This window comes from Phocoena sinus, chromosome 16, assembly GCF_008692025.1.
Source record: "Phocoena sinus isolate mPhoSin1 chromosome 16, mPhoSin1.pri, whole genome shotgun sequence".
NCBI classification, from domain to species: domain Eukaryota; kingdom Metazoa; phylum Chordata; class Mammalia; order Artiodactyla; family Phocoenidae; genus Phocoena; species Phocoena sinus.
The window spans coordinates 34128230-34191477 of record NC_045778.1 but is presented as its reverse complement, the minus strand read 5'-3'; the positions used below and the strand labels follow the sequence as shown (position 1 = coordinate 34191477).

The window sequence follows — 63248 nt, the reverse complement described above, 5'->3', positions numbered from 1 at the left end:
CCACTTCTCTGAGATCTCAACCCATTCCTGTTCTGCACCCCCCAGGCCACGCTAGCTCTCCCAGAGGGTCCGATTACTAGTCTGGTCACTAGTGGGGGTCCACGTGTGTGGTGGACGGCAGAGAGGGCCTTCAAGTCTCTAGTCAGGTGGAAGGCAGAGATTGCCAGGCAGCAGGCTAGCCTCCCTCCCCATCTGCAGTGCCCACTTGTGACCATGGAGAAGCAGCAGACCCACGCACGCCTTGCAGGGAAGGGCGAACTGTTTGAAAGCAGATTCAAGCCCCGTGATGGGACAGACTTGCTAACAGAGCTGGCCAACACAGGTATGGACTGTCCCAGGAGGGGTGAGCTTCCTGTCCCTGGAAGACGCTTAGGCAAGCGAGGCGCTGCTATGGGGGCCCCGGGTGCTGACAGCTGGAAGAAACACTTAAGCTCAGGAGCCTTCCTGGTTGCTGATAAGTTTCCCTGGGCTGGACCTTCACTTTCTTGCTCAGACACCAGCATCTGGTTGAATAAGCAGCCTGTTCTCCTTATATTCACAGGGTGTACAGGGCGGACACTTCAGGCCTGAGCTTGGTCACTCTCAAGGATATCCTTGGGAGGGTGTGGCCACAGACAGAGAAGACCCCTTTATGTGCTCCCCAGAGAGGCTGGGGTCCCAACATTTCCTCCCCAAGAGCGTTCCCAGGAGTAGAGCATCCCCCATCCCCCAGGCCAGTCCCCCTCCATCTACTGTTAGCAAGAGTTAGGGATTCAGGCCAAGGGGAAGATGAGTGAGCAGTCCCAGAGTGTTTGGCAATTTTCAGGCCCAATTAACCAAAACCCTTCATGTTGAATCCCCTCGGGCTTGGCCCTATCACTGAAAAGGTGCGCTTTAGTTATTTTTTGAAAAGGTATAACAGTTATTTTTATTTTATTTTATTTATTGAAGTATAGTTGATGTACAATATTACATAAGTTACAGGTGTACAATATAGTGATTCAAAATGTTTAGAGGTTATACTCCATTTATAGTTATTATAAAGTATTAGCTACTTTCCCTGTCTTGTACAATATATCCTTGTAGCTTATTTTATACTTAATAGTTCGTACCTCTTAATTCCTTACCCCTACATTGCCCCTCTCCCCTCCCCTCGCCCCACTGGTAACCACTAGTTTGTTCTCTGTATCTGTGAGTCTGCTGGAAAGATGCACTTTAACTTGCACAGACATTCCTGCATCTTTCGTGTTACAAAATGCTGGGACAAAGCTAGGGCAAGCATTCCCTGTGTTCTACACAGAGATGAGGAGACTGCGGCTCTCTGTAGATCACCCAGTGAGCTGGAGGCACAGACAGGGTTTCCTGGGGCAAGTGTCAGTGTGCTGAGAAAAGCCAGCTCTCCCTGTGTCCCATCTGCCCATCTCCTCACCAGTGGTTGTGGTGCTTTTGACTTCTTTCTCCTCAGTTCACTCAGTCAACAGACTTGTACTGGAAAGGGATAGAGAAGGAGTACCCCACATGCCGTGTGTGTGCGTGTGTGTGTGTGTGTGTGTGTGTGTGTGTGGTGTGATTGTCCCTGCTTTCGAAAGGAAGAAGTTAAAGCACAGAAAGCGTAAGTCACTTGCCCAGACTCACACAGCCAGAGAGGGAAAGAGTCTGGATGCACACCCAGTTTGGCCTGGCTGTAAAAATAGTTGAAACTCTTTCCATGGTAGAGGAAGATGACCGTGGAGCTCCTGAAGCTTCAGCTCCTGAGCCCCTTTCTCACACGTCCTTCCAGAGCCCTAATTTTGTATTTGTAGTTTATATTCTTCTGTCCCCCTTCAGTTGTACAGGTTTAGATCTGCTATAGTGACTAGTGGCCTGGTTTGCCTGGGACTGAGGGGATTTCCGGGGTACAGGACTTTCAATGCTAAAACCATTAAAGTTTGACTTAAACGGGAATGAGTTAGTCACTCTAGACGGGCCCCTGTCCTCAAACAAAGCATCTGAGAACCTAGGAAAACAGCAGCTCTTTATGGAGGTTCTCACCATGGACCCTGATCTTGACTTTGTGGTGCTGAGGGTCTGGAAACTGCCTGGAGGGCTCAGTTTCTCATAGCTGGGAAGGAAAGTCCCACCTGCCATGAGACATGGGGCTTGGCCCTCACTCAAAGACCCCGGGCAGTCTCGGGCACACCTGTCACCTTATCCTCCAAGGGCCCATCACCCCTGCATGGTGACAAGCTCCCTCTCCCCTGGGCCTCCTCACCATGGCACCTGCAGCGAAATACCAACTCAGGTCATCTCTAGGTCAGGTTCTGAGAGCTCTTCCTCAGGTAGATGTAAAACAGTTGGTCCCGCTGTTAGTAAGTGGGAATTCGAGTGCCAGCTGCCAGACTGGACATGCACGTGTGTTCTAGCCCCGTGTGCCAGCATGTCACCCCAGGCTCTTGTGACCTCTTTGATCATATCTGATCTGAGCGTGCTAACCCGCGGTGCCTTTGCCCACATACCTGCGCGCACATTCACACAGCTGCCCAAAAACACACGAGTTCTAGTCCTACTTGCAGACCCATTTGTGCACACATGCGTGCACAGCCAGCGGATCGCTCACGTCTCCTCATTTAAACACGCATGCCCAGGTCACATGTGTGCACCTGCACTAGGGGAGGTTGGGCAAGGAGCGCTCTCAGCTCTTTCTGTTGCTTTCGGGCTCATGTTCCTAACGACTCTGATCTAGGAGGGGGAAAGGGTTGGTCCCCAGCACCCTGCTACTGCCCCAGCTGTCTGGGATGAGACCGTCGGGCAGACTAACGTCTGCCCTGGAACTTGGCATCCTGAGCTGTTCTGTTCAGTTGCCAAGTTCCAACAAGATGACTGCTCGTGACAGGGAAGCCACGGTCCAGGATGGGATTTGGTACTGAGCATGAAGGCATAGGGTCAGAGGATGTACCTTCTCTGGACACGACTGTGAGGTCCCACCTATCCCAGCCCAGGTGAGGTCCTGAGGACTGTCCTCTACAGGTCTGGGTCAGGTATACCCACCTGGCTGGAATTTGGGAGTCCCTCCCTACAGCAATGGGCTCTGTGGGGCTGAGGAGTCCTGGACATTATCTACTTTGAAACGTGGCCACTCTCTGTCCCCTTGCTGTGTCCAGGCCAGGTATAAGGTGGCTGCCTCAGTGTCCTTTGACATGGGGATGGCATTCTTCCTCTTATCTAAGACCCGACTTGTTCCCCTAACTGAGAGACTCTGCAGGAATCTGGGGCTGCCACCTATTCCCCCAGTCTCCATCTAGCTGGAACTAGTACCCGCTTGCTGGGATTCCTGTGTCTTAATGCTGGCTCTTGGTCACTGTGGCATTCACACGGGTGGGCAGAAACTCCAGTCCTGGCGTTGCCTGTTTTCACCCTGTAGCAGTCTTCTTTGCTCTCTCAGCCTGCCAGATGGCTGAGCCTGGGTAGGGGATATTCCCAAGAATGTCTTCTCCTCCAGAGAGTTGTAGCTTCTGTCCCCAGACAGAACTGGTCCTTACTTGGGACCTTGACAGGGCCCTTAAAAGAATTTAGTGCTGTAATCTGTCTGCTTTGGTGTCTCCCCCAGAGTGCCGTGAATCGTTTAGGGGAGAGACCATGTTTCATGCACAGGTTGCTTCAGTATCCACATAGGTCCTGTCCCACAATAGATCCTTGATGAGCAGCTGTTGACTCACTGAATGATGACTGAATAAATGAATGAACGAAGAGACACCTGACAGTGTCATAAGTCTTGGTTCCTGGTCCTGGTCAACAGCTGACCCTCTTCAGGCCTTTGACATTCTCCCTCCCCCTCCACGCATCCATAAATGGGTAGGCTGAAGTAGCCAAAGGGTATACACTGAAATGCCTGCTGAGCCAGGCAGGATGTGGAAAAGTGTGAAATGGCTGAGGGAAGGGCAATAGGGAGTGGTGGGAACTACTGCACACGTGTAAGTGTCCATATCTATAGCGTATTTAAACATTGAGTTGAACAAGTGAAATGGTGGCATTTTGATGTGGAAAAGGTCTGACATCTTGTAATTTGATAAATTCCACCCTCTGGTTCATACTTTGCAAATCCTGAGGGTCAGGGCAGTTTGACAGATTAAACAGCGGATGAACCAAAGACCTCTTCCAGTGATGGAGCTGTTGATAACAAGCCTGCCACCTGCCTCTGGACCTGGCCACATGTTACCAGACTGCTTGTAAACAGGCAAGGTCCAACCACCACTTGGGAAACCAGACTAGATACCTAGACACACCCACATCCTAAAGGTTTTATGATGCTTCCACCACAGGGCAAGTGGCTCTGGAGTCAGTTGGAGGGAGTCACATGTGGGGTCCTGCGTGAACATTAACCAGCTGGGACTCTAGAAAGTGGTTTACCCTGGATAGTTGGCCCAGAGATAAGCTCAGAGATGAGTCAGCAGAGTGGGTGGGCACACAGGGCTGTAAAATGCATGTGGTTTCCAACAGGAGGTTCTGTGATAGCCGGGGATGGAGCTGGTCCCGGACGACCTAGTCTTTTTTTTTTTTTTTAATTTTACTTTAATACATACATAATTTTATTGCAAAGATGTGATCAATAAAATGTTTTTCAAACACAAAAAGTATTACATTTGGATAACATTTTATGGGGAACTGGAACATAAATATAAGTTGTAAAAGAACAGTGTAGAATTACCGAATGTTAAAGAGCTCATTCATATAATTTTTTTTTGAATTTTATTTCATTTATTTTTTACACAGCATCCCTGTATAAAATTCTCCACCATCCCTGCCCACTACTTTCCCCCCTTGGTGTCCATACGTTTGTTCTCTACATCTGTGTCTCTGTTTCTGCCATGCAAACCGGTTCATCTGTATACCATTTTTCTAGGTTCTGCATATATGCATTAATATACGATATTTGTTTTTCTCTTTCTGACTTACTTCACTCTGTACCTGAAGACCTAGTCTTGAACGGGGGTGGAGAGGGGGAGAGTTCTGGATCCGTTTAGTTTGGTGGAAACAGATCTGGGATGACAGTTCGGCTTCTATTTCAGAGCCAGACATTTCTCATTTCCTCTCCCTAACAGCCCTCTGTGACAGGCAGTCTTGGCCTCATTTTCCAGATGGGGAACCTGAGACTCTGAGAGGTCGTCTGACCTCCCTGATGTCATACAATCAGCCATCACCTGAACCCAAGTCTGTCTGGGAAGCCTGTGCTCTGTCAACTACACTAGGGGTCCCACCAAGTCAGGGAGTGTGGGCCCCTTCAGTTACCATGGAGACTGCACACTTTCTCTAGTGACACTACTGTAACCTGCCAGTGTGTTTAGATTCTTCAAGGAGTCAATTAAGGCAACAGAAGAATTCCAGTTTTATAACGTAAAGTCACTTCCAGATGTCTGGGTTTTCTTCGTATCCTCTTAGGGTCCCTGTGAGCCTTGAATAGCCTTATTCATAAGACATTCCCTGTCAACTGAATACCCTTTGAGGGTTAAGTTCTTCCATCAAGTTTAAAAGCCCGTGTCACAAGTTCTGGAGAGGGCATCCCACAGGTGAGCGTGGGAAGGAGAGTGTTTGGCATTTGGACAGCGTCCGGCTCTGCATGGGCACCTCTGTTTGCTTGGGAATTGGTCTCAGTCTTTCCCTTGCTCCTCAGAGGAAGGACAGATGGGGCAGGGTGGGCGGACAGGTGCAGGATCCTTAGTGCCTTTCTGTGCCTCCCACTTTTGGCCTGGGCTGCTCTGAGGGCTGGTGTCCCTGGAAGCCCCTCTGGGTCACTGTCCATCTGGCCCAAGGCTGGTCTCTTTCTGGCACTCACCTCCCCCAGGTCAGTGGCTCAGAGCTGCAGGGACTGCATTCCTGCCCCTCAGAGACAGCCTCCTCCCAAGGGCCAGGTTGTGTCTTCCTTTTATTTGTGTACCTTAAATGACTTCCCTAGTGCGCCCTCAAAGATGCCGAGGCTTCTGCGGTTGTGCTTTCCTGAGGAATTGTTGGCCTTCGAATTGTTCCTCCTGTTGACTCTCGAGCACGCGTGTTTAGTTTTGTGTGAGTGTTTTCTTTATCTTCTCTTGGGTAGGGTGGGGTGTGGTGGAGCGGAGAGGTGATGGGTGAGGGACGAGGATCTGGAATGGCCAGCTCCCCCATTGCTGGGCGGCGAGGGGTTCACCTTGCAAGAGAGTTCCTGGTGAGAGTCCCACACAGCGCAGGAAATGTCCACTTGGCCCCCAGCCCATACACTTACCGAGCCTCAAGGCTGCTCCACTGCTGTTCAGAAGCCCCTGGAATCCCTCCCCTGTGTCCCTCCCCTGCTGTTCTGCCTTCGTTCCAGCTCATTCCATCTCTTCCTGATGGTCCTTCCTACCTGCGTTCTCTCCTGCTCACAGACAGCTCTGGCTCTCCATCGTCCTCAGGATAAGCTCTAAATATCTGATAACGTCTGGGTGCTCTCATGGCCCCAGACTGAAAACTCCACTTCCCTTTTGTCCCACGATTTTGCTGTCCAGTTGCTAGATTCTTCTCAAACACTCAAGTCTTTACCCCTGCTTCACCCTAACACGCACACACACACACACACACACACACCCATTCTCCCGCTGGGACTCTCCCATAACTCAGTGCAAGCATAAGCTCCTCCTTTTTTCACGTCCATTCCCGTGCCTGGTCCTCTGTTCTTGTCTCCCAACTGCGTGAGGATTTCTTTGCCCTCGAGGACCGTATTTGCTCAGCTCTGAGCCTCACTACTAGCACCGTCTGACCATTACCTACCCCCAGGAATGGGTGACTGAGTGAGTGAGTGAATGAGCTCGCAAATGAAGTTCCTGGAAGGAAGGCAAAGGTCTGTCCTAGGACAAGGTAGGGACTTTGAGCTTGCCCTAGGACCGTTGTCCCCATTGCCCAGGGCCAGGGAAGCTCTGCCTATCAGCCTCGCACCTGGTGGGCCTGGACTTCTCAGACGTGCCTGTGGGAGGACGTGGGGAGGGCCTTCTCACCTTGCCGGGAGAATCAGATTAGAAGGCATTTACTGAGGGATAAGCCTCTTAGACCTGGGCCATCTGTTCCCTCTGAGCCTTCTCTCCGCAGTTCTGTGTTCACTTGGGCATAAACACTCCCCTAGGGTGGGGGGCAGGGAAGGCAGGGGCTTCCCGGAACCAAGCTCCTCTGTGTGCCAGGCCCCTTGTGGGCATTTTACAGCTGTCTACTTGCCGGAGCCTCATGTTAACCCTCTGAATAGGTCCTGGACTCTCCATCTTACAGACAAGGGAAACTGACTTGCCCAGGTCACACGAAAATCCTGGGGAGGACTGGGGTTTGAGTCCTGGTGCGTCGGACCAAGACCCTTGCTCTTGTCACTATTCCTCTCTCCCCCCTTTTGCTGGTTAGGGTGTGCTGTGAGGAAGGCGTGGCCTGCAGGAGAGACCTCAGGGTGTGGGGTTTCCTCTAGTAGAAAGCTGTGGCTCAGGCCCTACCACCAATTTTCTCAAGCAACCATGTGCTATGCATTTTGTTTATTTATTTACAATTCGTTTCTTTGAGTGTTCTTTCCAGCAGATTCACATCGGGAAGTCAGGAAGGGGCTCCTTCAGGAGCCACAGGATGTGGGGCTTAGCTGTACTATCTCAGGACAGATGAGCCTCTGCATGGCTGGCTGGCTGCTCTTGGGCTCCTGTTACTCTGCACCCTAGCTGGCTCGGAAGTCTCCAGATTTGTAGCTGCCGCAGGTCACGGTGGAGTCTTGACTATCAGCGTTCAAGGCGCCAGGTGGAGACTGAGGCCAGGTGGGCTGAATCTGGCACACAGTAACTCTGAAGGTTGGTGGCATGATTGAGACCAGGATCTGGAGTTCTGGAACTTTCCCAGGGCCTTTGCTGCCCGACACGAAGCCCTCCAACGTCCCAGCTCGCTGCCGTGAAGGTTGAAAGGGGTTAGTGAAGCCCACTGATGCCTTCCTTGTATGTTTTGTGTCGCTGGATTTTATATCTCTGAGCCAGCATGAGCCCAGAGGGGCTAAGTTACTTGTCCAGGGCCACACAACAAGACAGGCATTCCAGGACTTTGACCTTTGAATCCATGTTGTGGGTTTCAGAAGATTCTGGTTCTGGATTTTCTAAAAGGCAGCAATGAGCACAGTCCAACATGGCAGGCAAGAAATGTTGTGTTTAAGAGAAGAGGCTCAGGTTCATGGGCAGAGGCTTTGTCATCAGCCCCAACTTTGAGGGGAGTATCCTGGGGGAACCTAAGTCTTCTGGGTGTCTAAGGCACTGAGCATGAGGGTCTTGGCTATATGGAGCCTGTTTTGGGGAGCACTACACCTGTGGGAGTGCCCCAGGCACCACCCAAGAGTGGGGCTTTGGCTTGAACTTGCATGGTCTGCAGCTTCTCACATGGTGTCCTGGAAAGGAGCAGTGGGCAGACAAGACCAGACAAGAGGCAGAGAGGCAGACAGAGTCAAGGTGGGGGAGAGGGGAAAATACAGTTAAGATTAATTTTTAGATACAAATATTTTTTTAAAAAAATTAAAGCAAGAGTCAGATCTTACACTCCTTCCTGGAGGCCCAGAGGGGGCTTTTCATTGCAAACATGACCAGCCCAGGCTATTCCTATCCCAGCAGGCAGTAATCTGATTTACAGGCAGAAGATGGAGAGAAGGTAGTTTATCTGTTCAACTGTCTCTGTCAAGAGCAGAGTCCACTAAAGGTGAGGGGTCTGGAAGCCCTGTTTCTGATGGCGGTGGTGGGAGGGTTCACCCACACCTACTTGCAGGCCCTTCGACCCTCAGGCTGTCTCCTCCCTGTCTCAGGCAATATGTGTCTCATCTTCTGACAAACCAGTCCCATTTATGGAGGCATAATCCATAAGGAAAAAAAAAACCTGCATACATTAAGCTAGTCTTCATAGTTTTTTTTTTTTAAGATTTTTTGATGTGGACCATTTTTAAAGTCTTTTATTGAATTTGTTACAATATGGCTACTGTTTTATGTTTTGGTTTTTGGCCATGAGGCATGTGGCTTCTTAGCTCCCTGACCGGGGATCGAACCGGCACCCCCTGCATTGGAAGGCCAAGTCTTAACCACTGGACTGCCAGGGAAGTCCCCATAGTTTTTATTAAAGTAATTAATTAATTAATTAATTAATTAATTATTTGACTGCCTTGGGTCTTTGCTGCTGCACCCGGGCTTTCTTTAGTTGTGGTGAGCGAGGGCTACTCTTGGTTGTGGTGCGCAGGCTTCTCGTTATGGTGGCTTCTCTTGTTGCAGAGCACGGGCTCTAGGTGCACAGGCTTCAGTAATTGTGGCTCGCAGGCTCGGTAGTTGTGGCGCACGGGCTTAGTTGCTCCACAGCATGTGGGATCTTCCTGGAGCAGGGCTTGAACCCGTGTCCCCTGCATTGGCAGGTGGATTCTTAACCACTGCGCCACCAGGGAAGCTCCGTAGTTTTTGTTATCTATCTATTCATTTATTTATTTTGGACGCGCTGGGTCTTTGCTGTGTGCAGGCTTTCTCTAGTTGCAGTGAGTCGGGGCTACTCTTCGTTGTGGTGTGTGGGTTTCTCATTGCAATGGCTTCTCTTGTTGTGGAGCACGAGCTCTAGGTGTGCGGGCTTCAGTAGTTGTGGCACGGGATCAGTAGTTGTGGCCCGCCGGCTCTAGAGTGCAGGCTCAGTAGTTGTGGTGCACGGACTTAGTTGCTCCACAGCATGTGGGATCTTCCCAAACCAGGGCTCTAACCCGTGTCCCCTGCATTGGCAGGCGGATTCTCAACCACTGCGCCACCAGGGAACTCCCCATAGTTTTGTTTTTAATAGCACAAAAAAATTCTGGAAACAATCTGAATATCCTATGGTAGAGAAATGGTTAATTAGTAAATGGTACCTCGTGATGATGGAAATGTTTAACAGTGATAAAACCCTGTGATTATGAAGACTATATAGCATCATGAAGAAAAATGCTTACAATGCAATGTTAATTTTAAAAATTTAAAAATGAGGTACAATAAGAATAAAACTAGGTAAGCATGTTTGTATAAAAAAAAGGAAACACAAATGAATGAGGAGGGTTATTAAATTATGGTAATGAAATTCTTCTTTTTCCTGTTTTCATTTCTGGATTATTATTATATGCAAGGTGGTATGATTGTTAAGAACATAGAATCTGGAGCCAGATTATTTGGATTCAAAGCCCAGCTCTGCCACTTACTTACCCACCCTAGCTGGGTGACCTTCAACAAGTTACTAAACCTCTCTGTGCTTTGGCACCTCATCTGTAAAAATGAGGATAGCAAAAGTATCTAACTCTTAGGATTATTGTGAGGGTTAAATGAGTTAGCAGATGTAAGTGCTGCACAGTAATTGCTATATAATCATTAGCTATATGAAAAATAAATTTAATTATCATAATTCATCCATAGCTTCATCTCTTAATCATAAATAAGTGCTAATATTGGTGTAATTTTCTCTTTTTCTTCCTATTTGAAAGTGCTTTTGCCTTTCCATAGTGATAACCATAGTAATATACACTGTAAACTACTCCTTTCTATTAGTATCATATTGTGAGAGTTTTTCACCAGCATTTTTGACGGAGAACCATGATTTCCTGATCACTGTTTCCCCTCCACCCCCTGTCCCCACCCTCAGGCCCCAAGATTCTCTTCTGTGGCTCCTACAATAAATACTGCAGTTAACTGACTGCAAATATGGGTGCAATTCTCCACCCTCCCTTTGCAATGTGACTTTGCAGCTTCTCTCATCATGATAAGGGGTCTATTTCCCTGCTGCTTGAATCTGGCCTGGTGACTTGCTTTGACCAAGAGAATGCAGTGGAGATGAAGGTGGACCAGTTCTGAGGCCTGAAGAGGCCTTAGGTACTTCCACTCACATAGGAGGAGCCCTGCAGCCCCAGGTAGACAAGTCTGAGTTTGCCTTGTTGGAGGATGAGACACCATGTGGAAGAGAGTCCATTTGCCCAACTGAGACCATCCTAGCTTCAGACCACCAACCCCCAAACATGTGAGAGAGCCCATCCAAGCTCAGCAGAAGTGCCTGTCCAACCCTTGGAAGAATGAATGAGCCCAGCCAAGACGAGAAGAACCATTCAACTGACCTGTTGACACATGGAAAATGATAACTACTTATTGTTTTGGGCCACTGAAGTTGGAGGTGTTTTGTTATGCAGCCGTGGCTGACAGGTATAATCACAAGGAGCAAGACTGCTGATCTGAGTCCCTCTGATTGGTCCACTGGGCAGTATGGGCTGGGCACCTTCTCCACCTCCTCCTTTCCTGCATCCATTGTACTGAGCCCTTGTGTCCACCCTGCTACCACCCAAAGTTGCCAAAATTCTCAAGTCATCACACTCGTGGTCCTCAGTGGGTAACCTTTGTCTCTGCAGTCTGGGCTCCTTTCTGAAGACAGTGGCAACCCCACGGTGGGGAAGAAATCTCTCTGTGTCCCTTTCAGCCCCTGTCTCCCACTATGGGTCAAGTCATTTTGCTGGGCTTCAAAGCAGCGAGGGTGGCACGGAGCTCTCAGGTCTTGGGAAGTCTGTGGGATAGGCAGGCACACTCTCAAACTTGAGGGACCCTCCCACAAGGCCGCCCCGGCCTTCCCCAGGAGCTCCCTCTCACTCACAGCCTCAGGACACATGGATGGAGGGCAGCTTGACAGAGTCCCCAGGGTCACAGAACTTCCCAGCTGGTGGGGTCTAGACAGCTGTCAGTCTGACCCCAGCCTAAACCTGAGGTTCCTCAAGTGCTAACAGAATCAACAAATTGAACATTCCTTTTAAAAGTGCTGCCATATAGATTGCTACAAACTTTTCAAATGCTTTATAGAAAGCCCTTTTTTAGTAAATTGGTAAATGTGGTAAGTTCAGCAAATTGGCCACTCAGCACATTGATTTTTGACAATGGTTTTGTCAAATTGACCCAGAGTCCTGTGCCCGCCTATTCCTGTCACCACCACGGTCCTAGAAGAGCACATAGGTAAAAGCCATGCTCAGGAAAGATGCCTTAGATTGGAGGGTAGGTGATATTGTCCTGCGTGTGTCACAGCTGGTGATGTCAGCTCAGGGACATCCTCCAGGCTGCCCCAGGTTACCTTCTCTTTCGACAGACATGCGCAGACACTCCTATGTCAGTGAACTGGGATAGAGAGGCTGAATTCCCAGAGCCTGGCACACCCAGTGTCCCTGCTGTTGATTCCACAGCGTTGAGAGAGCCCCAGGGTCAGCCCTGGAAGACGGCGGGTGGAACCTCCAAGCCTGGGCGAGCTCAGACTTCCTCCACAGCCACGGGAGGGCAAGTTTATGGGGTAGCTGGTGCCAGGCCAATGCCTGGCTTTATAGTCACGACCCCATGGACAGTGAGGTAATAGACTCTATGAAAATATAGAGTCCATTATTATACCCTTTCACAGGTGAGGAGACTGAGGCTTAGCAGAGCTGGGGTACCTGCTCAAGGGCGCACAGCTAGCCAGTGGTAGAGCTGAGATTCCAACCCAGATGGAGCTTTCCTTCCAGAAAGTATGCAGTCTCCCTTGGGCACGCACATGTCTTTTTTTTTTTTTTTTTTTTTTTTTTTGCGGTACACAGGCCTCTCACCGCTGTGGCTTCGCCCGTTGCGGAGCACAGGCTCCGGACGCGCAGGCTCAGCGGCCATGGCTCACGAGCCTAGCCACTCCGCGGCATGTGGGATCTTCCCGTACCGGGGCACGAACCCGTGTCCCCTGCATCGGCAGGCGGACTCCCAACCACTGCGCCACCAGGGAAGCCCCGCACATGTCTTCATAAGCGTGATGCTGGAAAGTTCTCTCTCTGGAGGAGAGCGTTTGTTGCAGTGGAAGGAGGAAGACAGATCCAAGTTCCTGGCTCTGCCTCATGGTCTTTCTGAGCCTCAGTTTCCCAATCTGTAAAGTGGTGACCATGCTTCCCCAGGGCGGTTCCAAGGATTTAAATGAGACCGCATGACAGGGACCTAGTAAAAATGTTTTTTGCTCTTCTTGTTCTAAGTTGTTTGCAAATTCCTGCGATGGAATTTAAAAGACATATACACTACAAGAAATCCAGACTCAGCACGGGAGCCATGCACTTAGATTATCCTAAAGTCTTGTGTGACTGAAAAAAGAGCTGCCCTGTACTGTGCACAAGGGGTTAACCCAGCTGTTTTCTATGAACTGTGTGGGCTTGTCTGTGTGTGTGTACGTGTGTGCGCGCACCATGCATCCTTAACTTCTCTTATGCTTATTGTGATGAAAGAAATTTTCACAGGGAGTTCCCTGGTGGCCTAGTGGTTAGGATTCTGGGCTTTCACTGTCGTGGTCTGGGTTCAATCCCTGACCGGGGGACTGAGATCCCACAAGCTGTGCAGCGTGGCCAAAAACTAAAATTTTTTTCACATATTGAGAAATAGGGAAGTCATTCTGGCTTATACGTGAGTTAACTTGAATTTTATGCTAACTAAAATAGCCTGTGTGTGGCCTTATCAAACATACATTGTACATCTGCTTTGAATAGTAAAAGGGCACATTGACCAGAAGTAAAGAATGTCCATGTTTAAAATATAGATTAAATGCCCCTCTTCCTGGGATGCCAGGGCTGGTACTCCTTTGATTAGCATTCCTTCCCAGGTGCCAAGGTCATACTGAGTCGCTGTGTACATGCTGGTCTGTTCTTTTTTTTTTTGAAACCTTGAAGAAATGCAACCCTGACTTGTTTAATGTTCTTTGCTCTGACAAGATAAAAAACTGTGCTGAAAACCCTGCTTCTCCACATTTTCTCAGAGTAATCTGGGAGGCGGGCTTCTGGGCTAGTCCTCAGTTTGGCTCAAATCAAACTATTTTCTATTCTTATTATTGATTGTTTATTGATTTTCTTCATCGACAAGGGCCTCTGAGCAAGTCCATCCTGGGGAGGGGTTGCAGGGTCTGAGCATACCCTGCCCCTCCCCATGGGGAAGGATTCACACACCTCCTCCTCCAGGCTGGAGCCACCCGGGAGAGCAGAGCTGCAGTCAGCCAGCCCAGGCCGGGCCTCACACTGGGGCTCAGTGTGTGAGAAGTGGTTATTTTTACCCGGCCCCAGCGGCATGTGAGGCCAGTCTCAAAGGAGGGGCTGTCAGCTCCTCCAGAGAAGTGGCCCGAGGCTGAGCCGTGCAGCCTGCCTCCCTCCCTCTGCTTCACACCCAGGCCCCCACCCGCCCCCAGCTTGGTGCACAGGACTCTGTAGCTGGGAGGGGTGTGGGAGCTCCGCTCTGATCACAGGTTCCCTGGGCCACGGCCGCAGAGGAGCCAGCAGGGCTGGGGCCTTCTCAGACTTCTGAGAGGGGGCCTTAGGCAGCAGGGGTGGTGGTGGGGCGGGCAGGCAGGAACCCTGGGTTTGTGTCAGGCCTGGCTGGTTTTTGCCATGGGGGCTCTGCCAGGCCCAGGCTCTAGGACCCTCCTACCAAAGGCCAGCAGAGGTCCAGCTGTCCTAACCTTGCACCCCGGGTCAGGCAACTCCCATGCATCAGCCTGCCCTTGGCCTGGTGCCCCTGTCCTGGTGCCCCAGTCCTGGGAGCTGGGTGCCTGCAGCCCTCTGCTGGCCCATCTCCCTCACTCCCCAGTCCCCTCCGGCCTTGGAGGAGAGGGCAGCCTTGCTCTTCGACACCTCGCCCTGGCAGGGAGCCCCGATCTGCACCTCTAGCCTGGCGCCTTGGACTGGCGCTGCTTGCCCACAGCTCTGGGACTCCCTGGACCTGTGTGCCCCATCCCCTCTGGTCACCCTGCCTCACGTGCCAGCTCACTCACGAGGTCAGCCCTGCCTCGGTTCGTAGCTTCCGTGAGTGCCTCCAGACTGCCCGCACCCACTCTTGCCCACCTCCTGCCTGCTCGCCTGCTGCTTCCCCTGCCTGCCCTGTCCCCTCCACACTCTGGGTGCCATTTCCTTGTCTTTCTTCAGGTCGCACAAATGTCACCTGCTTTGATGCCTCCCACCCAGCATAGGGGTCTTCCCCATCCCATTTTCTAATTGCATCCTGTTCTTTCCCTTGTGGGAATGTATTCAGTTCAAGGTGATTACTTGTTGACTTTTTTTTGGGGGGGTCAGCTTCCCCCACTAGATGGGAAGCTCAGTGAGGGTGAGATCATGTCTGCTTGTGGCCCTTCCGCAAAAGTGCCTGATGTTCCCCAGGCACGGGGGCCAGGGGGTGCATACACGGCCTGTCTCATGGCCTCCCCAGAGCTTCTCCTTACACCTGGGCAGGTGCGTGGTGCTTACCTTTCCGGGTCATCAGGTCAGGGCCAGGAACTCTGGGGCAGCAGGGCTTGCCTTTCCCGGGCTTGGCAGGATGACTCAGATGCCTTCTCCCTGAGGGCAGACACAGGAACAGAGACCCTCTCTTAGCGTGCTTGGGGACGCCAGGGACTGGGTCTGTGCAGGAGTGACAGGAGGGAACTTCGACTCCCAAGGCTGAGGGCTCAGGAATGTTTATTCAAGAAAACTCAGGATGGGCCAGGCTACAGGAGGGCCCGTGGGAAGAGTGGGCCTTTAGGTGATCTATTTTCCATAAATAAAAAAGTCAGGGCTTCCCTGGTGGCGCAGTGGTTGGGAGTCCGCCTGCCGGTGCAGGGGACGCGGGTTCGTGCGCCGGTCCGGGGCGGGGGTCCCACATGCCGCGGAGAGGCTGGGCCCGTGAGCTGTGGATGCTGGGCCTGCGCGTCCGGAGCCTGTGCTCCGCAACGGGAGAGACCACAGCAGTGAGAGGCCCGCGTACCGCAAAAAAAAAAAAAAAAAGTCAGTGTGGGGAGATACTCTGCCTCCAGAATACATCTTCCTCATGTCGCTGTCCGAGTAACAGTTCAGCACCGTCACTCAGAAGTGTCTACGCCCTTTGACACAGTAATTCTCTCCCTTTGGTAATCTAAGAAAATAATCCTAAACTTAGGAAATGTTTCATGTACACACATGATTTTTACCATATACTTAAAATAGTGCAAAGTTGTGACTCATTTGAATGTCTAAACATGTAAATTCATCACAGCACATTCACCTGATGGCAAGTTATACCTAAAAATATTAGTTAAATAACACCACTTTGGGGAATCTGCTAGATATACTGCTAAATGGATAGGAAACTTAACGAGGAAAGGTAATCATCTTCATTGAATTGTCATTGAGGTAACATTGGCAACCTCTAACTTTTCCAACAGAAGAGGTCTGATAAATGGCATTGCTATAGACTGTGTTTATGAGGAACTCTCATCACTGTTTTCCATGTTGTATATGTGGCAACGTTCATTGCAGAAACTTTAGCAAACAAATACTTTCTATAATCCTACCGTGCAGAGATGGTTGCTGTTCACATTCTGGTATAAATGCTTCCAGATTTCAATCATAAGTATTTTTGGTGACTATAATAATATAGTGATCAATAAAAGAGATACAAGATTGAACACACAGAGAGTTTTCAATTACAAAGATGCTTGTATGCACACCGAAAAGAAATAAACAAAATGTTGAACACGGCCATTCTTGAGTCATGAAACTATGGGTGTTTTCCCCTCCATATTTATTTCTATATCCCCAAACTCCAATAAATGTTAAAATAACCATAATTGCTAAAACAAACAAACAAAAAAAGTAGGCAGTTTTTAGAGGGTTAGGCAAAAGTAAAAGCTCAAAATATTCAGCTATCTGAATTGAGAAAGACAGAAGAGCTAAATACTCATATCCACGGAGGTGCAAGGGCTGTTTCCCCCAGTTCCAAATGCACACGAACATGCCCCCCACCACACACTCTCATCCCATCTGTCTGCCACAGGTGTTTCTTGTGCGTGAGATTTGGGGGTGTTCAGACTCAGATGGTCTGCTAGTTAATTTATTCGTTCCCTCAACACAGATTGTGCCCCAAGCTTCATGCATGTGTAATAGAGCGGCTCCGGAACTTCCAGCAAGGTAGGACTTCGGAGCACGAAGCAATCTAGCTGGCAGGTTGTGTGTCTGAGTGGTAAGCACACTGCTTTTATTTAGTTTTTGTGTGTGTGTCTCTGGGGAGCTGGGAGATCTGCCATGTCGCAGGTGGCTCCTCACACATGTCCTCGTTCAGGTTTGTGGGAAAGAGAGCACTGTGCCCATTGCAGGGGTTTAAAACTCCCGAGCCACCCCCGGTGCTGCCACTGTGGATAGAGGTGCTGTACAGGTTCAGGGGTGACAGCCCGTCTTTCAGGGCCCAGGACTGCCTGTGAGGGCCTGCCCTCCAACATTTCCTGATTCCAATCTTCCCAGACATGGGAATCCCTGTTCAGGAACCAGCACCTTGGGCGGGGGAGGGGGATAGTCCTACCTTCCGCGGAGAAGACGGACAAGCAGAGAAGCAAGATGCAGAGTAGGCTGGCGAGGGCTAGAAACCTCATGGTGGCCGGGTGGGAACGTCACGTCCCAGGGAGGCCGCTGTGCCGCAGAAGTCCTCCCTTGGGGCCACCAGGGACCTTTATAGAGTGGCAGAGAGAGAGGTGTTTCCTGGTGGGCAGGGCACCAGCAGCCTTGGAATTCTCATAAAGGGTAGAGTCAGCCCCTCCCAGGAGGAAAAAAACCTCAGCTTTTCGAGAAGTTGACAGCATTTCATGAACTGTAAAACAGAAAGCTATAAATGCCCAGCCCCAGGAAGGAGCTCCCGACAATGGCCTCAGAAAGCTCCTGGCAGGGAAGAGTCACTTCTCAGAGTTGAATATTAACTTTTAGTGTCAGTATTCATTCCATCAAATACAGATTTTCCTGTTCATTCCTTAGATGTGGCAGGGAGGCCCATAAAACCCCTTGCAAAGCCTTGGGGAAGAGTCTTGAGCAGTGAATGAAAAATAGGGAGCACAGTGCTAGGAATCAGATGACCTGGGTTTGAGTCCTGGCTCTGCCACATATCCGCAGTGTGTCCTTGAATTTGAGGTTGAATAGCTTTGAATCTGCTTCCCGTCTGTGAAATGGGCACAGTGCTCTCTTTCCCACAAACCTGAACGAGGACATGTGTGAGGAGCCACCTGCGACATGGCAGATGCTTGTACGGCTGGAAAGGAGGTGGACCAGTGGCTGCACCTTGATGGGCGTTTAAGACGGTGATGAAGCAAAAGAACATGTCAGGTACAGAATCAACCTGAGCCAAGATGTGGAGAAAGAGAACATCTTACAACGGCAAGCATGGGGGAAAGTCGGCTGATGGCGCAGGAGCCTCAGGAGTCACCTTATCCATTGGACACACATCATGGGCTAGGCTGTGCACCTGGCCCCAGGGACACAGAAGACACTGCCTGGCTGGTCTCAGGGAGCTTCTCGTGGTGGAGGCAGTCATGCAGACACACAGAATTTGCATCTTCCCTTGTAATATTATGTCCATCTTGTCCTTTCATAAGTGTGCCCTTCTAACCAAAGAGCTGGTTCCCAGCCTTGAAGGGCAAGTGGGAAGATGGTACTATCAGGTTCAACACTCTAGAATCATCCTGGCTCCCGGCAGTCAATTCAGACAGTCCCCACTGCCCGGAACTGGTTCTGTTCTCTTGCTAGAGATTAGAGATTCAGGATAGATCACATGCTCAGACAGCTTAGTGAGCAAACTGTTTGCCAGGGGATATTTTGACAGTCAGCCTGTATGCTTTCATGTGTTCCCAAGAACCTTAAAACCAATCCACACAAAGAAACTGGTTGGGGCGCTTAAGGACCAAATGTCATACCGTGTTAGTCACCTGCCCAGCCCCAGCCTGATTCCCTTTCCAGGCTGCATTCTGAATCCTGCTCTCTGTGGTGAGCGGGCAGTGGCCATGGCGGACGGTGTGGTCAGGAAGACCCAAGGGGTCTACCAAGGACAGTTCCAGAGCTGGGGCCCAGGAAATGCTTGAGGCGTGGCCATTGTACGAAGGAGGGTCAAGAAGAGGATGGGGCTTGTCTTGAGTCTCCATCCGTCAGCCCTCACGCTGTTTTTTCTTAGATTGCTTGTTATAGGTTGCTAAACCCAGCAAACTTTCCCAAAGATGCTTCCTGAGATTACAACCATGACCCACATCAAGGACTATTACCACTATTTTCTGGGGTCATTTAGGGTGCCACCACTGAGTTCTCTGGGCAACAGCCTACCTTTGGCTGCCACTCACTTGTTACCTGCTGTAACAGGTACTCTTTGGATTGGCATGGTTCCTTCTTCCTTTTGGCAAGCCATCATCAGAGGGGAAAAGAACAAGGTACTTGGGCAGAGGGGGCAGGGATTGGGCCAGATATTCAAGCTGAACTCTACCTGCTTAGCAGTGGTGCAGAAATTAGGAGAGAGTCCCAGGCTAGTGAAGAGAGAGATCCGTTTGGATACACAGTCAAACAAAGCCAGGGCTTGGGTAATTTTCCCAGAACCCTCAGCCACTCAGCCACAGAGTCAGAAAAAGACTCTGTTAGGTTAGGGTCTCAGTACAGCTAGGTTCTGTACTGCTAGGTTAGGTTAGGTTCTCAGTACAGCTTTTTGGGGGGCACCGAACAGCTAAGAACAGGAAGAACTTGTGATCTCAGGGGTCTGTTCCTTACACACTCACACATACAGCTCACGGATTTGCAGGTATTCCCAGGACCATGTGTTTAATGGGAAGAGCAGATTCAGAGGACAGAATTCGACCTGCTTTTTAAATGCTTCTAAAAAATGACTGAAGCAATCTATGATACATTAATTTGAATAACACAGGGTATTAAGTATAAGTTCCATCCAAAACCCCACTCCCCAGAGACAATCCCTGTTCACAGATTTTCACCTGCTTTTTTTTAACATTTCAAAGATAACTGTCAACTTCTTACTTTAAAAAAGGAAGAAACACCTCTGGCTCTTTAGAATATTTGAAATCTCACGTTGAGCTGAGAGAGGTGAAAATGAGAAGCATTTTAACAGCAACACCTGTTCGTTTTAAGCACATGCAGTTTGGGTACAAAAATAAACAAGTTTGAGGCTTTGAATCATTTCCAGAGATGATTTTTGAACACTTGGTAATCTTCCTGAGAAAAACGTCTCCAGAGACACACCTAACGCACAGGGGAATTTACAAGGAAGAAAAAAATTTTCAAGTCAAATCTGTGATTTCTAAGGTCAATTAGGAAAATGCCTGGAGCCCTTTATGGTTAGAGCATTTTGACCCATGTCCCTCCTTCACTCTTGGCCACCATGCTCTTCTTTAAGGCTGTTATATGGGCCCTGTGATTGATCAGAAATGACTCTCCATCCTTTATTTGCTCAGGAAATTGCAGATCAGTTTATAATAGAGGGGCCAACATCTGGTGTGATCCTTCAGTTGTCTTCTCATTTAATTCTCCTCCCACCTCAGGGATGCAGGCATTTCATTTCCATCTTACAAGGGAAAGGGAAGTTTTCCTTCACCTAAGTATGTTATGGCAACGTCTCACCTGGAACCAGGTGGGTTGCCGCCAAATCAGAGGTTCTTTCCTGACAGTGGTACCATTAGAACTCATGAGTAGTTGAAAAGAATCCACTACACTGAAGTTTAGCTTACACACTACCCTCAAATTGTACCCAAACCTGACAACTTCCTCTATTTTTTACAATGAATCTGAACTTCCTCATAAGCCTCCAACCCATTGGATCTCACCTGCCCCTGGGTGTCCCATGCTGGGGACAAGGCTGGTAAATTCAGGGTCTGTTGCCTCCACTTTCACCCTTGCTGGTCCCCTAGGTACTCAAGGATGCTGTGAATCCACCCACTGTTACTCATGCCTCCCTCCCCACTGGTGTGGGCTACCCTGCCTCACCATGGTGGCTGCCAGCAGGCCTGCAGGCTCCTCCATGGGCATGTGCCACAATGTGACCTTCTCTTCCACACCACAAAGCCACCTGGGGAGGCTAGAAGGCACTGTGTTCTATCCTGTGGCCACCCCATGCTGGTGCTGGAACACCTGTGAAGCCACTATCTCTGAGTCCCTAAAGGGAATAGTCCCTTGGCTTTCTGCTCTCTCTCTGGAGTCCCTGGCCTTTTGCCTCTACCCCTTCACATCCACCCCATGGTCTTAGCCTGGAGTAGGGGACTCAGGATGCTTGCTTCCTATTTCTGTCTCCCTTGCTCCCCTACACTCATGAAAAGCACAGGCTCTATAGCCACATGATGCAGGTTCTCAGCAGAACACTTGGCAATCTTTAGCTGTGTGACCCTGGACAAGTTGCTCAACTTCTCTGTTCCTCAGTTTCTTTCCTTCTCAGTAAAACAGTAACTGAAGTTGGAGAGGAAGAGATCCCTTTGATGAAAGTGAATGCTAAAGCATCGTGCCCTATGAAAAGAAGTTTTTGTTATATTAGGCAGTCAGTTGTCAGCAGTGGGGAGCATAGCTTTCCCTCCCTTTTTTAATAACCTGTCTCCAAGAAATACCAATTCCCCAGTTGTGCTCAAGGATGTATGACGCTTCTTTAATGTGGAACGATGACTGTCTTTTCTTGCCACGATTTGGGGCAAAAAAGAAATAAACACTGAAATTCAGGTCTAAAGGACTGATAGCAGATGGACTGATGGAGAAGGGTGAGAGGACCAGCAAAGCAAGTGCCACTGACTTGGGCATCCTCCTTGGAAGGAGGATGCCAAGGTTTCCGGCTTTTGCCAGCGTTCGGAGCTGGAGAACGGCAGGTGGGGTTGGGATGGATCCTGTTTGTCAGTGTCTGTTGCGTGCTTTGCAGGTTTGGCAGCAGGCTTCCCAGAGGAGAGGTGTCCCCTTCCCTTACTCTTGCCCCACTCCTGGAAGCACTAGGACCAGGCGGATGCGCAAGGTGCTGACAGAGCCCTGCCATCCTGGGCTAAACTTCAACCCTGATGTCACTGCAGACACAGCACCTCAGGGCTAAAAGGGCCTTGAAGGCTCTGGGTTCAGTTCCACTCAGAGGTGAGATGGTGCCAAAGGCCACAGGGTGGAGAGAGTTTCTGCTTTCCCACTAAGGTCCTAAAATCTGAAAAGCTTCTTTTGAGGTGTTCAATGTATTTTCTCTCCATATGGACTTACTTTTCTAAAAAACTACTTACGGGCAGATATAATATACCGAAAAAGATACTGAACACCCCATTTCCCTTCCAAATGCCCATTTTTTCTGCCGCTCAGAAATAACAAGAGTGAAAATCTTGTCATAATTTCTCCAACTTTTTTTTTCTTTCTTTTTTTGGCCGTGCCAAACAGCATGAGGGATCTTAGTTCCCTGTCCAGGGTTCGAACCCGTGCCCCCTGCAGAGGAAACGTGGATTCCTAACCATGGGACCGCTAAGGAATTCCCCAACTTCTTTTTAAATACGTCTTCTACTTAAATGAGGTAGGTGACCATACTTCTTTTCTGAGGCACCCAGTATAAAGTATACACAAGTAGAGTCACAAACACATTTGGTTTGCAGGCGGAGAAGGCTGGGCTCTCTGCAAAGTAGGTCCAGACGCTTCCCATGATGCTTTGCGGGAAGGCTGCCCCAGACACGCCCCTTCCCACCAAAGCTGGGAGCCCCCTCCAGCCCCCAGCCTTTCTGTGCTGGTGTGTGTAGGACACCTGTGTTCCTGTGGGCACTCAGCATAGTGAAACTGCCCCCTTTCTCTGAACTCTTGTAGTGAGTAGTCTCCATAATGCTTTTGTAGTTCCTCAATAATCACTTCACAATTACCTTGGGTCATTTGTTGCTGTTTCTCACATTTTAGCAACATGGTACCAAATAGAGTGCCTATCTCTTGACCTGATCTCTTAAAAAAAGTGACTTGTAAAGATTAATGCTGTTATGGGGGGAGGTAAAGGGACGGACTGGAAATTTGGGGTTGGTAGATGCAAACTATTACATTTAGAATGGATAAACAACAAGGCCCTAATGTACAGCACAGGGTATTATATTCAATACCTTGTGATAAACCACAATGGAAAAGCATATAAAAAAAGAATGTATATAGGTGTATAACTGAGTCACTTTGCTGTACAAAGTGACACATTATAAATCAACTATACAGCAAAAAAAAAAAAAAAAAAAAAAAAAAATTTAATGCTGTTGTGTTTATGCGCAAAATTCCCCACCAACAGTAAGGGTTTCTGTCTCCGGCATTCCCTGCTCAAAGGTCAGCAGGGCCAATGGCCCTCTCTCACTATGAGATCTCTCCCGGCCACCATCCACTGCCTCTGCCCATCTGATGCTGTCTTCTAGCTGACAAGCTCCCAGCCAGGCTGTGACAGCAGGGTGAAAAGGGTCTCATCCACCCTGGTTTCTCCCCACAGTTGGTGCTAAGAGTTCATTCCTTCAAGGAGTACTGAACTGAACCAAGTCGTTAATCCCTTTTATGAACAGCCAGATCACGCCAAACCACAAAATCTTTCTCTCTCAACTTCTACTGGCATTCCTGTTTCGGAGTCATTCTGCATTGCTGGGAAATCAGTCCAATTCAACCTGTATGAAGTACGTAACTGGGTGGGGCTAGGTTGTGGAAGATTCTCTGAATCATCAGATACCAGTTCCTACAGGACAATGAACTATTAGAAACGGAAAACAAATCATCAAAAAATACCATTATTTCTTCAATTCTAAGATGCCATTGATTTAAAGATACGCTGTTTAGTTTGGTGGAAAAGAATCATGAAATGGAGCACACATTTCAGAAATGAAGTCTGAAAAATACTGCATTTTAGAACAGGTAGCACGATTAATGAGCTAATAAAGACATGACATCCTTCCTAGGAGATCAGATGATGTTTCAGAAAATGAGAAATGGATTTTTTTTTTTTTTTGCCTAAAGCCCATCAATTTGCAGGTCTCCACTCTTCCCTTGAGTGATGTGAGGAAAAAAAACCCCGGTGGTATGTTAACAGTAGCCAGAGAAATAGTGATTTTTCTTCTGTTATCACTTAAGACCTATTATTTTAACTTATATTCACATTTTATATTGAAGTCTTCACTGTCTTAGCAAAATCAGAAAAAGTGCTATAATAAAATGCTGTCATTAAAAAAAAATAAACCAAAAAACCCCCCTTTATTTTCTAGATAAGCCTTTGCCTGATACCACTGTTGAAATTATATCATTTTGTGTTGTGTGTATATCATCCCAACATAAGGATATAAACTTTGTGTGCTAAAACGTGACTGACAACAACAGGACCAGTAAGATTTCACTCTAAGATCACACTGTACAGGGGCTAAGGTAGAGAAGGGAACACACCGAAGTTTCATAGATCTTTCTTAGGAAAAAAACCCTTCAAAACCAGCCAGCAACAGCAGCTAAACGTGTACTAAGTGCCTGCACATTTCACCTTAACCCTATGAGGTAGGTTCTGCTATCATCTTCATCTTACAGATAAGGAAATGGGCACAGAGAGGTTAAGTAATTTGCCAAAGGTCACGTAAGGAATAAGTGGAAGAGCTGGGGTTCAGATAAATGCAGTCTAGCTGTTAAGGACAATAGTTATATAGTTATAATCATACCATACTCTATATACTACATCAGTAAGGGAATAAGTTGCTTTCTTGAACAAATCTCCTATTCAATGATATGCATATGGTTCAGCTGGAAAAATTACAGACCAATCACCATCTGCCTAGAACCATTATTATTTCAGAAATAGGCATCCTATGTAACTTGAGGTGGGGAGAATAGTTATTTATGGATTACTGTAGTAAATATTTGTCAAAACACCAACTATCTCAATAATCATACACTTATTTCATTCATAAGAACTTCCAAAAATAACTCTTCTGTATCAAAAAACTTATAAATGGCACAAGGGAGTTAAATAATGGCCTATGGAGGAAAGGAGGAGAATTCTGCTAGGGGAAACTCTAGTGAAGCATTTTCTCCATTACATTTTTGATTGATATAGTTCATGAAAGAAGCCTCGCTTTGCCTTCTTCTTTTTAAAAATAAATTTATTTATTTAATTAATTTATTTTTGGCTGCGTTGGGTCTTCGTTGCTGTGCGCGGGCTTTCTCTAGTTGCAGCGAGCGGGGGCCACTCTTCGTCGAGGTGCACAGGCTTCTCATTGCGGTGGCTTCTCTTGTTGCAGAGCATGGGCTCTAGGCACACGGGCTCAGTAGTTGTGGCTCGCGGGCTCTAGAGCGCAGGCTCAGTAGCTGTGGTGCACGGGCTTAGTTGCTCCGCGGCATGTGGGATCTTCCCAGACCAGGGCCCGAACCCGTGTCCCCTGCATTGGCAGGCGGATTCCTAACCACTGCATCACCAGGGAAGCCCTGCCTCCCTTTTTTTAGTGACTCCTCTGAGAGGGAATGCAAGAAACTAAATCTGAGGGGGAAAACTGCTTTCATAATCTCAAGTGTAAACCACGAATAGGCTTTTCTGATATAAAAGTTAAAGCCTGAAGAGATAAGAAAGGCAAGCATTTATTCCTTTAAACATTTCAATAAATTTGCAAAAATATTCAGCAACTATGCACATATTGTTTGTATACTTAAAATGCAATAATTTTCCTGCTTCGAGTATTTTTTTCCTGAGTGTTTTAAGGATGTTTTGTTCTACTAGACGATTCAGAAGTAAGACTTACACACACACATAATATATGTAACAGGAATTCTCCACATGATTAGCATTATGGACTCTCCTAACAGTGTCAAACAATGAGAAGCGAAACATGATCACATCCACATCGTAAGGAGAGCCGGGAGAATCACCTATGTCTTTGTCTTCTGCTCAGTGCTTCTGATAAGTTCAGCAGATGTACAGCCATGACTTGTTTCCAAACATCCAGACCCCCTCACTGGCTCACCACAATTACATGAGTGCTAAGTTCTAAGTATTCAAAGAAAGACTGCAGGCGTCGCTTTACTTCTCTCTGGTCCCTTTACCAAACCCCTACATCACTTATGACATTACTTGTTAATATTTTGCAATCCAAAATGAAAAATGCAGGTACACAAGTTTGCTAAATTTCACTTAACCAAATAAATTTAAAAATAGATAAAATACTTAAATTCCTGCAACACAAAACTTGGTTTTCATATTCATTTGAACATTTTAGAATTACTCAAACACAATTGAAAATGTGTGTGCTATTTGGAAGAGAACTACTGAATTTATTCTCCAGAAGAAAAAGCAGACCTGAAGCATCACATTACTGGAACACCTGAAACATGTTGACAAGTTCTTATCTTCTAAACTTTAACGAAAGCTGCTTGCACAAACTATTTAAAGAATATCTGCCCCTATTAAACAAGCTAGATATTTGATGTATTAAGGAAGTCAGAAGCTGAGTCACTTCATTTCTTTCTGTTGCCTCCAGTTGCTAGAATACTGGCAACTCGCATAAATATGTTTAATGTATCCATGTAGATTCCCAGCATCCTAGAAAAGAAATTATGCCTGTTAAATATGATGTAATTCTTGTAACAATGACAAAAACTATTTCTTAATGTAGGAGAGAAGAAAGCACAACACTGATTATTTGTCCCAGGTATGTGAAATGGAAATTTTAAAAAAGTCGCCAACTAAGGAAGTCCTAGACTAGAAAACTATCAAGATTTTTCTTTTGGCAGATTAATCTTTTAAGTGTTAAAGGGCAGTTTTAAAAATCACTATATTCTGATACTCTACTATGAGTACAGTATCTTGCTTTAAAAAAAAAAAAGAAATGGGTGATAGACAATGAAATAATCAAAATAAAAACCAAAGAAACACCTTCACAGAAATGTGTCAGACACAAGTCTGGCATTTTAAAATATAACACACTCCCTCAATGCCTCCCCTCATTACCCCCCAAAAACCTGCTACAAATCTGTAAGCATTATAGCAATGTTTAAAAAAATCATTACATTAAGTTTTAAAGAAATAAAAATAAATTACTTTAAAAAATGTGATAGACACCATGAAACTCAACAAAATTACTTAAATAAAATAACCTACTTTGGTGGAGAGGCCAAGGAAAGGAAAAAGCATTATTATACACCACTTAACATCAGCTACAGTTGAATATCTCCAAAATGGAATTTTCAATTTTTAATAAAAAATTAAAAATTGAAGTGTTTCTAATTTTTAATAAAATAGGCTTTTCTATTAAAAATTTCAATTATGTACACTTTCCAAATATAACACTTGACTAATACATCTTTTCTTCAGTTTTAAAGTCTGTTAAATATAAATTACACACACACACACACGCAAAATTAACTGACCAACAAAAGCACTATAAGGCTAATTAACAAAATAGGTAAAATACTCTGAATCAATTGAATATATACCTAATTATTACAGTTAGTTGCAATATAATCAAATGTTCTGTGTATACATAGCTTACTAAGGAAAGAGAACAGACCAAATAATAACAGAAATAAAATAGTAAAATTCAACAAAGTCATTGTTGCAGGTTGAACTCAAAAGATTTGTTCAAGTCCTAATCTGTGGTACCTGTGAATGTGACCTTACTTGGGAATAGGGTCTTTGCGATTATAATTAAGATGTGAGTTAAGAAGAGGTAATACTGGAGAAGGGTGAGCCTTAATTCAATATGGCATCATCATAAGAGACAGAGATACAGGGAGAACATCATATGAGGACAGGAGTAAAGATCAGAGTGATATATCTACAAGCCAAGGAATGCCAAGGATGGTTGGCCATGACAAGAAGCCAGGAGAGAGGCATGGAGTAGATTCTCCCCTAGGGCCCTCAGAAGGTACCAACCCTGACAATACCTTGATTTCAGACTTCTGGACTCTGGAACTATGAGAGAATAAATTTCTGTTGTTTTAAATCAGCCAATTTATATAATTTGTTATAGCTGTCCTTGCAAACTAACACAGTCATAAAACAAAATAGGCCAAAGCAACACAAATGTCCTTATGCAACAAAGAAAAGACATTAAAGGCTACTTACGAATTGATGGGATCATATTTTTGAACTCCATACACTGGTACTACTTCTGCACGCTTGATTACTTTCTGTGTATCATACAGAAGAAACATGCTGAAAAGAACTAATCCACCATAAATTGCCACCGAGTACAGAGTGGCGCCAGCCACAGTGGTAGGTGGAAGAAACATAGATCCTGAAATCAAAATGGGAAAAAAAAGTTTTTCTGGGAAAAAGGATTTTTCTGTAACTGGATTTATAATCAGCATCACTTAAAAAATTTTTCTTCTTTGGCATGTTGCACAGATAAGGAAACATCCGAGTATGTGCTCTAATTTTACATACATTCAGTTCAAAACCCATTATACTCATTCTTGCAATGGGTCACTTGCCCACATTATAGGAAAGTTCCCGCATCAGAGCAATTTTCATGTTCTCCAGACCAACTTTCCCATTTTACATGTATTTGGTAAAACCAATAATAATGGTTTGCCATGATGCCAAATGAGCAAATCCAGTCAAGTTACTATATACGTTTTAACCAACCTTTAAAAATGACACTTACTAAATTCTCTCCATTAGGATACCTGAGTATGTCAGATGATTTTAGGACATCATGAACCAAGAACCAAGCATCAAAGCACAGCGGCTTACCTAGTGAGGACACAAAGACGACACCCAGGCCCACGCCCAGGGGTGCTCCCATGTTCAAAAACTTCTCACTGGGTGCACACATGGCCACAGTGGAGAGGCCTCCCACAACACCAGCTGTGTACCATGCAGCTCTGATGAGAAGAGGCCCCCCTAATATCGTCAGAGGAGCCACCACTGCACCCATCACACCTGGAGAAAGAGTAAGCAGGCAGTTAAATATTTACTAAATAAGAACCAAAAGGAAAATGCTTCTTCTAACTAACATGCCATCTGAACATATTATAGCTTATAGTTAAACAATATGATTACAAAAAGTCTTCTCCTTATTTAGGTGACACTATCCCCAAAACCCCACAACTAAAACTTGTACCTACCCAAATTCTAAATCACAACTAACACGATTCCTAGTCAATCAGTCAAAACTCACAGAAGTATAAACATTAATCTAGAGTTTTAGTAACTATGTCAAATTCAGTGTAGTTCATTATTTGGATCTGAGTCTACCAATAGTCTTTATAACAATATTCACATTTGGAAGAACTGAGATGAAAGGCTTAAATTAACTGAAGGTCAAATCTACTGTGCTGAAAGAGAACACAGTAAAAGGAAAGAGTAAGTATATGATGCTAATCTTAAAGTAGGAACTTCATGGACAGATGCTGCTGTTACCTTGTGTAATAGGGAATGTAATCACAGCTTGGAAAAAGCAATTTTAGTTGTTAGATATTTATAAACATGTCCACCCCAAGTATAGTAACAATAATTTCATTAGCAAAGGTAAATAGAAAGCTTTTATTTAAAAAAAACAGATCTTAGATAAGGTATTCTTTCTTATTGAGTAGAGCAAGCTATACCCTTTTCTTTCTTTTTTTTGGCAGTACCATGTGGCTTGTGAGATCTTAGTTCCCCAACCAAGGATCGAACCTGGGCCCCCTGCAGTGGAAGCATAGAGTCCTAACAGTCAGGGAATTCTCAACTATACCCTTTTCTTAAACATTAAATGTGCATAGTTGAACTCATGGAATAAGCACAGAGCTACCTTCACATGAAATTTTAATACCAGTGTGTCTCTTGAGACTAACATTTCTAGATCAAGTAATAGGGTATATTTTATCACATGATGATGAAAAATTAAAAAATTTTTTGCTCTAGGAAAGATATTGGATAGAAATTCGTCTGTATGACATTTCTATCAGAATTCCTATCAGTTTTGCAACTGACAGCAAAATTTTAAGAAAAACTTTCAAGGAGATTATTGAGATTTTTTCCAATGATACTGATAAAAATCTTAAATGGCAATAGATGTTTGCTGCTTAAGGACAAATCAATTACAAAACTAATAAGAATAGCTCAACATTATCATTGTGAATGAAAACAGCCCTTCAGGAAATTAGTACATCCACTGGGGAAAACAAGTATGAAAGTTCCTCAAAAAAACAAACACAACTATCACATGATCCAGCAATCCCAATTCTGGGTTTATAAGCAAAGGAACTGAAATCAGGACATGAAAACAACCCAAGTGTTTGTCAATGGATGGATGGATAAAGAAGATGCGGTATATATAAATAATGGAATATTATTCACTCAAAAAAGAATGAAATGTTGCACTTCTTGACAATACAGATGGATCTTGAGGGCATTACGCTAAGTGAAATAAGTTGGACAGAGAGAGACAAATATCATATGATCTCACTTATACGTGGAATCTAAAAAAGTCAAACAGAGAAACACAGAGCATAGTGGTGGTTACTAGGGGCTGGGGGGAGACGAAAATGTGGAGATACCTGTCAAGGGGTACAAGCTTCCAGTTATGATTAACAAGTTTGAGGACCTAATGTACATCATGATTACAGCTAATAATACCGCATCATAAATGCTGCTAAGAGAGTAGACCTTAAATGTTCTCATCATAAAAAAGATACGGTAAATACGAAATGAAGGTTAGCTAATGCTATGGCAGTAATCATTTTGTAATATATAAATGTGTCAAATCAACATGTTGTATGCCTTAAACTTATACAATATCATGTATCAGTTATATCTCAATAAAGCAGGGGAAAAACACAGAAGAAACTAGCTTTAAGCGAGCGTTTCAGTAATTCTTGCACAGTATCACTTAGGCCTGATTGAGACTGCAGCTGTGTCCACAAGGTATTAAACATCTGTATGAAAAATGAAAATAGAATGCATTGGGATGTTTATCCTGGGTCAAAACCTGGCTTTGATGTCTCTTTGACTCTGTGAGTGGTTGCCCTTAGGTCATCCACTTTGGATTAAAGGGGTCTGAAACTCCATCATGCCAGTGAATGAAGAATTACACAGAGAGTTAGACTTTAAGAAATAACACTGGGGGCTTCCCTGGTGGCACAGTGGTTAAGAATCCACCTGCCAGTGCAGGAGACATGGGTTCAAGCCCTGGTCTGGGAAGATCCCATGTGCCGCGGAGCAACTAAGCCCGTGTGCCACAACTACTGAGCCTGAGCTCTAGAAGCCGCAAGCCACAACTACTGAGCCTGCGTGCCACAACTACTGAAGCCCATGTGCCTAGAGCCCATGCTCCGCAACAAGAGAAGCCACTGCAATGAGAAGCCCACACACCACAACGAAGAGTAGCCCCTACTGATTGCAACTAGAGAAACGCCTGCGCATAGCAACGAAGATCCAATGCAGCCAAAAATAAATAAATAATAAATTCATGGGGGAAAAAAAAAGAAAAAAAGAGAAATATAACATTGGGGGTGTCAGTCTTGACTTTGGCACTTCCTGCTGTGTGACTTCACCCAGCCTCAGCTTCCTCATCCATGAACACATGGACAGGCTAATGCCTGCACACACAGCTTCCCAAGATGTTTATGAAGAATAAAGCAAATTCTGAAAACAAATTAAAAAAAGAAAAAAATAGCATTCATACTGCGCGAGAAAGGGTTAACACAGCAGACCTAAGCCTACTTTGACAGAGACCTGCTTGCAAGGTTAGTCCTTGGCTGGCATCTGAGAACTTGGCATGGAACCATTCTCTAACCTTAGGGTTAGACTATTTATGCAAAAAATGAGTTATGCTGAATGCCTGCTTTCCTTTTGGGTGTCTGGATTTTGGTAGTTGCTAGGAGGGTCCCTAAATGATCAGCCCCCAATAAAAACCTTGGGCGCTGAGTCTCTAATGGGCTTCCCTGGGCAGAAACATTGTACATGTTACTGCACATTTCGCATTCTTGCTGTGTGACCTCAAAGGAAGGAGACAGCACTGAAAGCCTGTGTGTGGATTTCTCCACACTCTAGACTTTGCCTGTATCTTTCTCCCTTTCTGATCCTGTTGTGTATCCTTTCACTGTAATAAACCTTAGCTCTGAGTATAACTATATGCTGAGTCCTGTGACTCCATCTAACAAATTGCTGAATGAATGGGTGGTCTTGAGGACTGCCCTCCAACACACATAAAACACCCAGAACTGGGCTTCCCTGGTGGCACAGTGGTTGAGAGTCCACCTGCTGATGCAGGGGACACGGGTTCATGCCCCAGTCTGGGAAGATCCTACATGCCGCGGAGTGGCTAGGCCCATGAGCCATGGCCACTGGGCCTGCGCATCTGGAGCCCGTGCTCCGCAACAGGAGAGGCCACAACAGTGAGAGGCCCGCGTACCGCAAAAAAAAAAACAAAAAAAAAACACCCAGAACTTAAGTAATTTATATGTTACGATAATATCAGATAAGAAGAGGTTTTCTAAGCAACACAGGTAGAAAGGCTTACTTATTCTAGCTCGAATTAAAACTACATAGCTACTTTAATTCAATAAGTGGATCTACTATTTATCAGAGATAAAATAACACTGAGCCTGTTTATTCAAGGAAACAGTGTCTAAAATGGGAAACAGGTGTAGAACTCTATTTACTGGCAAAGACGCTGAATAATCCTTGAATATTATATGGCACTAAGAGGTATTAAATTTTAAAGCAAATGCACACACTACGTTTTAAGTAATTTTTTTCTTAAAAGCAGGTTACTGGTATTAGAAGAAAATATTGGGACCATCGCCCTCCCAACCACAAAAGTTCTGTCTTGTAAAGATCCATGGAAAATAGCTATGGTTGAATTACCTAAGACCTAATGGAAGAGAGGCCTGAAAACCAAGGTTGGGAAGTCATGCTCTCTCACATTCACCAAAACAAAGCCAGCACATGAAGAATACAAATGATGTATTTCACACTGGAAATTCATCATACTGGGTACCCCAAAACTAATTTCCATTTACTAACCCACGTTAAAAACATTTCAGTCTGTCTCCCTGGAATTTTCATGGAAATGCTTATAAAATTTGTCTTGGCTTGTGGTAGAGATCATGCATCTAAAGCATTTTTGTTTCTGTATCTGGTATTCTTTACTCAACCCAGAGGCAGAATACCCTGGGATACTTGCAATGGAAAACACTTTATGTAAACTTTAAAATATTTGTCTTTCCATAATTAAGGAAAATATTACACATACCTAAAGGAATATTAATACTGTTCTGCAATACCAGGGTTGGTCAGCCTCTGTCCTGCCCACAGTAACTTTGTGCCAAAAACTATCTACTGACCCAGCTAACCGCATCACACACAAAAGTGAATTTCCAAAGATCTTTTTGACTGCTTTCTTCTTCCCAATGCTCCACTGCAAAAACCTCTGCTCCTATTCTTTCACACATCTTACATCCTCCTTCTCTGGTAGAGACCCCCAGTTTCTTATTTTTCTAAAGATATACAACAAGAACAATTCTCAAGTGATGTGTATCAGATCTGAAATCCTCCTGGTATTAGACAAAATACATAAAAGGAAATCTCTGCATATATTAGACTGTCACCAGAGGCAAGTGTAATACTGGGGCTGTCTATGGTCTTAGTATCAGAATCATTAACTTTCCAGAGTGGAGATCTGGCAATAATACCAGGAATAAGTGCAGAAAACCATAAGTATTTAGCAGACACGAGGCTTAATTGAATTGTGTACATATCATTTACGACGGTGAAGAGCCATCAAAAAAGGCAGTATTTAAGATTAACAACAATTGTGAAACAGAACATACCAGAATGTAGTAACCAAGCAAGATGCTTTGGGCCTGGGCTCTGGTCATATGATATCGACTGGACCAGCATTCCAGCTCCAATCATGGCTGCAAAGGTTGCACCAATTGTCTGAAAGACATGTATTACTAAGAAAAATTGATCCTTATACAACAACAAAGTAGAAACTCACAGGTTCCAAGTCCAGTTAGTCCCTCCAATAAACCATGTTTAAAAAGATGAAGGATAATAAACAGAATCCTATATTTTTCTAGCACATTAAAAGGCCTTGTGCTTATTTCAGTTTGGTCAAATTAGCGAGAGCACCCCCTACTATCGTACATAAAGTTTTCCAGACAACTTTAAGTGAATGAGTAGAGCTCTGGCAGATAACATCATCTTTAAAAAATTTTATTCTTGTTAGACAAAGGTGTAACAAAACCCCTTTAAAAATCCCAGAATAATTATTTTTAATTATATTTATTTTGGTATAGCACAAGTAACATTAAAAAAGTTAGTCATGGGCTTCCCTGGTGGCGCAGTGGTTGAGGATCTGCCTGCCAATGCAGGGGACATGGGTTCGTGTCCTGGTCTGGGAGGATCCCAAATGCCGCGGAGCAACTGGGCCCGTGAGGCACAACTACTGAGCCTGCACGTCTGGAGCCTGTGCTCCGCAACAGGAGAGGCCGTGCTAGTGAGAGGCCCGCGCACCGCGATGAAGAGTGGCCCCCGCTCGCCGCAACTAGAGAGAGCCCTCGCACAGAAACGAAGACCCAACACAGCCAAAATTAAATAAATAAATTTATTAAAAAAAAAAAGTTAGTCATGATACACCAATTAGAATATATCTATATGTATGTATATATATATATATATATCACATTGTCTCAAATTCTATACTTGCTAAATGAAAACCTGAAAAAAAGAAGCACATGGAAAAGATGAGAAATAAGATTCTACATTTCTATCCTCCCAATTTTCTGGCTGAATTGGCCCTCATCCCCTTTCTTTGTCTATCTTCGATTTCCACTGTTATACATTTAAATATTCCTTGTGCATAACAAGGAAGAAATGTTTGTAATGAAAGATGATAATCAATCTTCAGGAAGTTTAAAGCAGAAATTGCAAACTTGCAGCCCTTGGGCAAGATCAGGCAGATGTTTTGTTTGGCCAACTATTCAAAAAACAATTGAGCGTGAACGCATTTAGTTGGAAGGCTTTCTCTAGATGCCAAAATCCCATGTGACATACCAGGCCTGCCTTACTTATCTGCATTATGTCTAACCCATGGGCATCTGAATGGTCAACCTCTGAGGTAAAGTACAGGTGAACATAACAGCTGTTTTTGCTGAGAATGTGAAAGCCTTCACTCATAACACAGAAAAGCACGCTGGGTTCTACTTCACCACCTTCCAATGGAGAAACAATTACTAAAAGCTACTTCATCTATCTCTGTGCAAAGCATTTTCAGGATATTTAACACAACTATATATTTTTCTTTTAAAGTCCTTCTTCATCCAGGTTCATTTTTTGCCTTTTACCTTCCCATACTCTACACTCCAGCTACACTGAACTGGTAGGCTGCAAACATGCCCCAGTTTCACACCTCTCTAATTTTGTTTATTGTGCCTAAAAATACCTCCTTCCTATCTGGTTGACATATTCAAGGATTACCTCTTTGCCTGAAAAGTTTTTCTGGTAAGGTACCCTGGCTGTAATAAGCAGTGTCAGATGTCTCTACTCTGTTCCAAAAGCACTTGGTACAAACTTTGACATTATCTGTGTGTATGTCTGTCACCTCCCAAAGGCTTCTTCCTCTCTGTAGCACCTGTCTGGCTTTCTAAACTATTTTACTTAAGCAGCCCTAAAGGCAGGTGAGACTGATCTTATGCCCACAAGCACCTGAGAATATGGCCCAGGCACAAAACCTCCTTGAAGTCTTATTTTAGGGGCTAAACTCTTTTGTACATTTTAATCTTTCAAGTTTGCTTTATTACAAAAGCATTGCTTTAAATTGTTTACCTCTGATTAAAACTGACATACCTGATGAGAATGCAACAAGTTGATTCTGTGCCTTCAATAACCTCTAGGCTAGGAGATTCATGACACCCATCTGAGAAGCAAGACCCTAATACTGAAGTGTCTAAATGGCTACACAACTGCAAATGGTTCTCCTTTTGGAAAGTACAGAAGAGTGGAAACATTACAGATTTGGAAGTCATAGGGATTTGGGTTGCCCATGGGAAGAATCAGTGGGAATTTGCTGTGGGAAGTGTGTGTTATATAAACTTTCCCATCTCCCATTCCCTTCCAGTCTCATACTCGTTGCTCTAGTTTGCATTACCATCATTTCAGACCTTGAAAAGGCACAGCTGGTACACCTGCTTCCCGTCTCTTCCACATTAGCTCTTAAAGCTCAAATACAAATCATACTTTTGCTGTTCTAGTATCTGCAATGGCCTCTAACCGCTTAGGTGCTCTCCTCAGCTCGGCAATCAAACACACCCTTTCTAACTGTGTCTTCTTCACACTCCAGACCTCAAACACTTGAACTTCAAACACTTGAATGGGATTATAGTCACTTGTAATGACTGCCTCCTCTCCTTTGCCCAAGCTGTTTTTTTTTTTCACAAAACTTGACTACCCTGTCCTCTCCTACTAAAATAAAAAAATGCTAGTAAAACAACAAATGCTCAAGAAACTCTCACTGAATATAAAACCTTATATAGGGTCAAGAAAAGTTCAGAATAGTGCCAGCACTATTCTACTCCTAGTAGTATAGAGTGCTTGGGTTTTTGTGACAGCTATTCTCCACTGACCTCTAAGATGGATTTTTTTTTAACATCTTTATTGGAGTATAATTGCTTTACAATGGTGTTAGTTGCTGCTGTATAACAAAGTGAATCAGTTATACATATATATATATCCCCATATCTCTTCCCTCTTGCATCTCCCTCCCATCCTCCCTATCCCACCCCTCTAGGTGGTCACAAAGCCCCGAGCTGATCTCCCTGTGCTATGCGGCTGCTTCCCACTAGCTATCTGTTTTACGTTTGGTTGTGTATATATGTCCATGCCACGCTCTCACTTCGTCCCAGCTTACCGTTCCCCGTCCCCGTTCATTCTCTGCGTCTGCGTCTTTATTCCTGTCCTGCCCCTAAGTTCTTCAGAACCTTTTTTTTTTTAGATTCCATATATGTGTTAGCATACGGTATTTCTTTTTCTCTTTCTGACTTACTTCACTCTGTATGACAGACTCTAGGTCCATCCACCTCACTACAAATAACTCAATTTCGTTTCTTTTTATGGCTAATATTCCATTGTATATATGTGCCACATAAGATGGATTTTCATCTGCCTTATTTTTTAGTAAATTACTACAAAATAGAGCTGTTTGATATCTGCTGCTAGATAAGCAGAATGTTCCTGTAAGTTTGGGTTCCAACATCTTTGCTGCTACTAAAATACATATTCAACAACGAATAATAGCTGACTTGCCTAAGAAGGTATTTCCTACTTTGTTTCAGCTACACTAATAATTCATATATTACCTGAACAAAGATTTGTTTAATATAGTAAGGTATTCTTTCCATTTAATCCCCTCCTCCGATAGTTTTCATTTAATCTTTTGCTATTTAGTGGGAAAGGAAAACGAAAACAAGCTAACTTACCACCCAAGAGCCTCTCATCATGAAGTTCATGAGGGCAGGAGTTCTATTCACTGCCAGGGCAGACAAAGCTGTTATGCCAATACTTCCTGCTAAGTACATATAGGTGGTATGAATTCTATCCTTCACATACTGAGGCCAAATTCTGTAAGAAACACAGTTAATTTATAGAATTATGAATGTGAATTTTGGTTGAATCATTTACTAGGTGGGAGATCTTGAGAAATATCACTTTAATGCTCTAAATCTTATTCCAGTATCATGGAAATAATGATGCATGTTGGAGTTACCATAAAAAATTAAGTAATATAAAACATATAAGCACTTGGCACATATACAAAACAACACATTTGCTTCTTGCTTAAACATATATAACCTTGGTAAAAGATTTTTATTTATTGTTTGAATAAATATATGCCAAGGAAATGAGAGATTCTATTTTTATTCATGTGTATTTCCACACAGTTGGAACACTGGACACAAAATATTCCAAAAGTGGTGAAAGATAAGGATGAGAAGAAAACTGGAACCTTTAAGGCGCGAATTGTTTGAGAACAATTTACTTACACGGCTTTTTCAAGAGCTCCAATCTCATTAGACATTCCCAAGCCATAGTAGCACAAAGCTCCAAGACCAACAGCAGCCCCTCCAGCAATAAACCATCTTCCCATCTGATCAACTGCAGAACACAGGAGGAAATGCAAGTTAATACTGCTGTCTTGACTAAAATGATTAGACTTAATTAATCTTTAAGTTCACTCTAACAAAATTTGCGGAGGTGGTGTATCTGTAGGGGTACTTCTGTGATATATGTTATTTTATTCATAAGAGATGTGTGTTCTCGTGACACTCTTAGAAAATAAAGATGAGAAAAACATGTTAACATCACATGTTATATTTAATATTGTGTCTAAAGTGCTATTAACAAAGATGATGCTTTACATGGAGTCAAGAAAAAAATGAACCAAAGAAAAATGTAATTAGTGTTTATGCAGCAGGATCAAGGGAGAGGGTGCTCCTGTTTTTAGAGTACCGAGAGGAAATAATTTATCAACTCTTAACTGGATGGAGGTATTCACAAAGAGCATCTTGCTCCCCTTAGTCAAAGCTTGTTCCCTAAGAATGTTACTACACTGTTGCTATGATTCATATAATTTGGTTTCTAGGGCCAATTGACCAACAGAAATGCCCTGAGGGATGCCAACTAGGGCTCTCTCCCATTTTAAAATACAGATGGTCCCCAACTTAAGATTTTTAAAAAACCACATGCATTCAAGTAGAAACTGTACTTTGAATTTTTAATTTTGATCTTTTCCTGGGCTACTGTCATGCAGTACGATACTCCCTTGTGATGCTGGGCAGCGGCACCCAGTCAGCCAGTTGATCATGAGGGTTAACAGCCGATACACATGTAACCATTCTGTACTCACCCAACAATTCTATTTTCCACTTTCAGGATTCAATAAATCACAGGAAGGATTCAACACTTAATTATAAAATAAGCTTAGTGTTAGATAATTTTGCCCAACTGTAGGCTAATGTTAAGTATTCTGAACACACTTAAGGTAGGCTAGGCTAAGCTATGATATTTGGTAAGTTATGTATATTAAATATATTTTGAACTTCAGGACATCTTCAACTTATGATGGGTTTATCAGGACATAACTCCATTTTAAGTCAGGGAAGATGGGTATTGACCTTTTGATTTTGGGTAGATTACCAATCTAGATTCTGAACTTGCAAAGCTGAAATCCAAACTGTGAACCAAACTGACGCCATTAGGGTATTGCTTCCTGAGAGGCCCTAAATGGGCAGCCAGTCAAGATGACCCCTCTTGAACAACTAGCTTTTTATTAACATCTATGTTTTGGTGATTTACTCTTGACCTGACACATATACAAATATTATGTTTGAAGTAAGATTCTACATGACTTCAAATGAACTTGAATAACAGATTATAACTTTCAGATCATGGCGCATTAACTAATAATCCTTAAAAAAAATGGTGAAAGTAAAATTTTTTTCTGGAAGAAACGTGACTGGGGACCACTGAGCTCAGTGTGAAGTACCAACCTTGTCAGGGTCATCAGATACCTGAGGATGACTGCCCTTCTTCTCACAAAATGCACATATGTACAAGTTTGCATATACTTTAAGGATGCTGTTCATGGACCTTTTTTTAAAACACGAGTTTACTAAAGGCTGCCACCTACTTTTAAATATTTTTTCCAATGATGGCTCCAAAGCTGCCTCCTTGAGTTCTTGGCTAGTTTTCCCACGCCGAATTCCAAGTCTTGTCTTGGTGGCATATTCCTGAAACACATGGAAACAAAGACACACACCACCCACACCAAAAGAATGTTAACAACAAAATAGAACAGAGGATCTCATCACCCTAGAAAACTCTGTATAATGTAACTTGGTACTTTCTATGTATGTAAATCATACATACTTCACTATGAAAGTATGTTAGCCAATCTAAAAAATTAAATGTAGACCCTACCTGTGCTCTATCTTCAAAGTGATTCACTAATTCATTACAACCTAACTTCTTAGTTCAGGTTTCAGAACTGTTTATTTCAGAAACTACAAATTTTATTTATATCTCTAGAATTATCATATTTTAAACACTAACTTTTAAAAGATATGCATTAAGTATTAGCTGCATTTTTTCATCTGGGAAATGGGCTCAATCCTTCCTTTAACACAAAGCCAAAGGGACGGATGACTACTACCTCTATTTTAGCTCTTTTCAACAGTGGAACAGTTAATTTAAGAGAAAAAAGTTGTCTCTTCTAGCTTCTGTATATTTCCTTATCTACCTCACATTTCAAAATTTATACTCCTAATTTGAATGCTAGAGCAGAAATCTACTACAAAAGGAAATGGGTTTCTCTCTAACTTGACAGATTTTGTTTTACCATTCTCTAAACAAGAGCTGAAATGACATGTTTAGTAACTTATTAATAAGTTACTGGCCGAATGGTAATATTCTTAAGCTTTTGACAATAGGCTCCACGATCTCTCTGTTGTACCATACAGCTCTCAATCCTTCACAGATTACTCTAAATTCTCTGAATGAGAAATTCCAAGAGCTGTAAGTAAAGGAGAAGTTACAGGAGTTCTTTTTCATATATGATAAGGATGGAACAGAACACTAATAGGGAGAAAGAGCTGATTTGGTACATTTTCAGGGCTGTTTCAGTAAATCACTAATGGTCGAATAGGGAGCTTCACAATCTGTCAAAAAAATGGTCCCAGGAGCATACAGAGAGACAGACAATATAAAAATATTCAGATTATCTTTACCCTGCTGGGTGGTAAGAGCCACTGATTTTTCGTGATGGAATTCTTCACAGCAGGGGAGGCCTTGGTGAGAGCTGGGTGGAAAACCCTGGAAGGTAGTGTCCGGAGACACACAAGTCTTGCGGCCAGCATGGTGGTGCACCAGGTTTACCAAGCAGATCTGAAATGCTAGTTAGAGACAGAGACAAAAAATCACCCATTAACCAACCCACCGGCTCTGAGAAAGAACCAATCATCTCTTAGGAGAAAAGGTGAAATAAAGTGACCTTTTAAAGTGATAATGATGAATACTCTGCTTGTCCCTTGTTAGTTCAAGAAATCCATCCCACAGAACTGGTTTGGGCTGGACCACCAAAATGGGTTTAAATCCCAATCGGAAAAATAACAAGAGGAATGACTTTTATGTGTCCAATACAGAGTGGATTTAATATCTTAAGAGAATTAAGGGGTGTGTGATGGATTTTATACATGTGGTTTTGGCTGAAGATTTATACCAGCATTCAGTGGGAAAATTTTAAAAAGGGCTAAGAATAACTCTGAGCAGAGGAAAAATGTCATCCAAGAAGTGATTAACTCTTCAAGGTCATACTACATTGCAAGGTTATAAAACATCAGTGGAAACCAAGCATGCCAAGTATTACTTCCCTTCAAAATATGATGTAAAAGTATTCAAGGTATTGAAACCACCTGGGATGTATCTTAAAAATGTAGATTCCTAGGTCTAACTTCGGTCCTAAGGATTTAACCCCTAGGAATAGGGCACAGTAATATGTATTTTAACTCGCACCCCAAAAGCTAAGAATCTTTGCTTTTAAATACCTGAGTGTACTTCCAATTCTGTCACGGGATCTGCGAGGGGTGTACAAAACTGACGCCTATTCTCTGGAAAAATACCGAATCATTCTAGCACTTTCGTGGCATTACATCATCTCAGCCTAAAGGTGCTGTGCCTCTCAGACCTCAACACACCTACTGAGGAGCACCAGCTCAGAGTGGCCTCCACAGTGGGAATTTTACTTCTATCACAGGCTAAAAGTGGCCTCATGCGAATGTTTGATCACTGAGACTCAGGGGCCTTAACTACAAAATGGGTACTATTACCGACCCCGTACACTTTCCTGTGCAACGATGAGCTCGGGTGCCTGGTCCCCCGAGAAAGTTCAGCTAGATCACAAGACTCGGATGAGAGTCCGGCAGCAAAAACCCCAGCCTCCCGAAGTCAACGCACGACTCTACAGCACACCAGCCGCAGGCACCCCCTTATCTACCACAGCGGCGCCTGGGCGGCCCGGCCGCGGGGATGATTCAGCACCTCGCTGCCCAAGGAGAAGCAGGCAGAGAGAGCGGGCCCCGGCCCGCCTACCCCAGGCCCCGAAGTCGCCGTCCCATCCACCCGATCACCTGCAGGACGGCCCTGACGCGCCGCCAGCCCGTGACGCAGCCCGCAGCGCCGCCGCCTCCAGTCCTCCCCACACGCACGCAGCGGCCCAACGGGGCCGGTGTCAGTAGTAAGGTGGATCGTGGTGCCTCACGGCCCGCGGAAGCCTTACCTCAGTCCCTGGTCAACTCAAGCGCGCAGTTTCCCTTCCGGGCCGGCGAAACGCAACGACCACCACCTCTCGCGTCCTCTGCCCACCTCTTACTGATTGTGAGCGCAGTCTCTTTAGCTCGCTGCGTGACGCAACATCCGGAGAAGTCACAAACACTACAGACAGCCAGTCATGAGCGTAGGCCTAACGGAAGGGCGGGTAGTAGGAAGGAGGGGTTCCGAGCTGTAGGGGCGGGGCCAGTAGAGGATTGTTGGGAGCCTCTCAGTAAACGTCCATCGTGGGTGTGGGCAGAGAAGGCATTTCTGCCATTTTAGCTCTGGGTAGCGGAGCTTACCTTCGTTTTTCTCTCAACAGTTTCACTTGCAGCAGTTAAAAGATTATTTTAAAATTGAAAGAGGATAGTATGAGAATTAAAAATTATTCCTTCGTCCCGTTTCTTTCCTCTTGTCAAGAATTTATTTCCAGATAGTGTGCCAAATTGGCAGTTTCAGACCGGAGCCAACGGGTTTCTTGCGGCAGATGTGAAATCTACAAAACGGTCTGAGTTACACGAGGTCGGAGAGCCGCCTGGCCGGATTTTAGGAGTTGTTTCATTGCTTTGTGACCTCCCCATGACACATTCTCAAGGTTCAGTGAATACTAGTATAATAGGTTGGTACAACAGGCTCTGCCTCTTACCCAGGGTTGTTTTGAGAACTATTCGTATGCATGTAATTTGTAAGTTGAAAAACCATTTCTTGGCTACGTGAGGAAGATTTTCCCCTCCTATCATTCTCATTTACCCGTTAAACAAATATTTACTGAGGCTCACTTTGTACCAAATTCTGTACTAGGGATACATACAAATAAAAGACATATTGTACCATTGTTTTGGCAAAACAAACTCCTTGCCCTTATGGCGTTTACTTTCTGGTGGAGACAAGAAAATAGACAAAATGTTTGTTAGTGATAAGTACTAAGAAGAAAAATAAATCTGCGTAAAACCCTAGACGGGCGCTATTTCGATAAGGTGATTAATAACATGTAAAATTCATGAACCTAATCGCCTAAGCTATTGTTAATTTTGATTTACGATAATCCTCTAACCATGTAAATCTTGACAAACAAAAAGGTTTGCGTTTTATGTGGGTAATAAAACAGCTTGGCAGCACACAGGTCTTATTCACTCTGAAAATGGCAGGAAAACACTGGAGAAATCTGTCGCCTGAGATAGTGAACAGATCGAGCATGATCAATTTAATCTTACTTTAGATCTTCACCCAATTTAATCAGCTAGCAAATAAGCTCTCTGTTTAGTTCCCTTAGTGCTATTTTCCCCCTAGAGCTTCTGTTACCAGCAAAGAGAAGGCATTCACAACACAGTACCTGAATAAATGAAATACCTTTTTAAGTCTAAGTGAATTGCTTCAAGATTATTGATTAAAATTTATTATCTTCAAAAAGAAGAAACATTTCTGATTTCATGTTTTCTTTTCTTACCTATGGGGCTAGTGTTGTTTACACAGCTGTTAAATGTTTTGAGGCAGGAGAGTTACCTTGTCACATCCTTGGGAAGATATGCTTATAGTGTGGAGGGCGGAGAGGTTTCATTGACTTTGAAACCAATTGGGAATTTACTGCAATTGTTTAAGCAAAAAGTGATGAAGGCTGGAATTAAGACAGAGGGACAGAGAAGGGGTGTATGACAGAGATAAACGACTAAGGAGGAATTTACAGGTTTTAATGACTGATGACTATCACTGATAAGGAAGAGGGAGGCACCCAGGATAGTCCCTCTGTTCTGAATTGAGTGAAACTGGGTGGATAATTGCACCATTAATTTCGAGATAGATTACAGGATGAGGTACAAATGTGGGGGAAGTAGATAAAACTCAGTATGAAGTGTTAAATTGTAAGTTCTCTGCTTCTAAGACCTTGGAGCATAGGACAGATCAGATAAAAAGTCATGAATCACAAATCCTAATGCTGTATATACACTACAAGTTTTATTAAAGGCTGCTGAGTGGTTTCTTATCCTCCACTTGCTGGGTAAGTGGAGAGTGGGTTAGAGAGGAGAAAAATCAGACTCGAGGACTAAAAATATTTTATTTCTTTTTAGTTAAAATAAATACCCTCGCCCTGTCTTACTGAAACGGAGCAGGACGCTGAAGGGCCCTTCTGGGTGCAAAAGCCTTTCCAGGTCCCTCATTTCTTATTTGCAGGATAAAGGCTTCAGCCTCCTAGATCTTCCCTGAGCTCCAAAGAGCAGATTCAAACAGTTGCCAACAGGGAAGTGGGGGAATGCAGAAACAAGGGAGGAGCAGTGAAGAAACAATAATGCAGCCTTGGGGCAGGTTCCTGGTTCCTTCTCATGGAATGTACATAATATCTTTTAAGTTCTTCTGCAGGAACAAAATCTCCCACCCATGTGGAGGATGGTAACTTCAGGCTGAGCGCTTGGTTCCTGGGGCATCGCCCTGTTGCCTCACCACCACCCAATCAGAAGAAATTCACACACCCTGCAGCCCTCCCCGCAAATTTTGCCCATTAAAAACTTCTCCCTAAAAACCATTGGGAGTTTGGGGTTTTTCAGCATAAACCACCCATTCTTGCTTGGCCCTGCAATAAACCTTTCTCTGCTTCAAACAAATTTTGGTCTGTTTGGCCTTACTGTCCATTGGGCACATGAACTTAGGTTCAGTAACACTACTAGACTTTTCCATCAGGAGATGTGGTATGGCTGAAAGAGAGTTGAAAAGGGAGTTTGTGACCTTTATTCTCTGCCTTCCCCAACGGAGTCTTATGTGGTCACCGTGTTTCCCAACAAAGGTGCTCTTCTCTGCAAGTTTGGTGACATTTCTGAACACAGGGAACCAACTTCTCAAATAGTGTTTAAGTGGCAGAAAACAAAGCAGGTATGAAGGAGTCAAGATCTTCCTCACCCTGTTTTCTCTTGGTCTTAAATTTTGCTATGTCAGAGAGTCCTAGAATCCCTGAGGCCTGGATAAACCCAAGACTGTAGCTGTGAGCATGCGCCAGCTTGTTTGTACCCTTCGAGACACTGCTCAGTAGTGAAGGGGACACCAGAAATATGCATGGGCAAGACACCCAGGTGGGCATCAACAGACCACCGTGGCGTGTTCTATATGACAGAGCCAGCATCTGACTCTGGGTGAGAGACAAAACTGTGCCAACCTCAACAGTTAAATCCTTCCAGTAACTGGAGGAAAATGAAGCCATGGGTGAGAAGGGGGCTGCTCCCTTGGAGATCTGCTGAAGGCATCTACCCGGGAGCTGGTACATGGAAGTAGGACGGAGGGATAGAAAAGAGGCCACACCTTTTTCCTCTTGTTTAACATGGATGTTTCTTCTTCTTTCTTTCTTTCTTTTTTTTTTTATAGTAGTGCTGCTCTTTATTTATTTGTTAAATTAAAAAAATTTAATATATTTTATTTTAATCTATTTTTTTAAAAATTAAAAAATTGTATACAATTTTTAAAGATTACTTTCCATTTGCAGCTATTACAAAATACTGGCTATATTCCCCATGTTGTACAATACATCCTTGAGCCCATCTTACCCCAATAGTTTGTACCTCCCACTCTCCTACCCCTATATATTGTCCCTCCCCACCCCCACTGGTAACCAATAGTTTGCTCTCTATATCTGTGAGTCAGCTTCTTTTTTGCTATATTCATTAGTTATAAGTTTTAGATTCCACATGTAAGTGATATCATACAGTATTTGTCTTTCTCCATTTGACTTATTTCACTTAGCATAATGCCTGCCACATCCATCTATGTTGCTGCATATGGCAAAATTTCATTATTTTTCATGACTGAGTAGTATTCCTTTGTGTATATTTATATATCACAACTTGTTTATCCATTCATCTGTTGATGGACACTTAGGTCACTTCCATACCTTGGCAATTGTAAGTAATGCTGCTATGAATATGAACAGTGGAGTGCATGTGTCTTTTTGAATTAGTGTTTTTTTTTTTTTGATACCTACCAGGAGTGGAATTGCTGGGTCATATGGTAGTTCTATTTTTAGTTTTTTGAGGAACCTCCATACTGTTTTTCACAGTGGCTGCACCAATTTCCATTCCCACCACAGTGTATGAGGGTTCCCTTTTCTCCACATCCTTGCCAACATCTGTTATTTGTGTTCTTTTTTTAAAAAACAAATTAATTAATTAATTTGTTTGTTTATTTATTTATTTTATTTTTGGCTGTGTTGGGTCTTTGTTGCCGTGCGCAGGCTTTACTCTAGTTGCGGTGAGGGGGGCTACTCTTCATTGGGGTGCGTGGGCTTCTCATTGCAGTGGCTTCTTTTGTTGCAGAGCATGGGCTGTAGGTGCGTGGGCTTCAGTAGTTGTGGCACGCGGGCTCAGTAATTGTGGCTTGCGGGCTTAGTTTTTCCACATCATGTGGGATCTTCCCAGACCAGGGCTCGAACCCATGTCCCTTGCACTGGCAGGCAGATTCTTAACCACTGTGCCATCAGGGAAGCCCTTGTGTTCTTTTTAATGATAGCATTCTGACAGGTGTGAGGTGATATCTCTTTATGGTTTTGATTTTGCATTTCCCTGATGAATAGCAACGTTGAGCATCTTTTCAGGTGCCTGTTGGCCATCTGCATTTCCTCTTTGGAAAAATGGGAAAACTGGACAGCTACATGTAAAAGAATGAAATTAGAACATTCTCTGACATCATATACAAAAATAAACTCAAAATGGATTAAAGACCTAAATGTAAGACTGGATACTATAGAACTCCTAGAGGAAAACATAGGCAGAACACTCTTTGACATAAATCACAGTAATATTTTTTTGGATCCATCTCCTAAAGTAAAGGAAATAAAAGCAAAAATAAACAATTAAACTTTTTAATTTTTTTTTAAACTTTTAAATTTTTTAAAAAAGCTTTTGCACAGCAAAGGAAACCATTGACAAAAAAGAAAGACCACCTACTGAATGGGAGAAAATGTTTGCAAATGAGATGACCAATAAGGGATTAATATCCAACATATATAAACAGTTCATATAATGCAACATCAAAAAAAAAAACCAACCAAATTAAAAAATGGGCAGAAGAAATGAATAACGTGGATGTTTCTAATCCATATGGGGCCCAGCAGAGGAGAAAGTGCTTTGAACTTCTGGTGGAGGATGGTGATAAGTCCTAAATATGACTGGCAAATTGTCAGATTGTCCTGAGCTTGCCAGAATGGAATAAACTTAGCTATCTGCTTTAGGCTGACTGGGGGCTCAAAAGCAACATTGATGCCAGATTGAGAAAAAGTATAGCTTATTTTTGTATTCCTTTTATTGGCAGCTTTTCAATGTACACCACTCGCAGAGACGCAACCAAATACTGTACATATGTCAAAGGGCAAGTCCATTAATGGAATAGTAACTGTGAAGGGGCAGAACACTGGAGGAATCTTGAGAATCATCTCACACTTCCTGGTCAGATTGTAAGGAGTAAACTAAGACCCAGAAATGATAATAGCTTAAGAAAATCTAACAAGGTAATGGTGGATCTGGGTCTAGAACCTACATTCCCAATGAGGGTAAAAACTGGTTCTGGAGGGGTGAAAAAACTCTTTATACACAGGCAGACCTCGGAGATATCGTGGGTTTTGTTCTGGACCACTGCAATAAAGGGAATATCGCAATAAAGTGAGTCGCATAAATACTTTGATTTCCCAGTGCATATAAAAGTTATGTTTACACTATGCTGTACTCTATTAAGTGTGCAATAATAGCATTATGTCTGAAAAAAAAATGTACATACCTTAATTAAAAAATACTTTATTGCTAAAAAATACAGACCGTCACCTCATCTTCAGCGAGTCATAGTAGTAACATCAAAGAGCACTGATCACAGATCACCAAAACAAATATAATAATACTGAAAAAGTTTGAGATATTCTGAGAATTAAACAAAATGTGTCACAGAGACATGAAGTAAGCAAATGTTGTTGGAAAAAATGCCACCGACAGACTTGCTCACCGCAGGGTTGCCACAAACTTTCAATTTGTAAAAAATGCAGTAGCTGCAAAGTGCAACAAAGTGCAATAATATGAGGTATGCCTGGATATATATACATATATACATATATACATATATACATATATATATCTCACAGCTATACATTACATGCAGTACATGTGCCAGTATATCTGTGGCATTAAAATTTCATGGGGGAAGGCAATTATGGCTCCTTAGGGAAGCAGTCATGAAAAACTGGTTGAGAAACTTTGGTCTAGAATCTAGGACTCCTTTGACTCGTGGTGGTCCACTCTGGTAGCAGACCTGCTCAGCACAAAAATCTTAGTTTTCCATCTGTGATTCTATCAGTGAGATGTTATTTGAGGTAATTTTATGACCTCTTGATAAAAATTCCATATCTGTATTCTTTGTGTTCCAATATATTATTTCTAACTGCTTTGGGACATCTCCATCTAACTTGTCTAAAACCAAGTTATAGCTAAGGGTTGGTCCAGTGGATTACACGTAATAGATGTACTCCAGTATTCATTTCTCCCTGAGCCTTCAGATTCCTTTATAGTAGTGCTCTCCAAGTGTAGGGATTAATAGGTCCTAGGTCCTCGTGCCAGTAGCAATGGCATCACCCCTGAACTTGTTAGAAATGCAAATTCAAGGCCCTCCTCAACCTACTGGATCAGAATTTCTGGGTCTGGGGCCCAGGAAACTGTTCAACCAAATCTACAGGTGATATTTATGCATGTTAAAAATTAAAAATCACTTTTCAACAGTAGGCTAGAGAAATTTTGCCATCTCATAGTATAGGTTATTGTTTAGTCCAAGCTTCAGTTAACCAACTAGAAAGCTATAAAGACACTTCCACAAGCTCACACTAACACATTTAAATCCTGAATGCCAGGGAAGTGCATCCATATTGATAATCAAACCATACATTTTATTTTCTTTAATACCCTTACAGTCTACTTCCATAAATGCTCACCAGACTCCTGATCGTACCAATTGATGAGATCCTATTTCTCCTTGGTGTGTAATATGTCTCTCCGAGAACAGGCTTTGTATTTCTTCATCTGGGCTATGCTGAAATCTGACTTGATTTATTTAGATTTACAGGAATGGAGGGTGTGCTTGTAATAAAGCACAGAAACCCAGATATTTCAGTACTGGGCCACATGATCAGAAACCCAAAAATGTGGGGCCCACATGGATCTTAAAAAAAAAAGGCTAACAGTGGTGAAATAGTTTGTTATCTATTAGAATTATACCGTTTTAGCAATAATACAGAAAATAGGACAAAAATAGTTTAATAATAGCTAAAGCTTATTGAATTCTACTATGTGCAGACATTACTAGGTTTTTGGTCATTTTATATTTATTATATTGTGTACTCTTGTAAGATGGCCTCAGAGGCTTGACCCTGCCCTATCCCCTGTTACCTCCCTGCCACCGGCCACTACCCGCCCCCACCCCTCCCCAATCAAGAATTTAAATCTCTTGATTGGATTTGACAAGGATGCTTTTTCAGGTGTTGTGTGGGTCGGTAAAAAGGGCAAACAAATTAAGAGTTTTCAAGGGAGGGATCATAACGATGGACCATAGGATCTAGGCTGGGTCAGGATGAATGTGAGAAGGGTGAGAGAAACTAAAAACCTGCTATAGTTAACGGGCTGGAAGTTTTCGGATTTGTATTATGCTAGAGTAGTGATTTCAATGAAATGAGGTTGTAGTAAAAAAAATTAGGGTATTTGAAATTCAGATATTGGAGGAAGTGTGGTTGATGGTAATGGCAAGGTCATGAGTATGACCATGGGATAAGTGACTGAAGTATGGTGGAAGAAAATATGATTATTAGTGACAAAGAGCTGAGAGGTCTAGGTGTTGGACAGATCTTCCAATGGATGCTGATACACTGAGAATGGCGACAGGACTAGGGGTGGAAGGGAGGGTGGGTATGTGAGTACAGTGATGGCCCCCTAAAAATGCCCATGTTCTAATCTGTGGACTCTGTGAATATGTTTCCTTACATGGCAAAAGGGACTTTGTATATATTATTAAGTTAAGGATCTTCAGATGGGGAGTTTACCCTGGATTATGGGGCGAAGGAGCAATTAGTCACAAGGGTCATTGTAAGAGTGAAGCAATAGGATCAGAGTAAGAGAAGGAGATGTCATGATGGAGACAGACGTTGGAGTGATACGGGGTTATGGCCCAAGGAATGTGGGCAGCCTCTTGGAGCTAGAAAAGGCAGAGAAATAGATTCTCCCCTTCTAGGAGGTAGCACCTTCAGAAGGAATGCAGCTCTTTCTGAAACCATTTTAGACTCCAGAACTGTAAGGTAATAAATTCGTGTTGTTTTAAGCCAATAAGTTTGAGGTAATTTGTTACAGCAGCCATAGGAAATTGACACAGCAGATGTTAGAGTCATTAATGAATTAGGGAGAGTGAAGGTAGTGGTTAGGAGGCGGGGTGGTAAAGGACGGAATTAAGGAGGTACACCTGATACATACATTCAAATGTTGCTGGGGTTTTAGAAGGAGGAAGGGAACTTACAGGTGATGTATCATGAGTTCCACAGCTCGTGATGGAAGGTTTGGGAAATAGGATCAGATTAGGATGGGTCTAGATCACTATAGGGATATGTTGATGGAGAACCTGGAGATTTTGGGTTTCTGTGGCACCTGGAAAACAAGGAAGAGAGACAAGAGTCCTGAGGTCTGTTATCTCCAGGTAGTTTCATTTATTTATTCAACATATACTTATTCAGCACCTACTCTGAGGAGGGTCTGTTATGGGCATGAATGGTTTGGTGACCCACGGGAAAGTTAGTGCATCCTTCTGGGGAATCCTGGTGACTGTTATTTTGAATGCCAGAAATTTGAGTTGCTCTAAAATATTCCTTTTCCTGTTCTGTGGGCAAAGTGGTCTGACAGGCTGGATGGGTTGAGGGGAGATGAGAAGGAAAGAATGTTGATGGCAGTGATGTCTTATTTGGAATAGGAAGCTCGGGACTTTCACTTTATCCAGTGGCTTGATGGGCTCCAGTGGCTTGATAGCCACCTAAAATGAAAGAAGAATCAGACTGGCTTCAGATTTCTTATTCACAACCTTAGATGCTAGAAGCCAGTGGAGCAATGACTTTGAAGCTCCGAAGAAATAGAACTGAGGACCTGGAATTTTATACTAGGCAAGAATATAAATCGAGTATGAGTGAGGGCTGGACTTTGCTCTGGGATAGATTCCTTGCCTTTCCTCCACAGTGCTCTGTACTGCAGGAGACTTGTTCTGTAGGCTGCGCTTCCCAGGCTCCTGTTTTACTGCCTTCTGGTTGGGTTCAAGCAGTGAGAGAGCACAGGAGGAATGAAGATACCAAGATATAATTCCTCCCAATCCCTCCCACCCCTCCCCCTGCTGTGGAATCTGACCTTTGCTGTGTGTTCACTGTGGCTCAAGTTTCTCCTGGGTTACCTGGCCCAGGGGTGGGATCTGTGAACACCACCTCTTGCTTTGTCCCTTGAGCCTAAGGATGACCGTGAATGTCCACACCACAGTCTCTAATAATTGCGTTGCCTTTCTCCTTGTTTGGTTTCTTAGCTCTTCCATTATTTATGTAACCAATTTTTTCCATTAAATTTCCTCTGTTTAAATGCTTTAGTGGCTTTACTTTTCCTGTTAGGAAGTTGAGTGATACGGCAAGATAAAGATATTTTTGGGAATTCATGGAATCAGAAAGTTTATCTCTGGCATAATCCTTCTCAGGAAGTTTTATGATGATATACTCTAGAAAAGCAAGGGAGGAATTCAAGAAAGAGGCTGGATCCACTCCAAGAGGACAAGAGGGAGCAGTGGATCCAATTCTAGAAGGCAGTGAAGGAAAATCCAGGATAAGAACTATGCCCCAGGCCTGTAGCACAAACATATCAGCTTGAAATAGGAGTACAGAGGGCTCCAAAAAAAGGCAATTTAAAACTCCCCCCCAAAAAATAAAATCTATGTAAGACCACAAGCTGTTGTGATCCAAATTTGAAGCAAAATAAGATATGCAATGGTTTTAAACATAATTGATAGACTAAAGAGAACCCATTTCACCTTGACACAAGGATCATTCTTCTCACCACGGCCCAGGGGTTGTGACATTGGACTTGTAAAAAAGGAAATATAATCATAGCATTATATTTGGCTTTGCAGTAAAAAATATTGAGTCATATTAACGTAAATGCTCTTTATTGGTTTTTTTAGCTCTTAAAGTCAAACTAAGTACAAAGAATAGGAGACCTGGTTATGGCTGCAGCAGAGAATATAAACGTTAACAACCTTGGTACTATAAAAGTAAAAGTGCAAATGCAGAAGGTCAAGGGAAGAAAGTTGAAAGGAGGTATGAGGAATTAATATTCTCATTTTGCAAAGGGAGGAAGGAGCCAACTAAAGTTGATAGAATATGTAGAGGACCACTATATAATTTAAAATGATTAGGATAACCAACAGTAGACTTTGAAGCAGTATTGTAATTGTCAAACATTATGAGATGCAGGAGTAGTGTACCTGATTTCAAGAAATACTTCCTCCAATTGTCAAATCAAGAAAGAGGCTGTGCAACTTCCCTGGTGGTGCAGTGGTTACGAATCCGCCTGCCGATGCAGGGGACGCGGGTTCGTGCCCCGGTCCGGGAGGATCCCGCATGCTGCAGGAGCGGCTGGGCCCGTGAGCCATGGCCGCTGAGCCTGCGCGTCCGGAGCCTGTGCTCCGCAATGGGATGAGGCCACAACAGTGAGAGGCCCATGTACCGCCAAAAAAACAAAAAAAACAAAACAAAAAAAAAAGAATCCGCCTGCCAATGCAGGGAACACTGGTTCGAGGCCCTGGTCCGGGAAGATCCCACGTGCTGCGGAGCAACTAAGCCGTGCACCACAACTACCGAGACTGAGCTCTAGAGCCCGTGCACCACAACTACTGAGCCTGCGTGCCACAACAAAGAGTAGCCCCTGCTCGCCACAACTAGAGAAAACCCACATGAGGCAATGAAGACTCAATGCGGCCAAAAATAAATAAATAAATAAATTTATATTTAAAAAAAAAGAAAGAGGCTGCTTCTGGGGTAGGGGCTGTGGAGCAGGAATGGCGGGGGGTGGGGGCAGGCTATGTTTCTTTCCAGCCTCAGTTCTCTTTTATTCTTTAATTTGTGTCCACGAAGTTTTGAAACACTTTGGAGTAAAAGAGAAAACAGTTATCAGCATTTATCTCTGGGAAGTAAAACTGTATTTCCCCCTTTCTTTTTGCTTTATCCTTTGAGTTATCTATACGAGCATCTATTTACTTTTCCATGAAAGTATTTGTTTACTTTTATAAAAACAGGAGCAAGTATTCCACTTTTCTTCATGCTGGAGAGTTAAGTCCAGACTCTTTATTACCAAGAGCCAGTAGCGGGTGGTGGTTCTGGGCATGGTTGAAACCTTACTGGCTATGTGATCTCAAGTCAAGTTATGTAACCTTGCTATACTTCAGTTTCTTATCTGTGAAGTTGAGATATTAAATACAGTACCTACCTCTTGATGACTATTCTGAGGATGACATGAGTTAATTTATAGAAAGTTTGTGGACTGCAACCTGACACATTGCAGACACTATGCAAGTGTTTTCTATTTTATTACTTTGCTGTCTAAGATTCTTTATGATCTGACTCCAGGATACCCTTCAAATGTGTCTCTCTTTCTACTTTCTTTCTGAACTGTTTTGCTATTCTTCATACATAAATTGTGTTTTCCCACTTTTCCCTTTTGTCCTAATCTCTTCATTTCCAAATCAAACTTTTCTTCAAAGTCCAGCTCACGTACCACTTTTCCATGTAACTTTACCTGATCTTCCAGCTAGAAGTACCTCCGCTACACATCACAGTTTTTATCTGTGCCATGAAGAGTTTTATGGCATTTAATACTTCCTACGCTGTATTCTGTTATTTATGTATATATGTATATATTTTTCCAATTAGGTTGGATGCTCCAAGGACAGAGTGAGTAAGTATTTTATTTTCAAGTACTTGGCAGACAGTAGATGTCTCCAAAATTTTTTTGTTTGTTTGTTTGTTTGTTTGTTTGTTTGTCTTGCGGTACGCGGGCCTCTCACTGTTGTGGCCTCTCCCGCTGCAGAGCACAGGCTCCGGACGCGCAGGCTCAGCGGCCATGGCTCACGGGCCCAGCGCTCCGCGGCATGTGGGATCTTCATGGACCGGGCACGAACCTGTGTCCCCTGCATCGGCAGGTGGATTCTCAACCACTGTGCCACCAGGGAAGCCCAAAATGTTGTTTTGAATGTACATTGAGTTAGAGAAGAAAAGGACCAAACAATGTGATACCTTAGTTAAAATAAAAGGCTCAGTAACGCTTTACCCCTCTGGTAGAATGTGCTTGTTTCACTTTGTTTTTCTCTTACAATAGGCTGGGATAAAACTCAGAAGCAGCCTTGAATAATAAACCACATTTTCCATTTCTAATAACCCTTTAGTAGCTCAGTGCTGAAGCTCATTAGAGTGAGGTCTCTTTGTTTACTGAACAAAGACCACAGTTTTTTCACTAAAATGATGACTCATTCCTTTATGATGTTTGATCCGGTTTCAGTTTTTGCAGAAACAGCCTGTTTGCTGTTAGCACAATTTTTTATTTTTGTTTCTATAGGTGGCGCTAGCTGTGTGTGTTAAAGCCACAAACCGGGCTGAAAATTAACCTTGTTTAGACAATAATTGAATGTCCATTTGCTTTTCATTCTTTCTCTCAAGCTTTTTGCTTCTTTGTATTTATTTACTCTTAGAGAATTGCTCTAAGCAATGCTCTGGAGATGCTGCTCTAAGATAGGTCGTTAAAACCAGGTCCATTAACAAGGGATCACCTTCAACATCTTTGGGTAGTTCAGGTTTTAAGGAAAATATTAATAATAAAAAATCTTAAATTATTTATAGTGATTCTGAATCTATTATGCTATAACATTAATTTAAACAAATCATGTACTAATCATGCCTAGCCAAATACAGAATGCTAATTTATTAACATTAATGGAAGTACTCCTAGCATTTCATATTTGATAATACTTCATGCCTAACCTCCCTGTAGCCTTTTTATTTTACCTCTAAGTAATAATGCCAACATTTCTTCTTTCAATATTCTTTTTGTATTATGAATGTGAGCATTTGATATTATTATGCTGAAGGCAATATTTTATGTTTGAAAAATAATGTACATCAAGGATTTAAAGGTGAGCATCTTGTGCTTTGGCCCATGAATCCATGGTCTAAAGAAATCTAGCAGTAAGCTCATTGAGACTGGGTAAATGAGAGTCAGTATTCTCTACTTCTTTTTGCAAAATGCATTCCTTAGTGTTCTTGAAACACACACACACACACACACACACACACACATGTGCATGGACATACATTGTCTATATGTAAGAAGTTGATTATGTTAGCTTAATGAGAGGGGAGTAACATCAGGGAAATCATGGATTCATGGAGAGAAGTGTAGCCAATATACATGGCACTCATTGCAGGAGAAGGTGAATAACATTTCTATAAGCAGGTATGTCTTCATGGGCCTGCGATCTATACAGTCACATAGGGCCCTTTGCTTAGAGAAATCCAGTACTTGGTTTAATGTTCTGCATTTGCTGCCTTGAAATGTTCAAAAATTATTAAGAATTTCATCTTGCACTGGACCTCACAAATCATGTAGGCGGTCCTGTCTTTAGGCTTAATAGCTTTCAAGACAGTTGCAGGGCTAGAGTGGAGAATTTGTAATAGATGTCATGCCCTATGTGACTCTCTTCAAGGCTTTGAGATTGAATGAAATGGAGAATCAATGAGATTCCCTGAAAATAGCGCCAGCACAGGGTCATTGTCAATGGGCTGTGGAGGAGCCTTCTCTGAAGAGCCTGAGCAGATGGCAGCTGAAAACTCTGCAACTAGCCTTCCTCACCCAGGTTTCAAAACACACACTCAGCATGCTTATGCTGAGAACTTTTTTAAATTAAGGATTTCTGACACTTTTCCAGAAATACTCCTATCACCTCCCGTTGCACTCAATTCCTGAACAGATGTCTGAAACACTTCTTTTCTGATAGGTAGAGCATGTTTCCTGGACATTCCTGCTAAGTAAGACAATAAAAAAAAGGCAGAACTAAAAGTCACCTATATATTTAGCCTAGTGCAGTGGCAACACACCTATAATTGCATTAGCAAATAGGGTGGTTTTGAACTTTGGAATTGAAACTCATAACTACATTGCTGGTATCCTTTTGCCGAAAGAGATGACTTTTATCAGCTGTTCACATGGTTGTGTTCATCAGCAGAAAATAAATGAGTCTGTGCTTAATACAGTTTCCCCTTGGAGTGAGCTTGCCCTGAAGTTTTAAAAATTAGATCTGGGGGGGAAAAATCTCAGCATGCCATGGTTTTCCCTCCTGCTCTGTATTCTAGATGCCTCTCCCCGTAGGTTGCACAGGGTTTCAGGGCCTTATCTATTGCAGCTATTTACATTTATATTTAATAAGAGAATCTTCTCTGTTCTAGGCTTTATAATATATATTTCAGCAGGGATTACCATGGACTTGGGAACAGGGTTTTTGTTTTGTTTTGTTTTTGACTGCACCGCGTGGCTCGTGGGATCTTAGTTCCCTAACCAGGGATCGAACCCACGCCCTCAGCAGTGAAAGTGTGAAGTCCTAACCACTGGACCACCAGGGAATTCTTGGGAACAGAGTATCTGAGAACATATTTAGCGTGTTGGGGTTCCTGACCCTTGTCCTCAAAAGAAACCAGAATAATATTTAGATCCAAATCCTTTTTTTAAAAATTAATTCTTATGAATGCTTCAAAGTTCAATCTTTATATATATATATATATATATATATATATATATATATTTATATATATATATATATTTATTTATTTATTTGGCTTTGCCGGGTCTTAGTTGTGGCGTAGGAGATCTTCGTTGCCGCATGCGGGACTTTTGTTGCCGCACAGAATCTTTAGTTTCAGCATGCGGGATCTTTTAGTTGCCACATGCGAACTCTTAGTTGTGGTATGTGGGATCTAGTTCCCTGACCAGGGATCGAACCCGGGCCCCCTGCATTGGAAGGGCGGAGTCTTAGCCACTGGACCACCAGGGAAGTCCCCAAATACTTTTCTATGTGGAAGCATTTACGTTCATCATTTATTCATTCTCCATTTGCCATTTATCCTTAGTTCTTGATTTAGAAATGAATGTGAATTTGAAGCTTCCCTTCCAGAGAAAGGAAGGAATTTGTTAAAAGCTGTAGGTTTACTAGTATCCACTTGAAATATGCAACTTCCTTCGAGGCTAATTTCAAGGAAGGAAGTCATCCTATATTACAGAGCTATCAGGTTTTGCATAGCAGATTGGCGCTAAACAGCTTGCACAATTGCCATAAGATTTGAATCATTAAGATAGTGGGGATATAACATTTGCTTGCTGTTGCCAGTGTAGGAGTACTCATGAGCCAGTGCCTCTGAGTGGTAGAGCGGGGCTTTTTGTTCAGAAGTCCTTAACGCCACACACACTGAGGAATCGTCTATGAATAATTTTACCACGAAGCAATTCTTTATCTTCCCATTTTTGCAAGCAATCTTGATATTTAATTATACATTTTTAAAAGTTTGCGGTCAGAAAAGGCAACATGGAAAAACTGTCAATTTCAGTTAATTTCAGGTGTAAGATAAAAACACCTGAAATAAAAACTAGGGTTAATATTTTCTTCCTAATAAGGGTTTCATAAATATAAGATATAATGCTGTTCTTATAGTAAAGAACTTTATTTGCAATTTTTATAGCCTCATTTTAAAAAGTGGTTAAAATAATAAAGGAAGGAACTATGGAAATATTTGGGAGGTAACTGTCAGATAAAATCGGTATTTCTATAGAAAAATATGCTAAAAGTTTATATTTCTTTTCAATAAAAGCACTTAGCAAAGGTACCCAGATCCCTTTGATTTTCTTTGTCCCTTCTGTAGTTCTCTGTGACAAAATCCCAGGTCCAGGAGGAATATTTTGTCATTTGGTTTAATTTTTTTCCTAGAAAGGATGCTGTCTAGAGGTGGGACATCCAATGAGCAACCAAGGTTATCCCAGAGACTTGTAAAAAGTAAACACGCTGCAATAAAAACCAAAAACAACAATAAAAACAAACAAAAACTATTGATATACACAACAACATGGATGAATCTTAAAATAATGATGCTGAGTGAAAGAGCCAGACCCCTCCAGAAAGAAGAATATGATGCCATTTATATAAAACTCTAGAAAACGTGAACTATTCTGAAGTGAAAGGAAGCCAGTCAGTGGTTGCTTGGGGAGGGCGGAGGCAGGGAGAGGCAAGAGGAAGGGGTTACAGCAAAGGGGCATAAAGAAACTTTTGGGATAACAGATATGTTCTCTGTCTTGATTATGGTGATGTTTCATGTGCGTGTACATATGTCAAGAATTTCCAAGTTGTACACTTTAAATATGTGCAATTTTTGTACGTCAATTATACTTCAAAATATACACATTTATTGGTGTTAATTATACCAAAAAAACCCAACACCCAACCCTAAACTAAGTGCTCTGCAGAATTGAACATAAGAAAAACAAAGCAACCTATAATCCCAGTGGTCAGAGATAAACACTGTTAATGTAATGGTTAGGTACTTCTAGAACCTTTTCTGTGAATGTAGAGTAATCACTGTTGGTCTATCCATCTATCACTTTCATTGACCTATCTTCCTGTTCCCCCAATATATATGTATCCATAAGGTCATTTCACTACTTTTGTTTTGTTTTGTTTTGCGGTACGCGGGCCTCTCACCGCTGCGGCCTCTCCCGTTGTGGAGTATGGGCTCCGGACGCGCAGGCTCAGCGGCCACGGCTCACAGGCCCAGCCACTCCGCGGCACGCGGGATCTTCCCGGACTGGGGCACGAACCCGCGTCCCCTGCATCGGCAGGCAGACTCTCAACCCCTGTGCCACCAGGGAAGCCCCATTTTACTACTTTTAGGACAATTGTTGTTTTCATGTACTCTGCTGTCCTCTCCCCTAGAGAAGGGATGGGGTGAGATTGCCCAAATCTTCCCCTCATCCCTTCCCTTCTATGTCTGAGGTGTTTGCCCATGAACGTGAGCCTGCCTGGGAACTGCAGCTCTGCACATCCACATCTACAAATCTACCTCAGGACCTTCGGCGACAGAATAGTAACTCTAACTTCAAAATGTTAGCATCTTCAGACATGGCACTCTTGAGTTTTGAAAAGTGGTATTTACCTGACTGTGGACAATTTCTAGAGCAGAGTCCGTTGCTAGCCTTGGGCGTAGTTGCTCTGATCCTTTCTGTCCAGGCAATTTTACATCTGGTTCCGCTGGCTGGAATTGCAGGGTGTTCCACGGTGCTCTTCAGCATCTCAGGAAGAAAAGCTTTCAACGGTATTGCTGTCCTTTCTGGCCCACGATGATTGCTTGTCTGCTCCTGCGGCTTCTAGTAGCTCTTTTCCTCATTTGAGCAAGAAGTTTACCCTTCTGCTACTTCAAATTGCTATTCTTAAAAAAAAAAAATAGAGGTTGGTCACCCTGTACTTCTGCAACCAAGAGAGAAAGGAAAAAGAGACAGGGATTGAGAAATAGAGAATTTCATTTGCTGTCTTCATTTCTTTTATTTCAGAACCCTTCACTTACCTCCGGGCCCATCTGTCTGTTCTCTCTGCTGTCTTTACTAAGGCATTAGCTTTTAAAGGAAAGGATTTGGGGACCCAAAAAGTCAATAGGACTCAAAGAATTGTCAACATACACATATCCAGAAGCTAACCAATCTCAATCAACCTCAGATAAGCACATCTAACACTTGTCTATAAAGAAAAGGTATTTCAACTGTTTGCCAAAGCATAGATCTATGAGCCATTTTATTTGCCATCTTCACAGACACCATGTTATTAAAGTAATTCACCTGCTGGGAATATTTTCAAAAAAATTATTCCCCCATGGGAAATTATAAAAACTTTAGAATGGCACATTTTAACTACTGAATATTAATGCAACTTTTTCTAACTACTAATAAAAGAATCAAATCCCTGTTTGTGAATATATTAAAAAGTTAGACCAGGCTATTTCATATGCAACCAGTAATTTTTTCACTGTGACATTCATTTTCACTTCAGAATTTAGACAGGACTGTAATGGGACTGATAAAAGCAGAACTATTCACTTTGAAATATGCGTAAATGTGCACATTTTTGGCTTCATGACAATTGATTTCAGTGTTTGCTTTTGAGGTGAATTAGTTCAGAGTCCTCAATTCTATGTGTGACATACACCATTATAGGGTATTACTCCCCATCAAAAGGTTCAATTACGCAGGTGGTAAGATTAAGTTGATTACCTTGACTTAGCTATGACATGTGATTTGACATAATTTGGCTGTTCCAGTGAATAGACTGGAATTATATTGATTCAGTAAAGACTAGTGGTTTAGGAATTGGGAAACCTGGAGTTTAGTCCTATGTCCATTTATAATAAAATTGGGCAATTATCGGTGGGTCTCGTGTTTTGTGTGTGTGAGTGTATATGAGTGTGTGTATGAGTGTGTGTATTTGTGTGTATGTTTATAAAAAATGGTACAAGGTAAGACATTTAGCGTAGCTGAAACATTGGGTGTGTTATGAGTAGTGGTAGAAGATAGAGGTGTACGAATAGGTCAGATCATAAGAGACATTATATGTCATGCTAGAGAAAATGGATTTTATTTTACAGGTACTAGGGAAACACTCATGTTTTAAACCTTTTAATTTGAAATAATTTTAGACATGTAAGACTTGCAAAAATAGTACAAAGTCCCGTATGCTGTTTACCCAGCTTCCTGTAATGTTAATGACTTATATATTTATCAAAACTGAGAATTTTTCATTGGTACAATACTAATAACTAAATGATAGACTTTGTTTAGATTTTTATCAGTTTTCCCATTAATTTTTTCTTCTGTTCCATGATCTAATCCAGGATACCACATTGCATTGGGTTGTCCTGCCTCTTCACTATTCTCTTATCTGTGACAGTTTTGCAGACTTTCTTTGTCTTTCCTGGCCTTCACATGACTGAAACGTGCTGGTCAGGTGTTTTGCAGCTGTCCCTCAATTTAGGTTTGTCTGAAGTTTCCTCACGATTAGATTGAGGTTATGCTTTTTTTTGGCAAGAATACTACAGAATTGAGTTGCCCTTCTGAGTGCATCATAGCAAGTGGTACTTGATGTTGATATTATTATTGGTGATTTCAACCTCATTCATTTGGCTAAGGTGGAGTATGCCAGGTTTATCCACCGTGAAGTTATTTTTTTCTTTTGTGATTATTAAATATTCTGAGAGGATGTTCTTTGACACGATACAAATATCCTGCTTCTCCTTAATTTTCTGCCCACTAATTTTAGCATTTATCCATGGATCTTACCTGGAGCCATTATTATTGTTGTGTTCGAGTGGTGGTTTCCTATTTCCATTATTCCTTCTACACTTATTAATAGGAATTCTCCAGTAAAGAAGAGTCAAAATTATTTTGAGGAATGATTACTGTGATGCTAATATGTGGATGAGAGATTGGAAGGAAGCAAGACTGGGGGCAGAGAGACTACAAGTTAGGAGACTTGAAATAATTTAGGAGAGATGACAAGAGCATGGACTGAGGCAAGTGCAACGCAGGTAGGTAATTAATATGAGAACTATTTCAGAAGCAGACTCAAGAGAACATGATGACTTATTAGATGTGAGCAAGGAAGGCAGGCATCAAGTATGGCAAGAGGTTTCTGTCTCAGAGATAAGGAATAGTGGAGGAATAAGTGATTTTGGAAGAAGAGAGCTAAGAAAAACTCAAGTAGGGACATGCAGAGTGGAGGAACTCTCATGGGACATTTACAGAGGGTTGTGTGATAAGTTGGTCATACAAAAGGCTGGAGCTTTGAAGAGAGGCCTGGCACAGAAATACAGAGCTGCAAGTCATCAGTGGGTTGGTGGGAGTTGGACTCATGGAGATGCATGACCTCATCCAGGAAAAGTATGTAGAGGCAGGGGAGTCACGGCAGGCTAAGGATCACCAACATAAAGGCAGGGAGAAGAAAAGGAACTCACATAGACAGAATGAAAATGGGCACCTAGAACAGTAGGAGGAAAACTAACACAGTGGGAAAATGCAGGCCAAGTGAGGAAAAGTCTCATGGAGCGGGGAATATTCACCAGCATCCAGGTTACAGAGAAGTCGGGTAAGAGAAAGACTGAAACAATATGGCAGCTATGAGTTTACATCACCAGAGCAATTTCAGCACAGTGGTGAGGGCAGGCCCTATAGATTCCTAAGGGAAGTAAAGATGGAGAGACTGTGTGTACAGACAACACTTTCGGTGAGTTTGAAGGAGCTGGGAAAGAGATAAGCATGGCAGGAGGGGAGGGGGACCAATTTAGGAGATTATTATTATTATTATATTATATTATCTCCCCCTTTCATACTCGTAAGTTATGGTTGTGAGTATAATATTTATTCTTTATACATTATCACATGTAATTTCCCTTATTTCTCCGGGTGGTTTATATTAAAATACACACACACACACTATTATCTGGTGACATTCTAGATAATTCGTCATTCCACTGAATGACTGTGCTTCACCTGGCTGGCACAGAATCGCCTACAAGCCTTGCATTATTATATCTCAATTCAGCGTGTTTGGATTGAGTATTTGGCCAAGGTCTCCATGTACTCAGCGGACAGGTCAATTTGCTTTGCTTGGCCAGGCTCCTGAGTGCCCCCAGTCCCCAGCCTTACAAATGCATCATCATCAGCTGAACAGAGAGCAAGGTGAAAGGAGAAAGGATAGTTCAGGTCAAATCTATCCCCATGAGAGAAAAAGCAATTCAAAACATACGCCCTGCTCACAGAGGAGCAAAAGCATTATCTTTGTACAACATTACTTCAGCATAGAGGTCAAATTTTCCTCAGTAAACTCAATTACTTCCTTTATTCTATCTGGAAAGAAAATTTTGCCTGTAGAACAGCCTGTGAGCATGAGAAATTAACCCTGGAATATGAGTCATTTGAGCTAAAAGTATAAGATATTCTGGAAGCTGAGTTTGGCCTTGTAGCTGTTTATTAACATTTATAAGGAACTTCTTTTGATTGTAAAAACAATGTAATAATTTTATAGAAAGTTAAGAAACAGAAAAGGGAACCACTGCTAATCTTATTAGCATAGTTACTATTCTTTTTGGGTATTTTT

The 63248-nt window shown here is 43.1% G+C and overlaps 2 protein-coding genes across 3 annotated transcripts; both read right to left on the bottom strand.

The window, feature by feature from the left end:
- Positions 1 to 7472: 7472 nt before the first annotated feature.
- C16H10orf99 (chromosome 16 C10orf99 homolog) lies at positions 7473 to 17376 on the bottom strand. Its single transcript, XM_032608889.1, has 3 exons — positions 17280 to 17376; positions 15215 to 15304; positions 7473 to 8359 (listed from the first exon to the last, which is right to left on the bottom strand). Exons 1-3 carry the CDS (start codon positions 17347 to 17349, stop codon positions 8274 to 8276), a joined length of 246 nt encoding a protein of 81 aa, XP_032464780.1. The 5' UTR covers positions 17350 to 17376; the 3' UTR covers positions 7473 to 8273.
- Positions 17377 to 25276: 7900 nt separating this feature from the next.
- GHITM (growth hormone inducible transmembrane protein) lies at positions 25277 to 42124 on the bottom strand. 2 transcript variants are annotated; one of them, XM_032608354.1, is made up of 9 exons: positions 41974 to 42124; positions 40427 to 40591; positions 39331 to 39430; positions 37685 to 37796; positions 37121 to 37262; positions 33473 to 33581; positions 28410 to 28598; positions 27780 to 27951; positions 25277 to 26255 (listed from the first exon to the last, which is right to left on the bottom strand). In XM_032608354.1, the coding sequence occupies exons 2-9, from the start codon at positions 40553 to 40555 to the stop codon at positions 26171 to 26173; spliced, it is 1038 nt and encodes a 345-aa protein (XP_032464245.1). In that variant the 5' UTR covers positions 40556 to 40591; positions 41974 to 42124; the 3' UTR covers positions 25277 to 26170. The 2 variants fall into 2 exon arrangements, with proteins under 2 accessions (XP_032464245.1, XP_032464246.1); XM_032608355.1 differs by having other exon boundaries at positions 41825 to 41983.
- Positions 42125 to 63248: the final 21124 nt, after the last annotated feature.

Bases quoted from the DNA above. Each gene is read 5' to 3' on its own strand.
- C16H10orf99 (XM_032608889.1), bottom strand. From the start codon at position 17,349: ATGAGGTTTCTAGCCCTCGCCAGCCTACTCTGCATCTTGCTTCTCTGC. The intron at 15,305-17,279 runs GTAGGACTATCC...GTCTGCCCTCAG, and splicing joins GTCCGTCTTCTCCGCGGAAG to GGAGAAGGCATCTGAGTCAT. The intron at 8,360-15,214 runs GTAAGCACCACG...GCTCCTTTCCAG, and splicing joins TGACCTGATGACCCGGAAAG to GACACCATGTGAGAAGCTGC.
- GHITM (XM_032608354.1), bottom strand. From the start codon at position 40,555: ATGCTGGCCGCAAGACTTGTGTGTCTCCGGACACTACCTTCCAGGGTT. The intron at 39,431-40,426 runs GTAAAGATAATC...CATGTGTTTCAG, and splicing joins GGCTCTTACCACCCAGCAGG to GAATATGCCACCAAGACAAG. The intron at 33,582-37,120 runs GTAAGTTAGCTT...CATGTCTTTCAG, and splicing joins TGATGAGAGGCTCTTGGGTG to ACAATTGGTGCAACCTTTGC.